The sequence below is a fragment of the Patiria miniata genome, unplaced genomic scaffold (genome assembly GCF_015706575.1).
Source record: "Patiria miniata isolate m_02_andy unplaced genomic scaffold, ASM1570657v1 HiC_scaffold_4, whole genome shotgun sequence".
Taxonomy (NCBI): Eukaryota; Metazoa; Echinodermata; class Asteroidea; order Valvatida; family Asterinidae; genus Patiria; species Patiria miniata.
In genome coordinates this window covers 11,958,456-12,030,544 of record NW_024037071.1, presented here as the reverse complement: position 1 = coordinate 12,030,544, position 72,089 = coordinate 11,958,456, and the positions used below count along the sequence as shown (strand labels likewise).

General features: G+C 42.2%; 1 protein-coding gene across 1 annotated transcript; it reads left to right on the top strand.

Moving 5' to 3' along the window:
- The first annotated feature begins 12,077 nt into the window (after positions 1-12,077).
- LOC119739781 lies at positions 12,078-47,755 on the top strand. The gene is made up of 3 exons (XM_038214851.1): positions 12,078-12,203; positions 27,448-27,856; positions 45,725-47,755. Exons 2-3 carry the CDS (start codon positions 27,619-27,621, stop codon positions 46,516-46,518), a joined length of 1,032 nt encoding a protein of 343 aa, XP_038070779.1. The 5' UTR covers positions 12,078-12,203; positions 27,448-27,618; the 3' UTR covers positions 46,519-47,755.
- The last annotated feature ends 24,334 nt before the right edge of the window (positions 47,756-72,089 follow it).

The following is a 72,089-nucleotide window of genomic DNA, read 5'->3' as shown; positions in this document are numbered from 1 at the left end:
CACCTTGTTAGAAAGCATACTCCCAAATGCAGTAACTGCCGTCCAATCAAAACACAAGCGGAACAGAAACTAGGGCTACGGTCTTTAGCCAATTAAAATAAGAATTTGTGAAAGGGCAGTGACTGATTGGCCATCCTTTTTCAGTTCTTACATTCACTTAATCATCAAAGAATCTCCAACGGATGTAATACAAGAAGTGAATGTAACAAGAGAAGCATGCTGCCAATTCTTTGTGAACGAAGAGATACATTGTTATCAGATAGCTGTCAATCATTATTGGGAAGTTTTTTTGTTGTTGTTGTTGTTGTTGAAAATAGACTCGGAATAAAATCGTCAGCCCCTGTTATTTTCTCAGAGAGAGATTATTTTCTCAGAGAGAGATTTACGTCTGGTCATTTTGAACATTCAGTTAATTGTTTTGTAGATTCCAGGGGAAAATTTAATACGAGGTAGGCTCGGGTTTTCGTATTTTTATGGGATTTGTTTTCTTTTCTTTTTCTTTGTTAAAGCAAAACAGTTTCAAAAACCCCAGCCCGTTAAATTGTGAACTCTAAGTTTTTCTTTTGTAAATTCCAGAAGAAATTTAATACGAATAATACTTTTAATTTTTTTTAAAATGAATATGATCAAGACTAACAATAGCCCTAAATTTAATACTGAACGTCAAAAGCAATGTGTACATGTTCCAAAATACATTCAAGAGTAGAATATTTAAACAGAATAATGTAGGCCATGCAGCTTTTTGTAATAAACGAAGAATAAAATCGTCACCCCTTTAATCGTCTCGGCCGCAGAGAGCTAGAGACAGACAACAAATAAATAGGAGTTATTTCAATGTGATATAATATGTCTCATTCTCTTTATATTGTTTTTTTTTAATTTTAAGTAAAACGATTTCAAACACCCTTGCCCATGCATTACTTTCTGAATTAAGTCTCAGTTAATTCTTCTGTAGATAAAGGGGGATCATATTATCATAATACAAATGATGCAATAGTTTTGGAAAATAATTTTGAAAGGAATAAGAATAAGATTAACAAAAACCCTTTCACCTAATACCTAATGTCAAAATATATTCCGAAATAATTATATTCTAGAGCAACATTTACACAAAATATTGCAGGCCAAACGTTTTTTTTAATGAGCAAAGAATGAAATCTACTACGACAAAAAAAACCCGCCAAACATAACGTGGAGCAACATTTAATAAATTATTTTGACTTGGAATATTAATCCCCCAAAATCTTCCCCGGTTTCTGAAAAAAGAATCTCAAATCAAAGCTCAGCTCCGAAATAGCCTTCCAGAAAATGATTGGTAGCGACATTATTCAATGAAATTGATACAATACATCTCTTGTTTGAATTCAGCTGTAAGAAACCCGAATTTGTGACGTGCCGCCAGTAAATGGAGGGTTCTTTGCTGGTGAACAGGGATGATAATATCTCAGCCAATTAAATGAGCCGGTTCCCGGCGAATAATTACGCCATTGGTTGCTTTCATAAATTGTTGACGTTCCTTACGCCGACGCCCAACTGGAGTGCCGCCAGTTAATGGAGGGTTCTTTGCTGGTGAACAGGGATGATAATATCTCAGCCAATTAAATGAGCCGGTTCCCGGCGAATAATTACGCCATTGGTTGCTTTCATAAATTGTTGACGTTCCTTACGCCGACGCCCAACTGGAGTGCCGCCAGTTAATGGAGGGTTCTTTGCTGGTGGGATGATAATATCTCAGCCAATTAAATGAGCCGGTTCCCGGCGAATAATTACGCCATTGGTTGCTTTCATAAATTGTTGACGTTCCTTACGCCGACGCCCAACTGGAGTGCCGCCAGTAAATGGAGGGTTCTTTGCTGGTGAACAGGGATGATAATATCTCAGCCAATTAAATGAGCCGGTTCCCGGCGAATAATTACGCCATTGGTTGCTTTCATAAATTGTTGACGTTCCTTACGCCGACGCTCAACTGGAGTGCCGCCAGTAAATGGAGGGCTCTTTGCTGGTGAACAGTGATGATAATATCAGCCAATTAAATGAGCCGGTTCCCGGCAAATAAATCCGCCATTGGTTGCTTTCATATAGGACGTTCCTTACACCGACGCTCAACCGGAGTGATTGCCAATCACGTTGTAATTCGAGCCACGGGAGCGTGACCATTGTCTCATTCCAACCCGGTTGCCTAGAAATACTGTTGCTAGGGAGGCTCCCTGCGATGTCCGGGACTGCCAGTTGCGTAGCCAGAAATCTTGTTTAAGAGACAGAGGATGTGACTATTATACTCGCAGCCTGCAGCTGCTCGAGAATGCTGCCGCTTTCCATTTCCGTTGTTCTATGAAAGGTGTGTTTTTTTAAAAGAAACTCGGAGCTAAACAAAAAAATGCAAATATCTTCCTCAGGCGTTGAGATTTATTTTAATTAAGTTACACCTGATTTGACAACACTTGCAGACGATTCAGTTTCTTCTTTATTTATTTAGATTACGGACTTACTTAAAAACAGCAGGGTGTCGAAGAAGAAAAAAAAGTAATCCTACTTTAAAGGTTTATTATGGCCAGACAATACGTTTACTAGCAAAAAGTTTAGTATCATGTTAAAGATGAAGCTTTGTACTTTTTAATGATACCTTGGCTTACATTCCAGGATCACGCATCACAGAGCACCATTGTCTTGAATTTGTGGTTCAAAAATGCAGTTGGTTTTACGTCAGACCATAAAGCGAAATTGACATCGTGTATGCGCTGCCAGGCCAGGCTGGTCATCAGTCTGCTCCCTTACATATTGTGATAATTCATTACTAATTTATTAAAAGCGTTTAGAGGTTCCAGATACAATGACCATCGCTCCCTCAGTCTGGCTTCCAGCTGACGCACAATTACAAAATTACAACACCGTCTGTAAATTGTGCCCGACTTAATTTAGTGGAAAATATATGAATGCCCAGAGAGGCAACATAACCCTATGTAAAAACACGTTAAAATTGTGCATGCAGAAGCAGGATTCCAGCAAACCAGTAGGTTTGGCGGTTATGAGACATCATCTTACATTGAAAAAAAAATCATTTTGCCGAAGAGCATTTGTTTTGCCTCATCTATACTTCGAGAGGTTTTGCCTTGCGGGGCCTAGTACTTCTCCTCTTAATCGTCAAAGACTTTCCTCATGGATGCAACAGGAGAAGCATGCTGCCGACTCTTTGTGAAAGAAGAGATACACTGTTATCATCTGGCTGTCAGCGATTACTCGAGAGGTTTTATTTTTTTCAGAACAGTAATATTTTGAAAGATATACTGGCCATTTTCTCACCGGCCAAGATTTCATTCCTCGTTTGAATAAAAAATCGTAACTTGTCATTAAAGCACAACGTGTTTCAATTGATGAGTTCGAATTTTCGGAAAAATGGAAGGAGATTACGCCCCGCCCCCCCCCCCCCCCAACCACCGACAGTTTCGCCAGTTAGTATATTTTGTCCCTATCTCTGCGGTGAATTTATCCCTAGAGCATTCTGTTCCCCTGCAGGAAGCGTGAAATTTCCAGTCTTGATTGCAGACTCTTTCTTTCGTCGCTATCCATGTAGATGCTTGCTTCCTTCAAAATAATTGGATATTTTTTTTCTGCGGATTATTTTATCTTTTGTCAGGTATTTTTCCTTCCTCGTGAAATAGCTTTTCATTGCTCATCTTTTTATCATAATTTGGACATTCGTAGGTCTTTATTCAGTCAGATATTTTACTTACGACTCTCGAGGACCTTACATATCCACTTTATTGTGTCTAGAAACTGAAAGGAAGGGTGAACAGCAAAGGGGGCTTTCTGAGGTTTATGCCCCATAGCCTACTACATGTACATTATATATGTACGTGTCATGTACAAAACTCCTTCTTTCATTACCACACGGAATTATAACACAGATGAAAGTCTGGATGGCCATTTACACATTGAAATCTACGCACTACGTTCTGTGTGACCTGCGCGCGCGCGGCACGCGCAAACATTCTTTTTTATCGATCGGTTTACATTTCTGTGCCGCACACATGGCCACACACATTGATATAATCTAATGGAGATCAACTAATACGCATACGATCAACGGCCACACAGTATGAACACGCAGAGCGCATACGTTTGGGTTTTGTACATGTTTAACGCATATAAGGTACACGTACGTTGTACTGAGAAACAACACTCAGACATTTTGTAATTTACGCTGCCCCATGTGTTTACTGGGAGGCCGTCAGGATAATGTCTTAGCCTATAGAGTTATGAAACTCCGATTTATAGCTTCATGGTCTTACTATGATTTTATTACGGAAACAAAGGATGGCGGGTGATTTTATTATTAATTGCATTGTTCTGTAGTAGTCCGTACATTTCAGTGTTTTAATTTGCTACTTGAATGACCCAATTTATGCTAAATTATTATTCGCGTGTTGTGTGTAGTAAGACCGCATTATTTACTTGGTTACTGCCAGGAGTAGGTGTTGAACTCCATGACTTTAACTGCCCTAGCAGGATCTCAATGTGCACAGTGAGAAATTAAAGCGGTGCCAGTGCAGCAGTCACAACCAAAAAATTCGATTGTGTTATCATTTTGGAACATGCTTTTTTGAATAAGAGACTGTCCACATCGCTGTCGGCCCCGCCAGAATCAAGCAATGATCTATTGTGTGCAGTTCACTTATTATTTTTAAAATACCGGAGATGAAATACTTAAAAATAATAAACCTAGAAACTCTGGATGTAATTCGTAAAATTGTTGAGTTCCTGGTTTTAATGGGCTCATGTCAATTAAAATATTTTCTCCTTCAAACACTAGCACTAGACATAAATTATGTTACATTAACCTCTCCAAAACCCCTCAGAAAATTAAGATTTAAAGTATACATTCCCCGTTTTCATTAAAAACAATTGTAGAACCAGGAATAAATTCCATTAAATTAACCTCTGGAATTTATTCCATGTCCGTGAACTACAGTTCAGGATTTTATACTACATGTTCCTCGATTTAGTCTTACCTATTTAATATTCTTACCTCGTAATGATCATTATGTGGGTATGATGCACTTTTCAGCTTCGGGCGGGAACAATCTGCTATAATATTGCCAAGAGTTGCAGTTGTGCATTATTATAAACTCTTTGTTAGATACAAGAACAACCAGACATGGATAGTATTAAATTTCCCCGTGGAATATGCTTGGAACGTGTTTATGAGTTCTGTAAAATTTAAAGTTTTTAAATTAAAGCGATGGAACATTAATGGTATAGGCATTAATTGTATCTCCATAATTTATCCGTTGTCTTGTTGAGGTCTTTAAACAAAAGGGCTGGTTAAACAATGTTTTTTTTTCTTAAAGTGTCTAGAAAGCCATATAATATGTGGTAAATAACCCCTAAAAATTATTTGGAATATTTTACTGCAGTGGATTATTTTTTTTTTTTCAAGACACAATTTCCTACGAGCTGAGAAAAAAAATGCGTTTTGTAAATTTTACTTATTTTGAAATGTAAGGCGGTCTTTGAGATTAAATACAGGTTGAAATATGGTTTGGGCCAAGAGAGCCCGAATAAGTCCATCTGGGGAATAAATGTACGAGTGTCTTTCAAATAAATTCTTTCTCGAAAACCTTCACCCATCACGACCAAATTAGACCGTAAGACGATCTCTGGAATTTTCGGTCAGAAGGAGTCCGCCCTTTACCTTTGTCCGCTACAGAATTCCAAGTCAGCTTGCGCAAACCGCCTACTGGTTAAATTGTTCCGCTTCAAGACAGACCATACGTCTGAGCGCGTCCCGCTGTTTGATATAAATCGCTATAAGTCTTTCCCGGCCCAGACACTCCACTAATCAGAATCCTTTGGAAGACAACCGTCGTTATCGAACAACCAATAAGAGCCTCGATGTGTAGTTCTCGAACAACAGGAATTAATCAAAGGAAACCGACCAAGGTTTGATAGGGGTGGTGTATAGCTTTGACTTTTTAAGAACTATTTTATAAAACCGTTTATATTTGTATTGAGCCTTAGAATATAATTCTTGTCAACTAAATGGTTGTGGGCAATATTCACATTTCATCACGAACAGGAAAAACAGAGAACTCCCTTTGAAATCCATTGGGAAAATATGTAGGAGATCAGAAAAGCAACATTGAAACTCCCCCTTGCCATTTTTTGTTTAAAAACAAGGGAATCAGAAAAAGGTCCATTAAATTAACCACTGGAATTTATTCTGTTCTGGGGTAAATTTATAAAAGGTTCAGGATTTATCTTTGTTTTTCATAGTACATTCATCATAGTACACAGTATCTTGATTTATTCTTACGTATTTATTCTCACCTCGTAATATGTGGGTAAAGTAAAGATTTTCTTTAAGGCCTGTAATTTAATTTCCATGGATATATAGATCACTTGTTTATATTTGATACATGAAAACCCAGACATAAATCGTATAAAATTTCCCCCTGGAATCTGTCGTGAATGAGTTTGGGAGTTCCGTAAATTTAATTGACTAAGTTTTTTTTTTAGATTGTCTAAATTGATAAACCGTAAACTACTCAATAAATTAATCACCAAAATCTATTCGTTGAGTTTTTGAGGTCTTTAAATGAATGGGCTGGTAAAATAATTTAACTTTTTCTCTATGTGAAAGCGAGAAAAAATGTGTTTGGAAATTATTAAGGTCATTTTCGAATTGATGGGGTAGTGGATTTTTTTAAATTAATTTTCAAATACAATTTCCTACAAGTGGACAAAGAACAAACGTATGAAGTTATTTTGAATATGTTAGGCCCTGTTTCTTGGGATTAACAGGTTGAATAAGGGTTTTGGGCCAAAAGGCGAATTCATCCGGGGAATAAAATTACGAGTATCTTTTAAATAAATTCCTTTGGGGCAAAGCTTGGGCTTCCAGTCAATGATTGACAGCCGACTTGCATTTGTAATACAGTGTATCTTTTTCGGAGATAAGAAGTAGGCCAGGGGAAATTCTTTTGAGGCGGCGCTAAAAGAGACCAAATGGCGCGCGAGAATTGATCTTTTAAACCCATTGGATGACGATCTTGTCACTGGGGCATTGGTTTTGCCGGGACTTGGGGTTTGCTGAAAACATGCGAAGCTGTGCTCGGTTGATTGTACTGGCGATCAAATGCTACTACACACGAAACCATCACCCTGCGGTTACCGTCTGAGGTGTGCCCTGTAACAAAACACTGACAACGAACAATAAAATCAGGAACCTATGAAAGTCAGAATTCTAAAATAAACAGCTTTTGTTTTTAATTTTAACGCTGTCTTTGTGACATGATTTTGGCAATAAGTATTACTATCATCCAAGACTCCCAAGTACTTAAAGACACTTTCTTTTTTCCCAAGGTAATATGATCAATGCCGACTTCAACATTCTCAGTGCGAGCAAGTTTACGAGCTGTTCCAAGTTAGGCCTATGTACATGTATTGCGCTTGGAGATACATGTATTCCGTTTGTTACACTTGAGCCACGAGTTAACTCGGCCACGTTCGGTGTTCAAAAGAAAAAGAAAACGTTTCCTGGTTTAGGCAAAAGTTTGTAAAAACTGTCACGGCGATGATGTGTCAGACGAAAAGAAAAATTATAGTCCTACAGTGTAACTAACTACATTGTATAAGATCATAAAAAATCATATTAAACACGTTGGCGAATTAAAGAAAAACAGCGAAAAAAAATTGGAGAAAACAAAAACAAATTTGAAACATCCAAATTAGAACACCAATCAACCCGGATAAAAATTCTAAGAGCAAAACAGTCTAAAGGCAATTAAAATCAAAACAATGGCATAAAATGGACAAGAAAAATACCACCACAGGAGAAAGAAAATTACATTTACTGGAACCTTCTTGTTTTCCTACAGGTGCTTTTCATATAACTTTCCACAGGAAAAACGTGTGAAACACTGTACTTGATAACTGGGTTTCTGAAATGAAGTGTACATGTAGTGCCCTACACACCCCATATTTAAAGAAATCATATTAACGCCACAACAGTTATATTCAAGAGTGAATTTTCCCCCAGAAATACCTACCCATTTATTGATCATGAATCCCGTTCTTCAGGTAATTACAGTGGCGAAAAGAAAATAGAACCGGGGTAAATTAAATAAATCAAAAGTAATAAATGTACATGTATCAGGTTATATAAATCAGGCATGCAACTGGGAAATCACAAAAGAAAGAGGAAATTCAAATTTTTCACAGACTTTGTACAGTGTTTTTCTGTGTTCAATGGCACACATGGGAAGTAAAAAAAAAAGGAGGAAATCAGCTGATCTGAGGAAAAGTTGCATGCCTGATAAATGGCGTATAGGTTTTTGCAGGCGAATCACAATAAACTGATTTAAGTAAGCTCTTCGCAATTTTTGTTACGCCAGCCACTGTTGCAAATTGTGCACAGAGTACTCAGAGCTGAGGGAACTGGCTTTTCGTCGATCCTGCAATGTGAGTTAAAGCTACGGAGTTTAACACCTCCGGTAAGTACTAGTATTGCAAGTGTTAAATTCGAATGCGATCTCCAACTCCGGACAGCACTGACGCCAATGTTTTAACGTAAATTGGGTCATTCATATGGCAAGGTAAAACACTTTGAAAATGTGCAGAACAATAAATTAACAAACAAATCACCCGCCGTCTTTTGGTTTCCAGACTAAAATCTGAGTAAGACATGCTGACGGCTTCCCCCAGTGAATTAAAACTAAAAACACATAGCGCAGTGTAATAAATTGTCCAAGCGCTGTCGTTACAGTTCACAGTACACAAATGTACATATAAGCCGGTACCACACACGCGCGCACCGTCCTAGTGCGTACTGATTTTGGCACAGTTTTTACCGCGTGGCCCAGAAATGTAATACATTTGAGAAACCATCAATACAACACACAAAATGTCTGCGTGGTTAGCGCGCGGATCACGCCGCACGTTGTGCATAGATTTCAATATGAACACGGCAGTACATGTTGAGTCACTGTGGTTCATTGCAAATATGCACAAAGAATTTTGAAAATGCATATTGTTGTGATGGTTATTCGACGGACATGACAGAAATGGCAAAATGAAGGAAAGAAGTATTATTCCGAAGAACGAAATGAGTCTTTGTTCGGGACTGGACATTTCAAGTTTCCTGCATGGGAATAGAATATTTGGGACATAAATTCTCTGAAGATATAGGGAACAGAATATTCTATACCGAGAAAAACTAGGCGGGAAAAATATTCTCGCAAACCAGGAAAACACTATTATAACATGAGGGGGAAAGATCTCTTCGGACCCATATACGAAAAAAATGATGCTGTGGTAAAGTTGCAAGTTTTCATTCATGTTTTTATTCAAAGAGGAATATGAACAGAGCCAGTTAAAAAAGGGCCAGTATCTTTCATAATAATCTGCTCCGGAGAATAAAAAAAACACTTCCCAAAGAATGATTGACAGCCAACTAATAGCGGTGTCGTCGGCAGCATGCCTCTGTTGTCCAATTGACTTCTCGAATTACATCCGTGTAGAGTTTCTTTGTTGACTAAGGGTCATGGTCTGCAGCCAATTAAAGTAGGAATTTGTGAGATGGCAAGATGTGATTGGTCGTCGTTTGTCGTTCTGACATTCAGCTTCGTTCCACTTGTGTTTGATTGGACGGCAGTACTGCCTTGGGAAGTATTCTTTCATAGAACTTGAGAAGGAGCCGACTTTTTTTTACTGGGCGGGAATTTTTAAGGTGTAAAAACTTGTGCCTCCTTGAGTTGACATCATTCAGCCGCCAACTTGCGGGAAATTAACGGCGCAAAGACGGCCGTCCCAGGCGCAAAGCCCAGCCGGTATTCCGGGGCGGTGTGCGGTCTGTCTTCCCCGGCCCCACGCGTGGGATAGTTTTCCCCGCGCGTGGAGCCGTGCGTGGAGCCACGCGTGGGACAAAGCGCCAAATCTGTTCCAGCATATTTTTCCCGCGCGTGATTATCGCGTGGAGCCGCTCTCCGTCTTTCTGTCAGTGCCCATGTGCAAAACACTGCGGCGTACACGCGATAACCACGCGTGATTAGCGCGATAAACACGCGGTAAACCTAGCTAGTGATAAAATGTAAATAGCGTGGTATGCGTGTTATCGCAGGAGTCTAGATTCTTTCGCTCCACACTGTAGGTGTTATTAAACACAAACAATTATATTTCCCATATTTTCATACGTTATTTTAACTTTACAATGAAAAATTATCCTGTCCGAACGTTATTAGTATTCACTTACCGTTTTTGACTGATGATGTCATCAAACCAGAAATAACTTTTTTGTGCACATAGAATGTTTTAACTGAAATTTATCACACCGTTAAAGATACCTTTTGGAAACATTGATTGTACTTGAAATGATTTCATTTCGTGATCCTTTTTCTACATAAACTTAACTGAGCAGTGTATAATGAAAAGGCTGTCCGCCCGACCACTCTGCGTTTGTAACTCAACAAACGCGAAACTCTAGTTATTATTTATTTGGCCAAATTACAAAATACAACAAGCAATCCACAATAATAAACAATACCTGAATACTAAACAAAAACAACCCAATCCAAGCTGGCAAGGATTGACAAAAGCATAATAAAACACTGTTACTCGAAAGCCTGTCAATCCTTACTTGAGTGGTAAAAAAATAGATTAAGGCCCAAAAAAAAAGTCTCTGGTTTCTGGTATGGAGCTTGCCCAAAAAGTGGTGCGGCGACACGGCTTTTTTTTTTTTTTACCTGATTTTTTGCTTCAAATGTCGGCTGATGACTGCAAATGGTGCCCGACTAAACTTAGTGCAAATATATGGGAGTCCAGAGAGGCCACATAAAGCTTATTCTCGACCATAACCCAATCTAAAAACACGTTAAAATTGTGCAGCAGCAGGATTCCAGTCAAACCAGTGAGTTTGGCGGTTTTGAGACATCATCTTTCATTGAAAAAAAAACGTTTTCATTTTGCCGACGCGCATGGCTACGGCGACGCGCGCGCATACCAGAAACCGGAGACTTTTTTTTTTGGCCTAAAACATAGATACAAAGTTGAATGAAAAATAAGACCGCATTAAAATAAAACTTTAAAAAGATAATTAGATTAAAAAGATAAACAGTTAAAAACATTGACAAAAATTACAAGTTTTCAAAGGCAAGAATAGCTGGCGTAAAAACATAACAACATGCAGATTATAACAAGACTGGGGAAATACAGAAAAACAAAACAAAACTAGAGATCTATGTCTGTTTGCAACAGATCATAGGGCTTTTCCGCATTATGATTGTTGTATGACTTTATGCTTTAAACTTGAGTTTATATAAATGTACATGTAAATTATGTAAATTATTTTTAAAATTAATATACTCAAAGCTCAAAGTGCATTTTATGTCAAAGTTTGCGAAACTTTGAATTGAGTATTCAAGTTTCAATATATCAATAAACCACATTGAATGCAATGCAAAATGTTTAGCCTTGAAATGAGACTAATGATCTGGGCACGTACTTATTTGAAAAATATGATTGTGTAAAGTTTCAATAACATTTACGGCTATTAGGACATTGAAAAATCCGTTTATGATTCCGATGTGCAGTCATGTAAATGATAATTGTTTTTTTCTTCAATGTTCATGAAAAGTAATGAGCTAGTAGCCAACAGATATAAAATAATAAAAATTAGTTAATGACGTCATGTTGATGTCACTTCGGATTTTGCATATTGATGTTATCTAGCTTCTTACCAATATCATGACGATACGACCTTCCCTTCAATGCTTTTAATGCATTTTTGATGAAGTAATCATGACGTCACACACTTTTAATATTTTGGTGCAATAATGTATGTAACCCGCATACAAACACAACTACATGTATTGCTTTCTTTAAATCCTCAAAAACTGGAATTAACCTTTTATATTTAGCAAACAAACTCTTAAATCCTGAAAACTTCAATAACAGTGAACAATGAGTAAGTGCTCCAAAACAAAAATACACATTTACCACGATCCTGGGTTAAGTTCCATACTTATAGCCAGAAATAAGAGTTCCTCAAAAGATAATCTGTTTTCTGGGTCACCAGTTCCATTTCAAGAGCTGTGATCCAAGTGAAAACTGGAGTTGGGATCCAGGCGATGAAGTAAGGGTCCATCCAAACAACACGCTGGGGTCCACAACTGGTCCAGGTGAAGAGCTTGAATCCAATCGACAGGCAGGTAACCAATCAATAGGCTGGGAATCCACTCAACAGCTAGCTGAGACCCAGTCCAAGGGCTTGGACCTAAAACCTGAGATATCGTATTAAAATTCATGGGTACGCAATATTGTGTAGTATATTTGCCTTCAAGAAGTATGCCAGTGCAGCCATATATCAAATGATTCAATTGTGCATGGCTAATAATTATTATGATTTCACAAGGCCTCAATTAAGAAGTACAGTTACATGTAACCTATGTTCACATTTCACTTAGGCTGGATAGCATTTCCTTACATTTTGACTAACAACTAAATTAAAAAAAAATTAAGACATTATAGTATCAAATTACTGGAAAACCCACATAACTTTTTTTCATGACATCGCACATCACAAAGTATTGCGCTAATAATACCAATATTTGGAGCAAGAAAAAATATCACGAAGTAAGTGCGAAGGAGGGGAAAAACAGTTTAAGGAGCTTTGGCATACGTGTAGCAAACGTCCGTCTTTTGGCTAAGAAATAAACATCAATAAAAATCAACATCAAAAATACCAACTCTCCTACAATCAAAACTGCTAAATTCTGGTGGTTTCAACAGGTTCAATATGAACAATTTACTGTGAAGTGAAGATTATAACGTAATCACAGTCTTTGGCATAGTGTCACTATTAAAGCACGATAAATATGTACATGAAACAATGTTTACATGTTAGTAAATTTTAGATAATCCTTGGTTGCTGTCTTTGGCATGGTGTACGTATGTCTGTGGCATGACTTTACATAACTATTTTTTTTAAACATAGCAACAACAAAATGGAGATGATTAAAACATACACGTTGTAAATGTTGTAAGCACTACACAATACATTTAAAGGCCGGTTCATACTCTGCGAATGCAAATGCAATTGTTGACGTCACAATACGTTTTTGTACTGTGATTTCGCAAAAGTTGGGCACATTCCAATTCCAGAGAATTTTGAAGCGAATGTTTCATGACGTCAGAATCGTTTTCCATTGGTTAGAAGTATGAACAAGCCTTTACACTGAACTACAAAAATCATAAAATTAGCACACAGGAAATTAATGCTGCATGAATCTGAGTCTCAAAAAATATTCTTGTTTTGGAGGCGATGAAATTGTCAACGGCATCTGAGAACCAAGGCACTGAACTGAACTTGACAGTTCCGGTGTTGGAGGCGATGAAGCTGTCAAGGACAACTGAGGACCGAGGTATTTAACTAGCTGGGATAGGTACGTTCGTATATTGATAGTGAAAGAAAATATGACAATTGTAAATTTATCAAAAGGATTGTCCTCACAAAATTTTCAAAAATTAAACCATCTTCACGAAAAGCAGACATTCACAGATAGCTCGTTAAAACTGGGATTTGGGAGTAAATAGCTAGGAAGCTGTACATGTCTACTAAGAAAATGAAAAATTGTCAATAAACACATTTCTATAATTGTGAACAAAATGAACATAAAAAAGAAATTTAAAATGCATGACATGAAAAAAATCAGCCACCCAAAAAGGTGCCCCAAAGCCCCCCAAATTACATGTGCTCGTGTGCATGATGATTTACTGTACACGCTCCGCGTACAAGCTGAAAGACATGGCAGACAAACAACTAATATGACGCTATAAGGCACACAACGCACGTACAATCAAACACAAGCTTATTGCTTCCTTTATCGATGTGTGGGCATAAGTTTTGTCATTATCTAGTCCAGTCATACGGGCGAGCTTGGCGAAGGAACTAAAAAAACTCGTCCTCCAAATCACATCCCTACTTCGAGGGAAAAACTTCTGCCAAAATATACTGAAACTCCTCATAATTTATATCATTCAGACAAAAGTGTTTGCTTTCGACTTACCACCTCGTCTTCAAGCCCGCTACTTTTTTGTAAATATGTAGTTCGTGAAAACAATGAGAGATGCCGAACTCCAATAACACGTGGCCAATTCCTGCCATAGCCCTGCAGATAAAGGTCCTGACCTCATCAAGTTTAACGCGCGCGTGCGCTGCGGGCTGATGACTGACATGCAATGTACATGTACATGTATATATCATGCTCTGCATGATAGCCGAGGCAGTATCAACCTGAAATTTAAAGTGTGCACAGGACATGTCCAAGTTCGCTTATTGCCACGAAACATCAAAATGTTTTAGACCTACCCTTGGAGCGACATACCGTATAAGCACAAATAATTAACATGGTTTTTTTATCAATAACACCTTCCAGACTATGCATGTACAACGTTTCAAAGTATACGGTGCAAGAATTTTTTAATTTAGCATGTAGCGTCTGTGAGATATATTATCGTCAAAAAAATTAATCCATATTAAATCAGAGGTATCGGACTACCTTCATACGCAATTTTGACACATTCGGACTCATACTTTTTTCAATATGAGACTTTACAAAAATTCACCTTTATGATGACGTCACATGCCTTACGATGACGTCATCTTGGTAACACTTGTCAATGCTTGTTTTTGCATTGTGGTCTTGGTTTGTACCAAGCTTGAAGTCAATCCAATGAAAGAAAGCGTTATATTTTGGAAGAGGAATTTTGTAAATACATGTATATAAAAAAAATCATAAAAAATCATGCGATGACGTCATGGTGTCGTCATTTCGGATTTTGCATACTAGTACCATTATCTAGCTATCCACCAAGATTCATGACAATCGGACTGTCCCATATGTGTTTTTAAAAATCACATTTTTGATGACGTCATGATGACGTCACACATTTTTTCAAAATTTTGTACATATACCTATTACCTAACAAACTTAATACAAAAAGAATTTTGAATTTTGCATGTTGCGTTCGTGAGATATGGCTTAAAGGTACAAAAGTTCATGCTGACTTTGAATGATGTACGACAAAGATTATTGCCAAAAGTGGCATTGAGAAAAGACGTGTACAAAGTCTATGGGATTTTCCAGGGAAAAAAAAAGAAGAAGAAGAAGAAGAAAGGAAAATCAGAACAAAAATAAAGGCTTTTCCGCTACTATGCGGAAAAGCCAACAAACAAACAAAAACAAACAAAACAAAACAATAAAAGACGAAATGAAATAAGACAAAACAAATCAAAACAAGTAAGATTTGAGGCTTTGCATGGTGGAGATACTAAATAATGAAAGGTTTGCGGAAACACCATGTGCGAATAATTTCTCAACTAAGAGAATGCTTCTGAAAAGAACCAGAGATAAACTCGACGTTCCGGTCAGTATGCTCTGACCGTCTTCAGGAGAACGCTAAACTCTAAGAAAGTGAATACTTCAGTAGCAAAAGGCGAAGTCAATGAAGTGTGAAGTTTAATTTTGTTCAGTTTCATGCATAAATATCTATGATTTAATGATCAGAAATACTCTTTCATTCACTTACCATTCTGTAGATATAGGACTTTGAAATATGAACTTTTAAGATGATGTCAGGTAACCCATGATGACGTGCAACAATACTTGGTAGGGCTCATTATTTTATTGTGGTTTTAGTCTGTACCAAGCTTGAAGCAAATCGGATGAATAAAAGTGTTAAATTTTGTAAGCAGAATTAAAATGTAAAATATTTAAACATTTGTAAAAGTTCTACCGATGATGTCATCATGACGTCATTTAAGATTTTGTGCACTAGTACTATTATCTTTCCACCCACATAGTTTCATGACGATCGGACATTCCCTTATATGTGCTTTACAAAATCGAATTTTTTTTTATGATGTCATCATGACTTCACACATTTTCCAGAATTTTTGGCATATACCTATTGCTTAACGAACCTAATACAAAAAGACTTTTGAATTTAGCATATTGCGTTTGTGAGATATGGCTTAAAGGTCTAAAACTTCAAAAATTGATATAAAATCACACGATAACGTCATGATGACGTCACCTCAATTTTTATCTATAGCACTTCCCGGTCTACCTATGTACAAAGTTTCATCCCCATCAGACTTACCGTTCTGTAGATATTGGGCTTTGAAATATGAAAATTTAAGATGACGTCACGTGACCAATGATGACTTCACAAGGGTCTTAGTCTGGACCAACTTTCATTAAGATTGAAGATTGTTTATTGTGAAAAGTGACACAAACAATGTAACATGCACAAAGTCCATGGGATTTTTGCCAACAAGAATAAGAAATAAACTAGAGTTTGTGGGAACAAACACACGGTGTTGGGCCGTCATATGTTCAGTTGTTGATGGCAAGAAATTAAAACAATGATTGTTGATGATTGTTGATGTTGATTTTGATTGTTGAAGTTGACTGTTGATGTTGATTGCTGATTGTTGATGTGCAATGTGCATGTTTTTAAAAAAAAAAACGCCCGATTTAAAAAAAACGCCCAATTGGGCACTTTTGCGAGCCCAACTTTTGAGTTTCATATGACGTCATCAAAAGTAACAAATGTGCTTGCGTTAAGAAGTTGTCATGTAGACGTGTACAAAACACTGGTAAACACTTTAGAGTCAATTCGTGTAAATACTTCATGTAAGTGTCCACGCTCAAAAAAATCAAACTTTTTTATACTTTGTGGGATGAAAGGACTTGGCAATTTTGAGGCTGCAAAAATTCATTTTTTGCATTATTTTCAAAGGGCATCAAGCCAAACTGCTAAGCATTATCACAAAAGTAACTATATTACGACAAAGTATCATTCTTACCCAAACAAGAAAAAAATAGAAACACTTCTGAAAAATCCCCTTTATATTATTTTTAGGCCCTATAATACAGCATGTTTTTACAACTAGCAAAATTGCATTTTTTACCCAATTTTTAACCCTCAAATATAGCACTTGCCAGGGCACTCAGAATAATTTCCTTTTGGCTATGGTTAGTTCAGACATTGGTCTTTTCATATCTGGTAAGAAAATCTTGGGTTATTGTATATCCTTTGTGCAGTAGCGTTAAAAAAAATGGTATTTTTCACAAAACCTTAAAAAGTGTATTTTAGTTTTGAGTAATAACGTGTATAATTGGTATTTTTCATGAATCTAGCACATTTTCACAAACAGAATCAGACTGTGTATTTTTTTTTAGACCAGTGGATGAATGGTAGGTCGTGTAGTCCCCCCACTTGGCTACGCCCCGCCCACTCCCCCTTTGCCACTGAATTTAGATATTGTATGTTGCATAACGAAACAAATGTAAATAATTTGCAAGTAAACACTTTAGAAATAAGAAAGCCTTCCTTTTCACAGCCTCCCCTTCCCCCACTCCCGGGGGCATTGCTTGGGTTTGAGGGTGGGGTGTGGCCACCCACCAATAACTTGGCTTTGTCGGTAAAATCTTTGTCACATGGGCAAAAATCATGTGTTTGCAAGCCGCAATGAATAATAATGGCCATATCCATCGTCCTGTGATTGAAGTGCATCATTATTCAAATGATGTCCAGTCCTCCTCTCCCAGCTAGGCCCCGCCCCTTCCCTTGCCACCAAATTCAGATTATGATTTCTACAAGTATTTGCCTAAATTAAATTGTAAATACTAGATATCGATTTGCAAGTGAACCTTTTACAATCTACACCAACAGCTGTCTCACAGCCAGCCCCTTCCCCTGCCACCCCCACTCACAATGCTCATTAGAGAACCCCGCCCTCTCACCCAACAAGCAGGCGCGGTTCTAGAACCAATATTTGGGGGGGGGGCTGGCACGGTGGATCCAGAATTTTTTCAGGGAGGCGTGCTGAAATGTTGACCGGTTATTTTTTCCAGACACTTAGGCCTCCGAAAATCAATAGGGGGGGGGGGGGGGGGGGGCTCATGCCATATTTTCAATGGGGAGCGCCAATAAAATCCTAAAATCATTCACACTATATTAACTAATGCACCCTTGTCACGGCTATTTCTTCTTTAGGGGGAGACCGTTCGCATGTACATCACAATCCTTCTTTTTGCTAATGCAATTTTTTTTTTTACGGAATTTATTTTGGGGGGGCTAGACAAAATTTTGGGGGGCTACAGCCCAGCCCAGCCCCCCCCCCCCCCCCCCCCCCCCCCCCCCCCCCGTAGAACCGCGCCGGCCAACAAGTCAACAAGCACAATTTTGTTCAGATTACATACATGCATGGCCTTGGAGAAAGTCTGAATTATGTAAGGTGGCTTTTTTTTTTTACAACACGGGGCAGCTTGGAATATCTGAAAAGCGAGGAGGAGAAGGGGTGTGTATGTCGCGGGGGTGGTTGGGGGTGGGGGGAGGTCAGTGGGAAGGGTGATCTGGACACACGCATGTACACTGTACATATTTTTTTTATATTGCAAGTTACTTTTGGAAATATAGTAAAGGTGTGGTCAACAAAATGACGTTTATTTTATTATTTTCAAAACGGAAAAGATCTGGCGATTTAGACAGCAACTATTAACTCTTATTTGTTTTTATTGAAATACATGTACTTCAAAACAAGGATCACTCCAGTGAAAACCCGGAGAGAAAACAGCATCAATTTGATTGAATGTATTTCAATCTGACTTGACTTGGCTATATACATGTACACGTAGTTAGGGTCTGAAGTATTTTTTAAGTGGAAGTGTCTTCCAAATTTGTATTTGCCCGATCAACATGAAATTTTGTGACTTTTCCAAACTTTTAACAGTGGTCACCATGGCACCAAACACGCTTCTGTAGTATGACAACCGATGTAAAGACATCGTTGCTCATAAACTAAAGACAAAAATACTTCTATTTTCAAAACCTATCACAAAAGTATTCTCTTTAGACTGAAATTCATGGCTATATAATTAACAACAATACATGCTCAGTATGTAACGTGGCCGCCATTGGTGCGAGAAGCTCATGTAATTTTCACCTTTCAATCTGTACCATTTTCTTTGTTTTGATGTCCTTTTCTGATAGTTATTACATGAATCAATTGCAGAGCATTAAATAACATCACCATAATTATGTATATTTACTTCAGTTTTGCCAATTCAGGTTGAAAACCCACCAATTTTTGGAATACAATCAGTATATAGTCTATAGTATATAGTCCCTATGGCAGTGACAATGGATGCATACAATGACCTGAATGGGATGAATGTGTAGATCAATAATGTTTGTTCTTAATATAGAACCAGAAAATACAGAAATTATGCCCAAAATTTTATCTAGACAAGAGTTTGGAAAAATATAAAGAAAAAAACACCTTTATTGGAAGCAGCAATAGAACCAAGAATGTCATATTATAGAGTAGTGGTCAACCAATATTTTCCTGCCAAATCAGTTGTAGGAAAATCGTTTAAAGCATATATGTAAATTAACATGGGATCACAATGTGCTGTACCCCTCCCTTTCAGAAAAAAACCCAAATACCCGCCAGAAAGGGTTAAAATCTGTAAGCACTTGGTTAGGTGGGGAAGTTGATATTTGTTTAATTAACACATTAACAAAACATTCCCTGTTTGTATACCAAAAACAAACCAAAAACCCTGTAATTTATAAGCACTAATACATTTAAAATTGCTTGCCATGCAACAATGAATGGACCACAGAAGTGTGGCCATGTTGACTACTGATAACAGTTTGGAAAAGACTCTGGATGTCATGCTGATTACGAAATTACGAATTTGGAGGGCATAGCAGCACCAACATTAATGGTACTATATTCGACTTTATATGTAGGGCCAAGACAATTCAATCAATCAAAATAGAATTCGTTTTGAGTTTTCACTAGAGTGGTAGTTGTTTTAAAGTACATGTATTTTAATATAAAAATATGAGTTCTATAAATCGCCATATCACTTCTCTGTATTGAAAATATTAAAATAAATGCATTTTGTAAAAAACAATTACAGCATTATGTACGATGTACAGGTATCCATATTACCACCCCCCCCCCCCCCCCCCCCCCCCCGCGCTTTCCAGATATTCCAAACCACTCCCACATTGACAAACAAAATAGCCACACCTTCAGGGTGCATATAAATATGTGGACTTTCCGCAAGGCAATATGTAACCTTATCAATAATTACATGTTGAATTCTTTGGGAGGGGGAGGGGTCATTGCTCATAATGAGCACTGGAAGAGGGGTGTCAGGGGCGTGGGCTGTGAGACGGGTACGGCTGTTGGTGTAAATTATGAAAAGTTCACTTGCAAAATGATATCTATTTACAATTTTAATGAAGGCAAATACAAGTAGCAATCCAAATCTGAATTTGGTGGCAAGGAGAGGGGTGGGGCCTAACTGGGAGGGGAGGACTAGACATCATTATTTTAACTAATGGATGCACTTCAATCAGAGGACAATGGATATGGCCATTATTATTCATTGCAGCTTGCAAACACATGATTTTTGCCCATGTGACAATCATTTTACCAACGAAGCCAAGTTATTGGTGGGTGGTAACACCCCACCCTCAACCCCAAGCAATGCCCGCTGGGCGGGGGAAGGGGAGGTTGTGAAAAGGAAGTCTACATAATTTCTAAAGTGTTCACTTGCATATCATTTACATTTGTTCTGGTATGCAACATACAAGTTCAAATTCGGTGACACAGGGGGAGTGGGCGGGGCCAAGCCAGGTGTGGGGGGGGGAGTACACGACCTACTATTCATCCACTGGTCTAAAAATGATACACATTCTGATTCTGTTTTTGAAAATGTGGTAGTATTCATGAACAATACCAATTATACAAGTTATTACTCAAAACAAAGGAAAAAACTGAAAATACAATTTTAAGGTTTTTGTGAAAAGTACAATTCTTGGAGCGCTACTGCACAAAGGATATATATAATAACCCAAGATTTTCTCACCAGATATGAAAAGACCGATGTCTGAACTAACCATAGCCGAAGGGAAATTATTCTGAGTGCCCTGGCAAGTGCCATTTTGGAGGGTTAAAAATGGGGACCAATGCAATTTTGCTAGTTGTAAAAACATGCTGTATTGTAGGGCATTAAAATAATATAAAGGTGATTTTTCAGAAGTGTTTGTATTTTTTTCTTGTAAGGGTAAGGATGATACTTTGTCGTGATATAGTTACTTTTGTGACACTACTTCGCCGTTTGGCTTGATGACCTTTGAAAAAAATGAATTTTTGCAGCCTCAACATGGCCTCAAAATGGCCAACACACATAATGGCCCGTAACCATGGCAACGGGCAAAATAAAAGTTTAAAAAGTCTATTTTGGCTATTTACTTCCTCCCCAAGTCCTTTCATCCACAAAGTATAAAAACATTCGATTTTTTGAGCGTGGACACTTGCATTAAGTATTAACACGAAATGACTCTTAAGAGTCATTTCGTGTAAATACTTCACAATTTTGAGGCTGCAAAAATTCATTTTTTGCATTATTTTCAAAGGGCATCAAGCCAAACTGCTAAGTATTGTCACAAAAGTAACTATATCATGACAAAGTATCATTCTTACCCTAACAAGAAAAAAATAGAAACACTTCTAAAAAATCCCATTTATATTATTTTTAGGCCCTATATAATACAGCATGTTTTTACAACTAGCAAAATTGGCTTTGTTGGTAAAATCATTTTCACATGGGCAAAACTCATGTGTTTGCAAGCTGCAATTAATAATAATGGCCATATCCATTTTCCTCTAATTGAAGTGCATTCATTAGTTAACTCTTTCAGTGCCCGCGAAATTTGAAAAGTTTAACCCTAAAGCGCCCAACTTCGAGCGTTTTTGTTTATTGTTCAAAATTCTGTAAAAAAAAAGTAAATAAGTTTTACTCACTAAATTTGTTGTTGTTACTCTCTGGTATATCCTTGATATATTGGAAAGTCAAAAGTAGTCACAAACATAGTGATACACCCTGAAACACTGGCCTGAACACAGAGAGATTCCGCACTTTTTGCAGAAAATACGAGATTTAGTGCTGCGCCCTCTCGCAAGAACTCGAATGAAAAAATAAATACAGGTCGTACATGCATGAAAATGGTACCATTAGAAAGAGCAAGAGCGCCCCCTTTTGATAACATATTTACTCTACCTCGTACATGTACGAGGTTTGGCAATTTTAAGTACGAACATTTACGAACATTACCTCGTACATGTACGAGGTTGGCGCTATTGGACTAACAAATATACCTCGTACATGTACGAGTTTGGCACTGAAAGAGTTAAAATAATGATTTCTAGTTCTCCCCTCCCAGCTAGGCCCCGCCCCTTCCCTTGCCACCAAATTCAGATTTTGATTTCTGGATGTATTTGCCTAAATAAAATTGTAAATACTAGATATCAATTTGCATTGCAAGTGAACCTTTTACAATCTACACCAACAGCGGTCTCACAGCTAGCCCCTTCCCCTGTCAACAGGCAATTCTGTGCAAAAAAGCACATCTTCAGTGGGTTGTGCATTCATGTATTGACAATTGAAGTTCATAGGCCTATATGCTTTCATTTTGACAAACAGTTCTGGAGAAGAAGTTGTCTTGGAGAATAATAATAAGAAGAAGAAGAAGAAGAATAGTAAATTCATAGAATAACAATAGGTGTTGGGCTCATGGCCCAACACCTAAAAAAAAAATCAGAAAAAAAAAGCTTTTTCTGCACATTGCAGAAAAGCCAATAAATAAGCGAATGTAAACCTGGTAGAGAAAAGAAAAAATGACATACTTATGGCAGTTTACCTGCGAGAAAAACTCCATTAAAAAATCCATCCAATAACAAGAAATGCAACAACAGGAGCAAAAACAAAATAAATGAATACATGTAAAAAATAAATGATAAACAACCGGAAAGTAGAACAGTTAAACAAGTTAATTTCAAACATAAATAAATAAACATAACCGCGAAAGAGAAAATAAAAATAAAATAAAAGAATGATTGCAGTTTACAGTTGAAAAAAATGTAAACATGTAATTACTATAAAAGGATTAAAAGAGATAAAAAAATAAATAAAAACATTGAAGGGAGGGTATATTTCCAGCTCAAGGTTTTAACACTCATACTAATGAGCAGATTATCCGGTGTTAAACTGTGTAAATGAATCAATTAATAGAGAGTCCCTTATATACGATGGCAAACTACATGTACTCCAGATCCGGGGGAAGACATGACTAGGTGTGTTTTTCAGGGTTTGAGTTCTAGCACAGTGGTGATTAAATGTGAGACAATCCTAGTGACCATTTTTTATCTACTACAATACAATACAATACAATACAACAAAGTCATTTATATAGCGCTCTTACTCAAAGAAGTTTCACATAACTAGCGCTGAACAATAAATAAATCACACACACACAAAATATGCTGAACATTAACAAGAAAATTATGAAAACATGAATCTCAATCAAATAAATATGTCTTAAGGGTCTTTTGAAAGACATCCAAGGAAGGACACAGTCGGATGTGCTGCGGGAGATCATTCCAGAGCCGAGGTGCATGTGCCTGGAATGCATTGTCACCAGCTACGGTAGATGTTCTGGGCACATGGAGCAGGGTCATGTCCTGACTGGAGCGGAGGCCAGGTCTTGCAGAGTGATGCGGCATGATGAGAGAGTCGAGATGGGTCGGAGCTTTGTTGTGAAGACACTTGTAAACATGAGTCAGGATTTTAAATACAATACGTTGCTTGATGGGTAGCCAGTGTAGGTGTTTCAACAAGGGAGTGACGTGATCGCGTTTTTTGGCCTTGAAGATTAGTTTTGCTGCACGATTTTGTACGCGCTGGAGTCGTTGAATTTGGGTTGGCCTTCACTGATTGGCATTCAACTAAGTTAAAAAGGACCTTGACTGTACAGGAAACTATGTGGTTTTGTCTACAAGCATCTAAAGTCATCCAATTCAAAGCATGTAATCTGTCTTCATATGACATTGCATCTTTGGGCTATTTGATACACATCCTACCTGCTCTTCTCTGCACTCTCTCAAATTATTATACTCAAATCAAGCAAAACTAACAAAGAAACCTGTTGTCTATCCATAGCCATTAATAAATCATTTCTTATCTTAATTAATATTTTTACTGTACAGCGTATTTGAACAAAATCATATTGGAATTTGCGCTTTATAAATGAATAAATTATTATTATATTATTATAATTAAGTTTGGTTGCATTGGATGCTGTGTATGGGAACCAAGCTGGCAACCCATATTCTACCAGTAGTATGGGCAAGACAAGTGAACGATAGAGGGATGTCAAGGCCTTGGTCAAAGTACCACCCGCAATTGAAGACAGTGGCATCAACGTGATCATTCCAGTTAATTGAGTCGTTGATGATAACCCCAAGATACCGGTATTTGAATGTAGGTGTAACACTGAGCGATTGACCATGAAGAATGTAACTTGGAAGAACTGCTGGTTTCCGGGATCTGGATATGTGCATGACCTTGGTTTTCTTGATATTCAGCTGCATACCATTGAGATTGCTCCATTGTTCAAGTGCAGTCAGGTCCGACTGGAGGGCGAGTTCATCTTGGGGTGAGTGGATTGGCTGATAGAGGAGTGCATCATCTGCAAAGGGTGCGCAATTTGTGGAAAAGTCATGATTTATATCATGAATAAATAGATTAAACAGGAGGTGGCCAAGGACACTGTCCTGTGGGACACCTTAAATAACTGGTGCCCACTCAGAGAAGCATCCCTGTTACGGGACTCGTTGTTGACGACCTATTAGAAAGGGCTTTATCCAGGTCCATGTCGATCCCTGAACATGAGCGTCACCAGAATTTTTTTCTAGAGGGGGGTAAAGCACATTTTCCTCAAAAAATCCCTATATTTTCCAACATTTTCCCGATTGATTATTTTTTTGAGGTTGGGCAGGGACATTGCCCCCCCCCCCCCCCTCCCTTAACCCATTAAATAAACAACAATATCACTCCGCCCCTCTTTTTCTTCTTTTCTTTTGTTCTTTTTTTTTTTTTTTTTTGGTTGCTTTTCCAGGAGGGGGATCTGATTGGAGGTTGTCACAGACATCTTGTAGTTTATCAAAAAATGTTATATCTGAGTTTGGGGGACGGTACACAATTCCAACAAGCCATTTTGAGTGTTTTAGGGTCAGTGATAAGATAGTTACCTCGATGTCAGTGGGGCTAAGGTGGTCGAGATGAGCCGGAAGCAACGAATCCTTCACTATTGCCATGATGCCACCACCTCGGTTATTCCTGTCATGTCAGATAGTGGAATATCCAGGTATGCTTAGGACATTATTTGCCGACTGCCATGTCTCTGTGTTGCAGACAATGTCCACAGGATGAAGCTCGAAAATGACTGCATGTCCTGTTGCTTACTACAGATACTTCGAGCGTTGAGTAGTAGACCGGAGATGGAATTCCTGTAAGTCTTTGAAGCTGCAGGGAAGTCCAAACGATAAGCCTTCAGATTATTATCAGGTTCCACTGTAGAATTGAGCTCTTGATCACTGCCAAACTCCTCATGGAATGAATTGTCAGAGCATGATGAAAATGGCAGCTTGTACACACAGTATGGGCATTGATTTCCACATATATTGGCCCTGAAGCAACATTAACTTGTCCCATTTATAATGGAGGCTGACTCTACTGGGATCATTTCCTAAGCATCGTATGTATTTCTGAGACTAATAGTCTAGATGGGTCCATCACTGGCACTGAAGCTGGGTCTGCAGCAGGCACTGGGGTTATTGACAGAAAGTTAAGTGCCCACAAACTGGCTGAAAAACAGTAGGAGAACATGCAGTTGATGACATTGGCCATGTCTTTAGCTAGGATTAGGGTTGGCGATTTTTTTTTCATTTAGAAAAAAAAACACTCAAATTTTGAAATTGAAATCGGATTTTTTTTCATTTATAAAAATTTTTTTTGAAGTTTTAGAGTATTGATTTGTCTCAAAATTTTCTAAATCTTTGCACCCTCTCTTACACCCATCAACAAGGAGTTGTCAGGTTCGTATATCATCCACAAAACTCAATTGAGTATTGGTAAATTTCAAGATGAATTTTCCCAATTAACATTGATTAGGCCTAATACATTTTGAAAATTACCATCCACATATTGATATCCCCCAAAGAAATCCCCACTCAACAATGGACATTCCCCATAGGAAATTCCCAGTCAGTATTGCATATTACAGGGAATCCCAAGTCAGCACTGAAAATTTCCCGAGGTAAATTCCCAGTCAATATTGCAAACCTCTCATGGGGAATTAAAAGTCAGCACTGAATCTACATTTGGACTTGGGAATTGGAGAAATCAAAGGTTATAATTCCACAAATCCAGAAACTGAACCACTAAAAACACTCCTGCTGTTTCAGACAAATTGATCCAGCTTGCTCAAAATGCTGTGACAGAATGACCCACACAGTACATGTGCATGCAATGTTCCACTGCATATCGTTAGTGCTTCAATCTTTCGTCTGATTGGTCAAAACTCTTGGCTGTGATTGGTCAAAACTTTTGGCTGTGGTTGGTCGAAACTCTTGGCTGTGATTGGTCCAATCTATGAATACTTAGTGCTAGGATCCTGCTCAGGATCCCACCTTTTGCAATACTCCAAGTTTTTAAGTATTTTTAATTGCCACAGAGGGGAGCAGATTGAGTTTAAAAAGATAGCAAATATACCAACAATTATGAAAGCTGTCGGAGACAGCATTATTAACTACACAGGATAGAGTAACTTGTAAAATAAAGTAATGTAAGGGTACAGTCATTCATTTGTAATTGGGGAATTTTGTTCGTTTGAAGCAACAAACGTGCTCAAAATCTAAAGAAGGGTGCTGAACAACTAACCTGATGAAGTTGCAGCTCAGCTTAAGATGTATATTTCGAAAAAAACAGCATTCTAGGATCTCGATTTCAAATCAAAAGTTGCTGAATCATGTTTTGAATAGGGCCTGAATTCAGCTTCTGAGACACATTCTCACCGAGGCAATTGCAGCTACGCGATGTTGCGCACCGATCCGACGAATTATAACAACTGTGTGTGCGTCGTGCCAATGCTTGTGCGCGCTTTGGCGAATAAAAAAAACGAACTATTAACAGAAATTTCCGTCGTTAGACCCTGGAAAGGCCTTCTTTCGTTGATTTCTTCAAAATGACAGCTTGCCAGAAAGAATAATTTCACAGGGAGTTTAGTCCCCTTACTATCTTTCAACCAGGTATGTCTTTCAACAGTAATTAAGTCAGTTACTTTTTGGATAGCTGCAAATGATGGACTGTAGCTTTAAACCAAGAGAGAAGCAGCAGACCTGTGTTTGCCAAGTATAAAGGATTTTATCAAAATACATGCTTTGTGACAAAATCTCTTTTCCAAATACTGTAATCCATAATTGGTAATGGTGTTTTTCCGTTGTCTTTTTTATTTGTGTTTCGACAGGTGGAACAAAACGTAAGTAATTTGGAGGGTTTGACCCAGTGGTGGAGTGATCAGGAACCTGGCCCAAATTTGAAGGACGATAATTGTACCCCAAATGAGGCTAGTCTGTCAGTGAACACTTTTTCGCCAAGTAGTGCTACATTACAAAAGCTAGTCTCATACTACCAGCTGATGAATTTAATCAAGTGTCACAGGAGTGAATCAGGAGTGAATCGGAAAGACAAATTGGAAAGAGAAAAATCTCAAGATGAGGACATGTATGGACCAGAAGGAACTCTTGGAGAAGAAGAGTTTTCACCATATAACTTGAAAAGATTATGCATGAAGTTGATGAAATTGCAAGAGTTTCCTGCAAAGTATCAGAGTATGATGGAACACATAAGCACCAGCTTAGGAAGTTCATCAGTTGGTAAGTTCTCATATCAGTGTTTGATGGATAGCAATACCATGGACAATGGGCCTTATTCACGAGTTGGCCATATTTATGTTCCCTGAATGTATTTCATTAATTGTTAACTGTTGAATGGGATGGAACCCAGACTATTTATGCAGAGCAGCCTTATTGTACTGCCTTTTTTTTTAAATCTGGCTTTAAACATTAGGAACGTTTAATTACAAATTTGAAATTATTCATTGAAGCAGACTGGAATTAATTAGCAATTAACTTGCCTTCATTTCTCTACACAAGTTCCAGAAATCAAGATTTCACCTCACTCTCAATCCAATATGGCCGATTTGAGAATAAGGCCCATAGAGTTGTAGAACAGTAATAAACTGCCATAGACCCCAATGAATAATTCCCCCACTTCAGAAATTCAGGAAAAATACTCACAACTCTCTCAGGTGTTTGAGCAGTGGCGTAGCCAGGAATTTTTCAGTGAGGGGGGGGGGGGCGCTGGGGGGGCTGGAACATTTCATGTGGGGGCGTCATGTAGATCAATGATAATTTTTTTAGAAACTCAAAATCTCAGTGGGGGGCGACTGGGGGCGACAAGGTTTCATGGGGGGCTGTCGTCCCCCACGCCCCTCCCCCCCCCCCCCCCATGGCTACGCCACTGTGTTTGAGGCACACATCAAATTAAAGCTTATTTTGTCATCTTTGATTTTCTTTTTAATTTTCGGGGGGTAATTCAATGACTTTTGGGAGAAATTTCCATCTGAAGATGATCATCCCTTAGAGTAGTCCTGAATCCCATCGCCATTTTGAAAAACGATGCCTACACTCCATTGCAAAATGGAGCGCTTTCAGGGCCGAATTTCATCCAAATTTCACAGAAATACAAGCAGTGAGGGGGGGGGGCGCTGGGGGGGCTGGAACATTTCATGTGGGGGCGTCATGTAGATCAATGATAATTTTTTTAGAAACTCAAAATCTCAGTGGGGGGCGACTGGGGGCGACAAGGTTTCATGGGGGGCTGTCGTCCCCCACGCCCCTCCTCCCCCCCCCCCCCCATGGCTACGCCACTGTGTTTGAGGCACACATCAAATTAAAGCTTATTTTGTCATCTTTGATTTTCTTTTTAATTTTCGGGGGGTAATTCAATGACTTTTGGGAGAAATTTCCATCTGAAGATGATCATCCCTTAGAGTAGTCCTGAATCCCATCGCCATTTTGAAAAACGATGCCTACACTCCATTGCAAAATGGAGCGCTTTCAGGGCCGAATTTCATCCAAGTCTACATCACTCTACTTACCTGTAGAGCGAATACTACATATGCATTGTTCCCTATGCCGGCAGGCAATTTGCTAAGAGTTTTACATACAATAGCGCCCTCACGTGTCCTACCCACGACGCCCTGTGACATGCGCACCACGTTAGCGTCCTCTTTTTCTCTTAGCCGCAGGACGAGGTACACGTGAAATTTCAACGACCTGATTTTCGCTATTTTATTGGTACCTCTTTTGCTTAGAGAAAGCTATTTCGAAAAGAAAGTATTGTAGAGTTGTTCTAGTGAAGTATTGTAGAGTTGTTCTAGTGAAGGATTTGAGTGAAAGTGAAAGAAATGAGTAATAGGAAGTTGGGGAGGACCGGGTGTGTCGATAATGGAGGGACGTACATCCCACCAGACAAGCCCGAGTTCTCGGGGGACTGCACCGGTGATGGTACGTCACCGCGGCAGCAGTCCCCTAGTCGGCCCCTTCAGCCACTGCCGGCTGTCGGAGCTGACGGACCCGTTGACCAAGCGGGGGGCCGTACAACCCCACCGTCTTCGGTCAATGTTCGCGGGTCCGCCCAACTGAAGGGGAAACGCACCGGCAAGACAAAGAAATTGTCTAACGCCGGGGCAATACCCAAAAAGGGACGTACGGCAAAAGGTGGCCCCGCTACGGGGCGCACCGTGCCTGTCCCTGGCCCGTCTACGGGGCACACGCAGCCGGAGGAAGTACTCCTCCATGGCTCAGTGCACCCAGGCCCACCCAGCCCCGTGATTACCACGATGCCTGGGGATGGGCTGTTATATGGCCGGTTGATTGACCGTACAGCACCCGCCTATGTTACCGGCGTGGGGGCGCTGTCGGCCGCCCGGGCTATTGATAGCGTAGAACCGAATCCCTGGGATTCCCCCAGAGATTTAACGCTACGCTCGGAGGGCCCTGCCTCCACATCGGATTTCATTCGTTGTTCGGGCATCCCCGTGTCCCCGCAATCCTCGGCAACTACTCGGAGTCGCTCCTCAAAGAAGAAAAAATCAAAAAAGAGCCGCCGTTCCCGCCGTTCTTCGACGAGTTCCAGCGAGTCATCCGGCCGATCGCACCGTGGGAAACGCCACAAGGGTGGCGACCCGATCTCACGCGATGATTTTTTGGAGGCCTTTCACTCCCTCGCGGCCTCATTGTCGGGCCGACAGGGAGATTACGGTCACAGTTGGCTGACTCCGGGCCAAAGGGACATACCGCACACGGTTAGCCGTGCGCCGGAGTCCCCTCCAGAATTACAGCCCCCACACGCCGGTCATCACGGCCGTGGTGGGGTGACTACAGACCAGCGGACAATGCCGTGCACGGAGGGCCGTGCACCGGCGTCCCCGCCCGGTATTAGTTTACACCCATCGGCGTCACTGGACTCTGAGCGGGGCTCGATACCGGGACGCCGTGACGGCGCTGCTTCGCCCCCGGGGCCTGGTTCCCATTCCCCGGTGGCAACTCGCCCCCCGGACTCTGACAATTCGGCGGACGAGAGCGAACTGACCCGCACCATGCAACGCCTATCGGTGGCTGAGACCGAACTCCGCTTGGTCCAACGGGATATGATCAGAGTTCTAAATCTTCCTGCTGGTACCGAACCTCCTCCTCCTCCTGAGCGTCAGTCGTTCAAGAAGCGATCGGGACCGACGGCAGAACCGGTCCGGGCTTTTCCCACAATGCCCTTGGACCGCGTGTGCGTTGACCACATCGACGGTATAATGCACGCAAAGACTTGGAGTGCCTACGCTAAACGCGTAGACTCATATTATCATTTCCCCCCAGGAGATTTTGAGAAATATTTCTCAACTCCGGTCCTGCCGGACTCGGCCATTGACAAGCTCGCCGCTGACCGAGGGACAGCTTCATCCAAGGTTCCTTTTACAGACAAGACCCGTGGAAAGCTGGAAGATGTCACCCGCAGAATGGACTCGGCGGCACGCATGGGTATGCGTGCGACGTCCTTTCTTCTTCTCCTGTCAGAGTACCTGGCACTGGGATATGAAGAAGATTCGGTGATACCAGCCGACATGATGGTGGCTGCTCTCCATTGCCTCGATCGCGGCCTGTGCTCCACTCTCGACCAGTTTGCTAGAGTGTCGACCTTAGCAACATCGTCACGCCGCGCCAATGTGCTAGATGCACTTTTCCTCCCTTCACCGGGAGCACGAAAGCGTCTCGACGATCTCCCGCTCTCAGGCCCGGACTTATTTTCTGGTAAGTTCCAGGAGGCCATGGAGGCCGAAGCAAAGCGCCTCAAGGCCACGGAGAAAATAAATCTCAAGAAACCGGTCGAGCCGAAAACCGCGGACAAGAAGAAACAGCCATCTTTTGTCATTCCCCGGCGCCGCCCCCCGGTCAGAGCGGCCCGTGGTGGATTTCGTGGGCGCGCCGATAAGGCGGTCGGCCCGCGCTATTCACAACCACATATCGGACAACAGCGTCCCCAGTCGGGACGCGGTTTCCGTGCGCCCACTCCCCGGTACACCGGGGCGTGGCGCAAGTGACTTATGCGTCTCCAGGCGGCCTCCCACCGCTGGACCCGTGGGAGGCCGCCTTCAGGAGTTCGTGGGGTCCTGGGTGCAGGTGACTTCCGACCAGTGGGTCCTCGAAACAATCAGCAGCGGTTACGCGCTCGAGTTTACGAGGACCCCCCCGTCGGACATGCTAATTCGGACAACGCCCGTACCGCCCGACACAGCAAAACGCCGCTCCCTCGAGGAGGAGATCGACGCCCTCCTTCTGAAGAGAGCGGTTCGTGTTGTCCCCCAAGGGGGGACCCGGGCAGGTTTCATGTCAACCTTCTTCTTGGCCCCCAAGAAGGAAACCGGCGTGTGGCGTCCAATACTGAACTTAAAACCCCTCAACAAGTTCATACGTCCGAAACGTTTCCGCATGGAAACGTTACGGACCATTCTTGCATCGATCATGACACCAGCGTGGGCGGCCAGTATAGACTTGAAAGACGCGTACTTTCACGTACCGATCAGGCCGGAACATCGCAAATTCCTACGTTTCCAATACAAAAATACACTGTACGAATTTGTGGTGCTCCCGTTCGGGCTATCCACTTCTCCGCGGGTGTTCACCCGGATCGTGAAGACGATCGGGGCGGCACTGCGGCGTCGAGGGGTCATGATATTCATGTACCTCGACGATTGGCTAGTAGTGGGCCGTTCTCGAGGGGAGACGGAAGCGGCGCTCCAACTAACGTGGCAACTTGCTTCCGACCTGGGATTTCTCATCAACACCAAGAAATCCCATCCAGTCCCCTCTCAGGTTCCCACCTTTCTGGGTGCATCCCTCGATCTTCGCAGGGGACTGGCCCGGCCATCGGAGGACCGCCTGCTGAACCTTCGGCAGTGCGTGTCCCTCTTCCTCCCGACGGTAGTGGCTCCGGCCCGAGCCTGGCTCAGGCTGTTGGGCCTTATGGCCAGTCTGGTGGACTTGGTGGATTTTTGCAGGCTGAGGATGAGGCCAATTCAACTTCACCTGCTGTCTTTCTACAGACCCCGCTGGCACCCGATCGACCATCCGGTGCCCACTACGTCTTGGCTAGTCCCCCACCTTCGTTGGTGGCTAGTCGAGGCCAATATAACGCAGGGCCGTGTTTTCCGCCCGCCCCGCCCGTCGGTACTTATCACAACCGACGCCTCAGGGTACGGCTGGGGGGCTACCCTCCACCCGCGACAGGTCGCGGGCGTATGGGGCCCCGCACATCAGTCATCTCACATCAACGTCCTGGAAATGCTGGCAGTCACCAACGCACTAAAACATTTCCAGTCGGACGTCAGAGGGCAAGCAGTCCTGGTCCGATGCGACAACGCCACAGTGGTGGCATACATCAATCACCAGGGTGGCACTCGGTCAGGCCATCTGTGTGCACTAACGTGGGATCTCACCCTCTGGTGCATACATCACGGGATAGCCCTGTCGGCAGTCCACATCCCGGGGGAAGAGAACGTCACGGCCGACGCTCTCTCCAGAGGCTGGATCGCCCCGACAGAGTGGTCACTGCTCCCACAGGTGGCTCAGTCGATCTTCAGACTAATCGACCGGCCGCATGTGGACCTATTCGCGTCGCGAATGAACAATCAACTACCGATCTACTGCGCGAGGGGCCCAGATCCCAACGCGTGGCAGACCGATGCACTGTCGGTGCGGTGGGACGGCCTACTGGCCTATGCCTTCCCACCCATCTCCCTCGTTTCTCGAGTGCTGACCAAGATCGAGCAGGAGGATTGCCGAATTCTCCTCATAGCCCCGTTCTGGCCCCGCCAGCCGTGGTTTCCCCGGCTCGTCCGACTCTTGGTTCACCGCCCGGTAATTCTACCGAAGAGGGCCGATCTTCTTTATCAGCCCAGCTCGGGAATCAATCACCGGGCTCCGGGGGATCTTCACCTGACGTGCTGGGTATTGTCACGCGATCCCTCTGCTCAGCAGGCCTTTCGCGACGAGCTGCAACAATTGCAGCCCAGTCCCGTAGAGCCTCAACCAGAAAGGTGTACGATAGCCGACTACGCCATTTCTTTAAATGGTGTAGACGACAATCCATTCATCCCCCCAATACTTCTGTAGGGGAAGTGGGGGATTTCCTCCTATACCTTTTTGACAGTGGGCTCACGACGGCCACAGTTAAAAATTATCGATCGGCCGTTGCCGCGATCCATCAGGGATTTTCGGACGGTTCCTCCGTTTCCGACAACCCTGCAATTAGCCAACTGATCAAGGGGATGTTTAATACTCGTCCCCCAGTACGCACATTAATCCCATCTTGGGACCTCTTCGGTGTATTATCTACACTGGCGAAGGCTCCCTTTGAACCAATGAATTGCTCAACTTTGTTACAGCTCTCCATCAAAGTAGCTTTTCTATTGGCTGTTGCTACGTCCCGACGACGTAGCGAACTACACTCGTTATCGATACAGACAGGACACATCCGGTGGGAACCGGGGGGTGTCCGCCTGATCCCTACGGCCGGTTTTCTCGCAAAGAACCAGTCGGAGACCTTTATGCCCCCGGACATCTTTGTCCCGGACATCAAGTCTTTTTCGAACGAGGCAAACGACAAACTTTGGTGCCCAGTTCGAGCACTTAAGTGGTATGTCAACCGTACGAAGTCACTTCGTACGGGACACGAAAAATTGTTCATCACGACGACCCCGCCCCATGGGCCGGCGTCCCGCGATACAATCACTCGCTGGATCGTGACGGCTATCCGGTCCGTACCGGGCGGCTGGCCAGCGACCCAGGGACCCATTCGAGCGCATGAGGTCAGGGGAGTGTCCACCTCGTGGGCCTTTTTTAAGGGTGTCCCCCTAGGTGACATCGTCAAGGCAGCCTGCTGGAAGAACCCTAACACGTTCTCCGAATGCTACCTGAAGGATGTCCTCCAGGCAGATGGCAAGGCTGGAAGAGAAGTGCTGCTAGCGGCCAGTCGAGCCTCACAGAAGCACTAACGGGTGAGCATATAAATATACATATATATATTGGTATGGGCATTAAGTTTACTTAGGTGTATCTATCATGTGTTCATTCCCATAATGGTTACACCCCCCTGACTTTTTGCGCACGAGCTCTTTGGGTTCCCCTGACGAGGTGAAACCTAGAGCGTCTGGGATGTAGGTTTTTGGTTTGGCGTTGTTTGCCTTTGGACACGCCTCATGTCCTACACCCCTGTAGACATACGGTAATTTGCGTATACCCACCGCCTTACTCGGTGCGAGTCTATGCATATGTAGTATTCGCTCTACAGGTAAGTAGAGTGATGTAGACTCCCCCCCACAGAAGTGTGGTTGGGGTCTACGAGCGAATACTTACCTGTAGAGCACCCCTCCCTCCTTCCCCACTATACTTGATTCCTTGAGTGCTTACGCAAGTAACACTTGAGAAAAAGAGGACGCTAACGTGGTGCGCATGTCACAGGGCGTCGTGGGTAGGACACGTGAGGGCGCTATTGTATGTAAAACTCTTAGCAAATTGCCTGCCGGCATAGGGAACAATGCATATGTAGTATTCGCTCTACAGGTAAGTATTCGCTCGTAGACCCCAACCACACTTCTGTGGGGGGGAATTTCACAGAAATACAAGCTCACAGCCCTGTGCACAGCTTCCACCCTTCTTTTTTACAAACCCTCAAGTTCATGGCCCACAAAATGTTCTTATGGAAGAATTTGAGGGCATGCAAATCGTGATTTGGCCGGCGTAGGCAATTTCGGGCCTATTTACTGGTCTGCACCCTTTAAAGTAGCAACATTTTACAATGTTTCCCCAGACTACAGTTAAGGCAAGAAGAAGTATCCATAAATCATATTTCATCTAAAAATTTTATGAAAAATACCCTCGGGCCAACTACAGGCCTTATCATGAAGACTGTTTTTAACACTTTATGCCTTGTAGTGCGGCAAATAACTGTAACCATCTTTCAAATGTGGATACAAGCACCAAAATCAGCACAAATACTCCTTAGGGACTACTCTTGTGAAAAATTCGATTAGCCACTTGAATTTTCAAAATGGCTGCCATTTTTCCAAGATGACCGCCATTTCCTGCATAAACGCCTATTTTACCACACAACATTTAACCCACTTGACCGATTTTGATAATTTTGCCACTGAATCCTATGTTTTTGAATATGGGGAAGTCAAATTTACAACTGTGCAACTTGTTCAGAGCTTCTTCGCGCCATTTCTAACAAAGAATGTGATAATTGCAGCAGAGGAGACGGGAAGAGATGCACCCGGTGCTGCAACCCACAGGGGCATTGTGGATCATGACAGGGAGATGGCAGTGCGAGCCCAAGCCGTTTCAGGCTCACAGGAAGATTAGCAGGCTCCCTGTGTTACAACTGATAATGTAGTAACCAACGGATAACGTATCACCAACCGATAATGTATCACAAATTGACCGATATTGTATCACTAACCGATAATGTAGCAAAAATTGACTGATAGTGTAGTAAAATTTGTATCCGATAATGTATCACGTGTCGACGGATAATGTAACTACAAAATAACTGTATCCGATAATGTATCACCACGGAACGGATACTGTATCAACCGATAATGTATCAAAAATCAACCGATAATGTATCAGTATATTTGGAAAAGGTGGAAATATTGCAAATTAATTAAAGTCTAATAAGTATGATAAGTCCCCACTCGGGAAAGTTTATCATTAAGAATATTCTTTTGTGTGAATTTGGGAGGGAGTTGCTCTGGTTTGGAGACGCTCTACTTCCAAGTGGGCCTAGGCTAGTGGCGTATCCAGCTTTTGATGTCGGGGGGGGGGGGGTGTTAACTGCATTCGCACATCCGCGCCGGAATGTGGACAAGTTCTTTTCTCCGGACACTTGGCCTCTGTATGGGCTCCGTGCTCCAACCCAAGAGGGCGCGTTTTACCACGTTTGAGAGCACCATGCATGGACGCACGGAACCATTGATCTTCGTATGGAGATCAATGGACAGGACACAGCATGTGCGAACTGTACTGTACTGGTTCGCGCGCAAAGTTCAACGCCACTTCCAGAATGTGCCTAGCCTTGGTCAATGCTTTCGTCGTTATTCGTCCCGTACGCGGTCAATCGTCGGCATATATCCTCACGCGCTATGCACATGCATGTAAAAATACAGCGCGAACAGCGACCTCATGCGGCCACTATTTTTTTATGCAAATCAGTTGGGGACGATCGAGAGCCTTGGTTCAATCATCGGCAAAAGCTTATGTTTTTGTTTATTTTGCGCTGGATTTCTAGCGCACAACCTCGTATGTGAATACAGATAAGTGTAGGCGGGGCTAATATGTGGAGTGTCCAATCACACCTTGGTAAATCCGGACGTCATCAAATTATTTGCAGCTATTCACCTTTTGCGGACGTGACAGGAACCACAGTTTTTGTGCATTGGTGCCGTGTGCAGAGACACACAACGTGTACGTGTATGGATTATGTACGGTGCCACGTTTCACTATGCAAGTTTCCACGCAACGATCGACCAATAAGAAAACGACATTTAAGGTCAGCTAAGGCTATTAACATAATGAGCACCACCCCCAAAACCTCACATGGACGATTGAACCAAGGCTCTCGATTGTCCCCAACTGATTTGCATATAAAAATAATGGCCGCATTAGGTCGCTTTTCGCGCTGTATTTTTACAAGCATGTGCATAGCGCGCGAGGATATATGCCGACGATTGACCGCGTACGGGACGAATAATGACGAAAGCATTGACCAAGGCTAGAATGTGCCAAGGCAATTAGCCGCAGCGTCTTCGCATGATTGTCAGGCAACGTCGGCGTGCGCATACGTTCAATTAAGCTTGCGATGGTCTCCCAGATTATTCCCTCCCCCAATAACTTTGCATCATTCAAAATATGCAGTGGATGCATGGACCGGGACCAGATTAGGTCCTCCCGCAACTCTCCGCTTCTGTCCGTTGAAAGGGCACTTGTGCACTGCATGGAGCCCATAGCTCCATGGTAAAATCAAAAAATGAGGGGGGGGGGGGCTGGAGACCTCATGACACTGGGGGCGCTCTTCATGATACAGATGTACTGTGCGCTCTTCATGATACAGATGTACTGTATCAGCGCATTTCAAGCTTTTTGTCATTTTCTCCCTTTCTCAGTACTATTTAATACATTTCGGCGGTTGGAAAGTTTGAAAAACACCTCAAAATCTGCCCTTTTTCTCTAAATACAAAATAATGGGGGTGGGGTGATCCAATAGCCCAGGCCCCCGTCCCCGGTCAAAAAGTGGGGCGGGATATATAGGACATAAAACAAACATTTGTGTACACCTTTTCCCCGTACTGATACATTATCGGTTGATTTTTGATACATTATCGGTTGATTTTTGGTACTTTATCGATTGATACAGTATCCGTTCCATGGTGATACATTATCGGATACAGTTATTTTGTAGTTACATTATCTGTCGACACGTGATACATTACCGGATACAAATTCTACTACACTATCAGTCAATTTTTGCTACATTATCGGTTAGTGATACAGTGTCAGTCAATTTGTGATACATTATCGGTTGGTGATACATTATCCGTTGGTTACTACATTATCAGTTGTAACATCCCTGACTGCCTCCTCATTCAGCTCAAGAGATTCGGGCTAAGGCCTTCAGGCCAGTTTCAGAAGCTCCAGACCATCGTGACGACTTCTGACGTGTTCTCACCCCAAGGAGCACAGTTTGAGCTGACAGCCATCACTAACCACAATTGGACTTTGGAAAACGGCGCTCACTATTACGCCCTACTCAAAAAAGTGGCAACTGGTTCCGCTGCGATGACGACTCCCTGCCCAAAGTGGAGCGGGTATGCAGCCCAGACAACTATCTCTTTGTCTTCAACAGACAAAGAACTGTTTCTGTCTCTCTACTCCCTGCTCCCTGCTCCCACCAGCCCTGAATTCACTCCCCCTCAGTGGAAGAAAGCTCTGACCACTGACAAGAGGAGCCGGTTGTCAGTCCCCCTCCTACCCTTCAGTCACCAAACAACTTCCCAACCTCGACAGCTCTACACCAGCTCCACCCTCAGGAAGCAGCTGCAGAAAGGAAGAGATAACGAAGGGCAAGGCTCAAAAGTGGAAAGACACCAGGAATGACTTCAGAACCAGCAGTGAATGGCTGCCAGAAGGAAAGATTCTGAGGTTAGGGAGGAGGAGAGGGTGGAGGACCGCAAAAGGACAGCTGCCACGAGGGAACATTCTGTGGTTAGGGAAGTGCAGAATATGAACAAAAGACACAGAAGAGCTGCTCAACACACCCATGTCACTTTGCATCGTGCGTGTCAAAATCAGGCAATTCTAGCTGGCACCTGTCAGATACCCGAGCTCAAGGACATGCCGGACACCATCGAAGCCAATGGACAAGGTATGTCATCACAACAATATGCCTTGCTGTTAAAAAAATGAGTCCCCCAGCATCTGCTGTGGAGACGGCAAGGTCAACCTCAAGACCTTCCTCACCCAGCCACCAGAGATAAACAATCTCTGCTTCAGTAACAGCCCAGAGGTTATATTGTTCAGCAATCACATTCGGCCTGTCAACAATGCGGTCTGCCTTTTCAGCATCACCGACAAGGGAGGTCAGAGACACCACCTCCCTGGATCCTGGGAGAACGTACAGGTACACCTCGCTGTACCCAGCTGTATGTGTTGGAGTCGGAGCGGACCATCCGCTTTGCCAACATGCTGCTTCCCACGACCATGAGCAATGACAATAAGCAGACGATGGGTAAGCTACTCTGCAGGGTAAACTCTTTCATCAAGGTCTTCAAGCAGATCCTGGAGATACAAGAAGAGGAGCTGGCATGTGGCACCATCATCATCAATGTCAAGGCCCGGCCTGTCGGCTGGAATGGTTTGGCACCCCTGAAATAGGTATTCGGACAATAGGAGCAAAAATGTTGTGAGGCTTATACCCAAACAAGCGACGCTGTCAAAGTGTTGAAGTATCGTTCGTTGAAGTTACGGTTAGTGTCCGGAAACAGGGATGTAGTCAAGGTCCAATGACCAGAGTCGGCGACATTGTTATCATGCACGTCCGTCTCATCTGCTGGGAATGAGTACAAACTCGATTGCAAGGAGGGCGATGCAGTTTGGGTTGGTCGAACAGTGACTGGACATGCTTAGAACAAACCCGATCGAGGGGAACCACTGGGGAGGGATGGGGGTGACTAGTGAGTCAAAGAGGTCTCATCTCCACACCACACCATGTTCCTTCAGTTTTCCTACGAAGGCACCACATATGGGAACCGACGCCCTGTCATTTGCGTGGACTGATCTGTTTGCCTACGCTTTTCCCCCAATCTCCCTACTACCCAAAGTAATCAGGAAGATCGAGCGTGACCCATGCAGGGTCCTTCTGATTGCCCCATTTCGGCCACGACAACCTTGGTTTCCACGGCTTGTCCGCCTTCTCCATCATGCCCTGCTTCTCCTCCAGTGGCCAGATATTCTTTGTCAACCTCAGTCAGGTCTGCTTCACCCCGATCTGGACTTTCTCAAGAGCCTGCCGCCATCGCAGTCTGTAGTCAGCGTTTACGATAGCCGATTACTGCGTTTCTATAAATAGTGCAGGCGGTATGAAGTAAATCCCTTCGCTACAACTCTAACTGAAGATGGTGATTTTCTTATCCACCTCTTCCAGCCGAGTCTAAACAGGTTTGCACTGTCGAGAACTATCGCTCCAAAATTGCGGCCGTTCATTATAAAGAAAGGTTTGCGGACACACCATGTACGGATAATTTCTTAACTAAGAGAATGGTTCTGAAAAGAATTAGAGGTCTAAACTCGACGTTCCGGTCAGTATGCTCTGACCATCTTCAGGAGAGTGCCTAAACTCTAAGAAAGTGAAAACTTAAGTAGCAAAAGGCAAAATCTGGTTCATACCGCCCACTCCCCAAGAACCCCATCCCTGCCATCGCGAAGCGAGTCGCCAGCCAACTTCTCCTCTTGCATCGAGCAGATGCATTATCCACCCCCCTCTACAGATGACTCAGACCCTCCAGTTCGATCTGTCCCAGGTTCTTTGGTCAACCGAAGATTCACAACCTGAGATCCCCCTGCGCCCCATAGTTGCCTCTCGAGGTTCCCCCACCTACAACACAGCCCAACACTTAGCCAAAATCCTCAGACCCTTGGTGGGTCACACACCACACCATGTGTCCAACTCTTCCCAGTTTGTCAGCGTCACCAGAAACCTCACTGTCCAACCCACTGACTTGCTTGTCAGTTTTGACGTCGTCTCACTCTTCACCAATGTTCCCACAGGCGAGGCCTGCAAACTAGCTAAGGAAAGACTTGAACATGATACCACTTTTGCTGAATGCACATACCTGTCCCCAGACCAAATTCATGATCTGTTACTAACATGTATTTCTTCCAGTTGTTTTCAGTGGCAAGGCAAGTTCTACGAGCGAACGGCTGGGACCTCCATGGGATCTCCTTTATCCCCGGTCCTAGCCGACATCTTCATGGAGGAGTTTGAGTCTTCCTCCCTCCTCACAGCGGATCTCCGGCCGAGCCTGTGGCTACACTACGTTGATGACACCTTCGTAGTGTGGCCCCATGGCCCGGACACACTCCAAGACTTCCTCCAGTACCTCAACAAGCAACACACCAGCATCAGCTTCACCATGGAACAAGAACAGCACGGCACCATTCCTTTCCTGGACATCAAGATCTCCAGGAATCCAGATGGCACCCTGGGACATAGCGTCTACAGGAAACCAACCCACACCGACCGCTATCTCCACCAGCGGTCGTTTCATCACCCCAGCATCAAGTCATCGGTCAACCGCACCCTAGTACAGAGAGCTTTTGAGGTCTGCAACCAAGACAACCTCAAGCGAGAACTCAAGCACATCCAGGCGTCACTACAACGGAACGGCTACACACCCAACCGCATCAAGATCAGCAAACCTGACCAACGGGTCTCCTATACCCAAGGTCCTTCCACTGTATCTCCTCAGTCACTCTTCCTTACATAGGTCCAGCTTCTCATCATCTGCAACGCATCCTCCGACAAGCCGGCGTCAAGGTGTACCACTCATCTGGCAACAAGCTCCAAGGCAGCCTCCATACTCACAAGGACAAGCAGGACTCCTCTTCCAAGCCGGGAGTCTACTGCATTCCATGTGAATGCGGCAAAGTCTACATCGGCGAAACCGGTCGGAACCTTCCCACTAGGCTCAAGGAACACAGAGCACGGCGAGGGGACTTTGACAAATTGGCCATTGTCAAACATTCCCACATCAACGACCATAAATTTGATTGGGATGCGGCCGAACTCATCGCACCGATCCAGTTCTGGCATCCAAGACGCATATGGGAAGCCATCGAGATCCGCAAGCACAACACAGTTCCGCAAGACATCGGGTTTCACCTCAACGACATCTGGCTCCCACTTCTCCAGACTGATGGGTCTCCTATACCCTAGGTCCTCAGCTACCACCTTAGACTGATGGGTCTCCTATACCCTAGGTCCTCAGCTACCACCTTAGACTGATGGGTCTCCTATACCCTAGGTCCTCAGCTACCACCTTAGACTGATGGGTCTCCTATACCCTAGGTCCTCAGCTACCACCTTAGACTGATGGGTCTCCTATACCCTAGGTCCTCCCTCTACTGACACGGCAACCCTACTGTTCCACTTCAGTGGGCACCAAGCTTGCTCTAGGATCCCGTCCACTTGGCATCCTCACAGGATGTAACTCCACACTTCATTGATTTCGCCTTTTGCTACTTAAGTATTTACTTTCTTAGAGTTTAGGCACTCTCCTGAAGACGGTCAGAGCATACTGACCAGAATGTCGAGTTTAGACCTCTGGTTCTTTTCAGAACCATTCTCTGAGTTGAGAAATTATTCGTACATGGTGTGTCCGCAAACCTTTCTTTATTTGGTATCTCCACCATGCAAAGCCTCAAATCTTACTTACATGTACATGCACTTCTAAATTTTTTCCATCCAAGTGGAGTGGGAAAAATTTATTTGAGCCCATCTAATAACATGGGGTGATCTGGGCATGGTGTGTTGAAGAAGACTTGGTTTCAGAGAGCACACACTTGGTCACAGGTTCACCTCCAGTCTACAAAAGGCCAACGCATGAGCAACTACAACAGGTGGTCACCAAAGATGCGCAGGGATTTCACTGTCAAACTCCCATGGATGAGCCAACCAGAGCAGCATGACGGACCTGGTTGGCTCATCCAGTCTTTAACTTTTCGAACGAGTACATATTATAATTTTTCAAAAACACCAAAAAGGGCAGGGCCCTAATGGGAGGGCATGCGATCCCTTTCGTGTCCTGATGACTACATAGAATCCCCCTCAAACTTCAACTTTACAAGTCTCGTTTAATTGGGAGATTCTATTACCTCATCAGTCACACTTCAGTGACCACATGAGATTTTAAAGCCAAAACTATACGAGAGAGACAGAAAATAATTGTCAACCGCAACAGCATGGTTTATTAATCTGACATCAGTGCTTTCATGCGGCCTGCATAAGCATATATGAACATACATGTTACATCTCTCTCTTGTACCGAATGTTTACAAATGACCTTCGCTTAATACACTGTCAGCAAATTGACCATCGTTACATATAGGTTTGTCATAAAACCTTGCAAATGTACACTCTGAAGACCAGCCAGCTGTTCTTAAGATCTGCTCAATAGGAACAAATCGGTCTTTAGCCTTAGAGGTAGCTGCTGCCCTCACACTGGCCTGCAAAGTGGGAATGTTGTCTTTATAAATGTACTATTAACATCAATAACTCTTCATAAAATCACCTGTGAACTCTTCGCAGCTAGAGGGAGGTATTTAAATATCCATCGGTTTTATTCTCTATTGCCCTACTACAGAACCTGGGCAAAGTGGACATTTCGTTCAATTTTGATGTTATTTGCTATACATAAGGGCTGTTCAAAGTACCCATTGGTAACTTTCCCACATTGCCCAACTACAGAACCTGGGAAAAGTGGGAATTTGTTTTATTTTGATGTAAATTGCTATAGCTAAGGGGTGGTGAAATTACTATTCCTACATTGCGCTTCTACTGAATATGGGCAAGTGGGAATTGTACTCATAGCTACTTAACCCCATTTCTAAATGGCGAAAAGAAGAGCAAAATAAGAATCATCAGTCTGTGACTGACAATATTTGCAAGGCTACAAACATTTTAACGGACGAAAAGAGTAAGCAAAATAATATACATTTAGGCAAATGGCAATGCAAGGTTGTAGCTTTACAACAGAGGAAATCAAGGTACCATCATTTATCATTGGCAATATTTGCGCACTCATTGAACCTGATAAAAAATGGCCTTTTTGCATGAATTACAGTGATGATAAGGGCTCCCATTGGTGATATTCCTACTTTACGCTGCCACTGAACCTGGGCAAAGTTGAAATTTCCGTAAATGTTGATGTAATTGCTATAGCTGAGGGGAGTTGAAATTACTATTCCTACATTGTGCAATTACTGAACCTGGGCAAAATGGGAATTTTGCTACTTTGATGTACTTTTTATGGGTAAAGGGTGTGGAATTTACCCCTGGATAATATTCCCACATTGTGCCACTACCTTACCCGGGCAAAGTGGGAATTTTGGTCAATTTTGATTTAATTTGCTATTGAAAAGGGGTGCTAAAATTACCCATTAGTGATATTCCTACAATGTGATGTTACTAAACCTGAGCAAAGTGGGAATTTTTGTCAATTTATATGTGATTGCTATAGTATTGTAGCGGTACGCCATTAAGGAAGTCCGCTCAAATGATTAGATTTAAGGACGCCAAGGACAATCAAGACAAACAGACAAAATCAAATTATGCTTGATCTCATGAACTTGTTACAGATTACTTGTTTACAAAATCAATTACAATAGTTCTGGATCTGAATCTCAATCTAAACTCACAAAACAAGTGTTACAAAAAGCACATAAGATTCAACTTCCAGCTCTGTAAATTGTAACAAAGTGCCAATGATAAATTACAACCACAAAGTTTGTATTTCTCAAGTTGCCCTGGTTCCAAGTGAGGTTTGTAATATTCCAGGTCCTAATATTTTAATCAGGTTCCTAAGATTCCCCGGTTCTAATATTTTAATCAGGTTCCCCGAACGCCTGGCCAGTGTACGGCTGTTGTGAACTAGGCCTCCAAATTGCACCTGACATGAAACAGTCGTATTGTAATAAATCAACATGTGACACACGGTGATTAAAACTTTGAGATTGAGAAGACTAATTCACCCAAAATCACTCCTAGCTAGCCCAGCGGTAGCAGAGAACTTGCATTATGACATTAGAATGTGAAGATAATACAAATTTCGCTCATTTGAAACTGAAATGTTGGCTTTTAAGCATAAAATCTATGCACACGATGCTCACACTTCGGTGTGCAGGCAGAAAAGGGCTGATATTCGCGTGTTCACACACTGAGTGCAGACGTATATATGCATTTTTCTGGGCTGTGTGCCAATTGTACGGTGCCTTGTAAAAGACGTCTCTTTACAGTATCATCAAAAAGTACATCCGAATTGACCAAAATTCCCACTTTGCTCAGGTTCAATAGTAGCGCGATATGTAGGAATATTACCAGTGGGTATAATTTCAACACCCCTTATCTATAGCAATTACATCTAATTTGACACAAATTCAAACTTTGACTAGGGTCTGTAGCAGTGCAATGAAGGAATATTAACAATTTGGCTGTCTGGCACATTGTGCTTTTGTGTTAATGTTCACTGGCCAATCATTAAAGTACGTTGAAAACTTCGTACAGTTGTCAATATGTACATGTTTTTGATTTATTCCTACTTTGCCAGGCAGTATTGGAATTCCCACATTGCCCAGCCGGACAAAGTGGAATTCCAACTTTGCGCGGATTCCCACTTTGCCTGTGACACATATATTATGAACTCCCTTCCCTTACACACACGTGGAACGAGTAGCTACTGGGTATATACACAATGAATGCAGCTGATTTGTAATTGAACCGCATGCACTCCCTGATTCAATTTAATGTTGAGGTTTCAGGACTGTAAGGGTTGATATTCTTATTTTTTTTATCACCAGATGATACTGTATCAACATCAACTTGTATCTCGGCTCAATCTGGATTGACAACTGGGGGAAGGTCAAGCTGCTTTGTTGGCATCCACAATATCAAGTTGCCTCCGACAAACCTGTCAAAACAAGCACTTCAAGGAAGAGATGATTCCATAAATCAACCAGTGATGTACTATGAAGAGTCTCCTGTGACAAGAAATGACATTGAAGTGAGCCATAGGCAGGATGGAAATAACACTTACCCATTACTAACTGAAGGTAGTTTGTCCTTTGAGCAAGCTTGTGGCCCTCCAACTCACGTTGATGTCATTAAAATTAACAAAGAAAGCAGTGTCCCTGATTTATATTGTGGTAAATCATGTAGTTCAGTTCCATCTGTGAATTCAACACCTGATGAAGTAAAATGCATTGATGAAAAAGAGAATGAATGTGAAGAGGACATTATTGGAGAACATGAGTGTGTAGCTGTGCCTCAGGTACTCATATCCAAACAGTTGCATCCTGCAACTCATGAAAATACCGAGATAAAAAACAGTCAAGGTAGTGAGTGCACCTTACTACATAAAAAAAGCCCATATATGCCAGGCTCTGACAGTGTACATGACCAGCTGGTGACTGCACATAGCAGTCTACATTTTGGGGCTGAAGGTGTTCCAAAGGTCGAATGCCCTGTTTGTTTGCAGAATTTCCCCACAGACACTTCGGAAGAAACAGTAACAACTCATGTCAATTTGCATTTTGATGAACAATTAAAAAACAGTCATAGCTTTGAGATTTTAAATAACCAATCTCTCCATTGACTTATTTTTAAAAAGAGCACTGCAACCAAAGACTAATGTAGAACTTTGAAAATCTATTTAGAATCTACGTAAAATGGTGCACTGAATTCAGTTATGTGAATTTGCTTTTAAGATAATAAGAATATGTATCCAGCATTTTTAAAGTGACTATAATAATACACTGTCATTTTCTTCTCTGGGTCAATAGTTTATATTTAATATAAAGCTATTTGCCTCAATTCCTTGCCCACTTTGCAGGGATCTGTTCTGATTGATGATCAACACATGAATGCATCCAAAGAGATCGATCGGTGTAACTTGTATTTAACTTGTAACTTGTACTTGGAACTTGTGTTCCTTTTACAGTGTGGGACAATATATCCAATGACATGTGATCAATGACCCACCAATAAGATGAAGGGGATTATTCAGGGATTGAATAAATTGCTTTTATAATGCCTAACCCACAGATTCTGTCTAAGCAGATCACATTGTATTGGCTTTTGGCTGTGTCGGCAACTTGCCGAAACAGCCATTGTTTTTCTGAAGATTATTATTGGCTTTTCCGCAAAATTGCAAAATAGCCTCTTTTTTTGTTCTGATTTGAGGCTTTTCCGCAAAGTTGCTTAAAAGCCTTTGTTTTTGTTCTGATTTTTTTCTTTTCTTTTTCTTTTCTTTTTATTCCAACTCAAATCCCATAGACTTTGGATACGTTTTTCAACAATGGCATTGTGGACCTCAAACTTGTATTCCAATGAAACCTAACCGATGTAAAGACCCCATAGCAGTGTTGTAGTGGAGTACTTTTTGCCGAGTACTGCCGAGTACCTAGGTTGCGAGTACTTGTGCTTCCGAGTACAAGAACAGGTCTCCGAGTACAAGTACTTGTTTTCCGAGTACGAGTACTTGTATTTCCGAATATGGCACCAGGTACATTGTGCTTGAAGCCTAAAATTGTGTGTTCTGTTAATCACTTGTGATGCAACTTAGGGTTCGTCTTTGTAAGCTTTTTCAATTATTTGAAATTGAGTTGGTTTTTTTTTAATCGGCAACATCATTCTCAAATCAATGTAAAAATGTATTTTCCAAGGAAATCTACACAGCTGAGATACAGACGTGAAAGTTTAGGTCAACTGTTATTTAATAAAATTTTCTAGCCTACAGTGTTGTGCATTTAATTTTTATTATTATTATTATTCATGTATTTTCGGGTCCTTGGATTCCTCAGATTAAAAAAAAATACCAACAAGCATTCAAATGGCTGCGAAAAAGATTTCTTCACAGGGTGTTTCTTCCGCATATGCGTGATGAAGTTCAGAGTTGTCCCATATGTTTCTGGTATGCGAACAGCACAAAACATGCACGCTCCATTGTGGCCTTTCACGCCGTTTTGGACAAATTCCCTCTGATCCTTGAACCCAAACTTCACGGTGGACATAGACGACATGATACATGTATTTTGGGGTTCTTTGAACGAACAACATATACAATTTGGGTAAAAAAAGTGAAAAGTGCCACACAGGACCAGGCAAGGTAACTGAACGTAGATGGTACAGGTACACGTACAAAGTACATATGCAACGTGCATGCAAAAAAAAAAAACAGATTCGCGTTTTCTTGGTGTCTACGCATTTAGTCTGTTTCCCATTTCTAGGCCTCTGTTTAAGGCTAAGCCGCTGTGGACCTGCTGCCGTAACCAGACTAACAGCCATTTTTCAAACCTTGGCTTCAGTGTGTCTCTTTCTCCATTCTTCAGATTGGCACTGGGGCTGGACCCGTATTATAGGACCAAAACCAGGGTTCAGCAAACGGCTTTGCCCCAATCACCCAATTAATCGTACGACCATTTGAGGAACACCCCGCGGCGCACAGTGTGTACAATGATTGGCCACTGTACCCACATACATGTACAGCAAATGGGTCATTGTGCGTAATTTGCCCAGACCCAAAAAAGACCTTCGTACAGACCCGGTCACGGCTACCTGTTAATTGTGTTTGTCCAGACGTGCGTAGAGTAGAGAAAATTTCAATTTCTCTGCAATCGACCATTTAAACCATTGAAAGTATCAATAAAATAAGGTCGTGGTGACATAAGTGATATACCATTTTTTTTATCGAGTACCGCTATTAAAGTACGAGTAATTTGTGTTATCGAGTACTGTTATTCGAGTACGAGTACTTTGATGATCGAGTACAATTTGTACTTTGCTGCTCAAGTACGAGTACCATCGTATCGAGTACGAGTACTTTGACATTCAAGTAAGAGTACGAGCACAAGTACTCTAAAAAAAGTACTCGAGTAGTACTCGAGTACGAGTACCGAGTACGAGTACAACAACACTGCCCCATAGTGATTTTGTGTCCTGAAAATTGACATCATGATTACGTCATATGGGTCACGTGACGTCATCTTAAATGTGCAAACTTTAAGACCCTGTATCTAAGGAACTGTCCGTCTGATTGGGTTAAAACTTAATATGTAGGTAGACTGGGATGTGTTATAGGTAAAAATTGAGGTGATGTCATTATGATGTCATCATGAATCAAATTACAAGCAGTTAATAATCAACAGATTTAATATTTGAAAGACAATATAAAATCAGTCATGACAGACCTGAACTTGAATTTTTCGGAAATTGAAAGAATAATCCATGGTCTTTATTTTATTTTGTGCGTGCCAAATCACGTGACCCTTGCTTTCAGTCCAAACCGGAAGTGCCTTATAATTTGAAAGTGGAATAAAGATGTGAACTTTCTTTCAATGATGTTAGTCTCGTTTCGGTTGAACTCAGTTGAAGTTTACAAAAAAATAATACCAGTGACGTCATAAAACGTTACAGTGCCCTCTGGCAGCGGGTTCAAAACTGTCAAAAATGAATTTTCAGTTGATTATTGTGGCAAAGTTTGCGGTGATTGCTTTAAATGAATACATATGATGACCCTTGTGCAGACAACACATACCTGTGCGTGAACTCTGCTCGCTGTAACCATTTTTGCCTTTTTGGACAAATTTGTTCATATTTTTAACTTTACTCATTAAAAACAAGATTTCTTTTCACAGCAGTAATGCTGAGATTGTGCTCTTTTGAAATCTGTAATCAAATTTGTTTTGACCAGGGTCGACAAACGACTCATGTAGCTTGATCGCATCACATATAAAGCCAGGGTAATAATAGAGCACCAGGATTGTCACTTTGTGACGGACATGAGCGCTATACAGGGAGCCATTTTTGAGTGGTCAGGCACAACCCAACCACTGTCTAGAATTGTTCTCATAAATCTTCTTTGTTTGGTTCTTACTTTTTTCCGGACAATACTTCTCCGCGGGTTTTTCTCCTAAACAACTAATCTCCTAATCAACTAATCAACTAATCAACAATCAAAATCAACATCAAAAATAAAAACTAACAGTAAAAATCAACACCCAACACCAACAATCAACATCAATAATCATTAATCAACATCAGCAATAATCCGGGATGTGTTATAGATGGAAATTTAAGTGATGTCACGATGACTTCATCATGTGACATGTGACGTCATGTTAAATGTGCATATTTTGAAGGCCAATATCTACAGAACTACAGGTCAGATTGGGTTGGAGCTTGGTATGTACCTAAACTGGGATGTGTTACGCCAACAAAAAAAATAGTCGGTCTCTGGTCAGACCGAATTTCCGGAATTAATGCTTCGACGCTTTTTTTTGGGGGGGGGGTGGCTTTTTTTTCCAAGCTTTTATTGTACATACAAGGTGGGTACTGTTTTGCTTTTTTGTGTCCTCATTATACATTGGTGTCCTCCATAATTTGCCTTGGTGCCCTTTATCATTTGCATTGGTGCAATTTCCCCATTCCTTAGTGCTCCTTGGTACAAAAATTTGAGGAGGCGCAGCAATAGAGGGCGCTGTTGTAGCTTCCGTGTTAATTTGAAGAAAGAAAAAAAGGTTGACGCGCATGATTAAAATCGACGCGCGCGCTGACCAGAGACCGAGTATTTTTTTTTTTTTGCCTTATAGATGAAAATTAAAGTGACGTCAGTGATGTTATCTCTTAAAATGTGATGTTAATTAAAAGTGCATATTTTGAAGGCCAATATCTACAGAACAACATGTCTGATTGGGTTGAAAGTTGGTATGCGCCTAGACTGGGATGTGTTAATTATAAAAATTAAAGTGATGTCATGATGACATCATCACGTATCGTGTGACAGCATATTTAAAGTGCTATTTTGAAGGCCAATATCTACCGCACATGTTGTCCTATCAGTCTAACATGGCATAAACATACAAAAACAAATTACCGAAACAGCCGTATGTTTGTACACAAACATAAGTAAATCTAGTTTCTTTCTTCTTCTTGTTCCACACCCAAAACCCATAGTCTCTGTGCACGACTTTAGTGTGTGGCACTTTTGGCATTTACCTTTGTCATACATTGTTCCAAGTCAGCATAGGCATAGTCCCTATAGCATACTTATGTCCCGAAGAGTGACGTCACGATTACGTCATCATGGGTCACGTGTCATTAAAGTGCATATTTTAAAGTCCTATATCTAGAGAACTGTAAGTCCGCTTGGGTTGAAACTTGGTATGTAGGTAGACCAGGATGTGTTTTAGGTGAAAATTGAGGTGACGTCATTATGACGACTTAGTGTGATTTTATATATATTTTTGATATTTTGAGGCTTAGCACCATATCTCATGAACGCAACATGCCAAATTCAACATTCTTTTTGTATTAGGTTGATTATGTAATAGATATATGCACAGAATTTTTTTAAAATGTGTGACTCCTGATGACGTCATCAAAAATGTGATTTTTCAAAACACATTTAAGGCCCCCCCAAAAAAGTCTCCGGTTTCTGGTATGCGCGCGCGTCGCCGTAGCCATGCGCGTCAGCAAAATGAAAAAAAAAAATTTTTAATGAAAGATGATGTCCCAAAACCGCCAAACTCACTGGTTTGACTGGAATACTGCTGCTGCACAATTTTAACGTGTTTTTAGACTGGGTTATGGTCGAGAATAAGCTTTATGTGGCCTCTCTGGACTCCCATATATTTGCACTAAGTTTAGTCGGGCACCATTTGCAGTCATCAGCACACATTTGAAGCAAAAAAATCAGGTAAAAAAAAAAAAAAAGCCGCGTCGCCGCATCACTATTTGGGCAAGCTTCATACCAGAAACTGGAGACTTTTTTTTTGGCCTAAAGGGAGGTCCGATCGTCATGAAACTTGGTGGATAGGTAGATAATGATACTAGTATGCAAAATCTGAAATGACGTCATAATGAAATAATCGGCTGATTTTTTTATGAATTTTGGATTTTTAAAGATTTTTTTCTTATTACAAAATTTGACACTGGTTATGATCTGATCGACTCCAAACTTGTACAGACAACATTAACATATAAAAAAAAACGAAGTTGCATTCATGTGACATTATAATCAGATTTTTATTTCAGTTTGTATAGTTTCCAAGCCATATAGACTATGCAGCAGTGTTTCTCCGCGTTTCCCTGTGCCCCGTATATATTCGGCCTTACATGTAAGTTTCAAATGGTTGTGTGTACAATTGCGCGGGTCATTTCTGAAAGTGATGCAGTGTTTCTCCCTGGATTTTCTAAGCCCCGTAGACAGGCCATATGTAAGTTTCGAACATATACCGTACTAGCATGTTGTGTGGGTAAAAGTGATGTGACTGCTAGTGTTTTTACAAGGCTAATGAAGTTCAATTATAATTTTGCAGTTTAAAATTCACGCGAAGTGCCAAGTTTGCCGGTATGTCAAATACATACATGATCTGCCTGCGTTATTACATACATGTCGCACACAATTGGGTCGGGCCTCGGGTATGGTGGCTAAAGTTTGTGTTCAAGGCTGATGAAGTTGAATTCTAACTGCAGTTATCAATGCAGGGGAATTGGCCCAGTCAGCCGCTCAGTTGAGAGCATACAGCCAATTCCCATGCGTACAATTGGGTTGGGTCATATTTGAATTTAGGCTTATATAAAGTTCTACGAAAATTTGTCTAGCTGTTGCACAAAGTGTTTTTCTTTCAAAAATAATAACTGCAAATGTTTTTGAACTTCACACAATCATATTTACTCAGATAAGTAAGTGCTCAGATGATTAGACTCATTTCAAGGCTAAACATTTTGCATTGCATTCATTTCAGTTGATTGACGAAGCGAATTCGTTGAGGTAACAGGGAACGTCACATATTGAAACTTCAATACTAATTTAGCAAAATTTAGCAAACTTTGACATAAAATGCACCTTGGACTTACATTAAATTGTTCATTTTTAAAAAAGGTTCACGTAATTTACATGTACATTTATATAAACTCAAAAGCATCAAGTCATACAAAAATCATAATGCGGAAAAGCCTTATGTTGTGTTTCAAACGGACATAGACCTCTATTTTAGTTGTGTTTCCTTACTTTTTTGTTTGTTTTTTAGACTTTTGTCCATAGCATTTGCACACTTCACTTTTTTTGTTCCTGGCACTTTGGGTTTTTACATCAATTCGATTGTGTTTATACTTGGCACACGCATGGACCAGCGCCTGCAGATGTGTGCCGAAGATTAACGTCATCGTGGTCATGTGACATCACATTTAATGGTGATTTTTCTGAAGCCTATATCTTTATGTCTAATGTGGTTGTAACTTGGCATGTACCTAGATTGGGATGTGTTTTATATGAACATTTATGACATCATGACGTCATGTGACGTCACATTAAATGTATATATTTCTGAAGCCTATATCGACAGAACTATTGGTCAGGTTTGCTTGTTACTTACTTGGTATGTAGTACACTGTGATGTTTTTAGATAAAAATTGTAAAATGATGACGTCACTTGACACATGATGACGTCATCATGTGTCAAGTGACGTCACATTAAAGGTGCTTGTTCAAATGTCTATCGACAGAACTTAATATCCACATTGGTTGCAACGTAGTATGTACCTGGACGTCATGATGACGCGTCACATTGCGATGTCACATCGTATTAAAGGTCGCTTTCAAAAGCCTATATCTTCATACCTGTATGTGTGCAATTTGTTGCTATATGTAAGGATGTGCAGGTACCGAAATTCGCATGTTCCCAAATAATTCACCAAGCGCGGTAAGTGACAGCGCCACCAAGCGGTGACACGCCATTCCCCATCGTGCTGTCTCCCTTGCCGCTGGCCTGCGCACCGCTTGCTTTTAATAGGTAAATATTCTCCTTTTTTATCGAATCATCATTCATGAAACAGTAGTATTTTAATGTATTAGGGACTCTGGCACAATATAATGAGGTATAGGGGTAGAGTATTTTAATGAAACTTAGTGTAAATTAGGATTTTCGCCCCGTTTTCCGTTGCTAACGAAATTTGATGGAGGCCCTCTTGCGTTCATATTTAGAAAGTGTACATGACATGTCGCCCTGAATCGCTGTGTTTTCATCATAATTTCTGGTCAAAGCTTGTCAACTTGTTGTTCAATTGATTATTTTGAGTGTGTTAACTTAAATTACATGTGTGTAAGTGCCTTCACTGATTTATAGACATAACATTTCTAGGTCAGGTCATTGTATTAAGTTGATAAATTCACAGATTTTGAGTGACACAAATCCCAGAATTTTGATGAATTGGATTTAATCTCTGAAATAATTATTGTCTTTAGAGAGAAATCCCTTGCTACAGTAGGTAATTGATCCACAGTCCTTACTTTTACTGTATAGCATAATTTATGACTGTTTAATGGCAGCCTGAATTAATTCCCTGTCATCACTGTAAATTTAGAAATTCTGGTTTTTACAATGAAATTTATGTGTTTCTTGGAGAGATTTACAGTTAAGTTGGGTATTGTGCTCTCACACCTCGACAACTCTTTCTCATAAATTAAATGCTGTCTTAGATATTTATAATTTATGTACAATAGGGTCTCCCTCAGGATTGATGTTACATTTTACTTATTGGTTTTCTTTTATTTTTCTCCCTTTTCTGTCATTGTTTGTAATTGTTTAATTGATTCCCCATCGTGCTGTCTCCCTTGCCGCTGGCCTGCGCACCGCTTGCTTTTAATAGAAATAAATCCATGGAGTGACTCGAACCCACGTGTTGGTGTGTCTATTAATTTATTCGCACCCATCACTCCCCCGAGCTGGCCTCCACAAGTGTCAGAAGTGGGATTTTTTTTAATAAGCGAGCGGTGCATTAGCGGCTGGGGATTGAAGGGGACCAATTATTGTTGAGTGTACTGCAGGTTGCAGACTTAACGCCAAGATGGCTGCAAGCATCAGAATCCGATTACCATCTGAGGAGAAAGCACGAAAACTGGCCCTGGTGAAGGGAAAGCTCACCCTGCAAACCTTGAGGGGATGCTTTGAGAACGCTACTGGGCTACTGCACCGAGATGAGGAGGGAGATGAGGTGGTACTACCCATAATCGACGATGCAGTGCTTCCACCCGAGGGAGGGTGGGAACCAGACCAGAACTTTGTAGTAATGGTTCGGGAACCGACAAAGGATCTACCTGAGAACAAACCGGTGCCAGATGACATCATGCGAGCATTGGCTGCAAAACCACCCCAGGTTGTGATGGCCCCCGAGCGAAAGATACCCATCTTCGAAGGAAAAGAAGATAGCAGCGGGAAATCCATTCAGGTCGATGAATTCGTAACAGCCATCAATCACGCCTTCGACAGATACCATATTCCCAAAGACCAGAAAGGCCAGTTCCTTTTAGACTCGCTGCGAGGCAACCCAAAGATGGAAGTTAGGTCACTACTGGCAGCCGGCAAGGAGGCAGGGGAGGCTCTAACGTACCTTCTCTCATCGTACGGAGAGGTTTTGACGAGCAGTGAGCTCCAGCGCCAATTCTTGGAAAAGCGCCAGCACCCGAGTGAACCCATAAGACAGTATGGGGTAGATCTCCAACGGCTATTCCATCGGCTACAGAAGAAAGACCCGGGCCTTTACAAGCAACCCGATGTCATCCTCAGAGAGCAGTTCGTCGACGGGATAGAGTACGAGGGCCTCCGACATTCATGTCGTGATTTGGTAGACAGAAATCCATCGATCTCCTACAACGAAGTAAAGGACTGGGCTATAAAGAGGGAGGAGAGGGAGCGAGCTCGCCCCAACAACACCACAAGAGGTTTCTCTGCGGCGATTGAAGCTGAGGGTAATACCTGCCCCACTAGTATGCAGTCTAAGCTTGAGAAGCAAATGGAGCAGGTGATTGAGTCTGTAAAGGCCCTCACAAGTCTTGTGACCCCACAGCCAGTGGTCACTTCTCCGCGTCCCCCAATTCAACCATCTCACCCCGAGTATGTTCGCCGATGGGGACCGCCAGTGCATACACCTGCCCGTCCGGAGCCCTACTGGCAAAATGGCGTACCAGCATCAGCCCCCAGATGCTATAACTGTGATCAACCTGGGCACTTTGCCCGTAACTGCCCTGCCCCTCGTCATCAGTACCGACCATCGAGCGACCAGACTGGAAGTGCACCCAAGAAGGGAAACTAACTCCCTCTGTTGTTAGGAGCCAAACGGCAAGGGGGGAGAAAGATGGCTCAACTGATTGTGACATTAATGACTTTGTGACACGAGCAGCATCAGATTGTTTTGCTGTTGATGTGACCTTTGGAGGACGAACAATTCCGTGTTTGTTAGACACGGGGTCCATGGTGACAACAATTACCGAGAGCTACTTTGACAAATTTCTTGCGAGAGATGGGGTGCAACTTTCCAGCATACCTGAACAGTTCAAGTTACTTTCAGCAAATGGGGCCTGCATCCCTTACGTTGGCTGCTTTGAGGCGAGCGTAACTGTTTTGGGCATCACCATACCCTCCCGGCTTGTATTGGTCATCAGACAGGCAAGCAAAGATCAACTGTCAGGTGCCATTCCAGGGATAGTTGGTATGAACATCCTGTCTGAATGCTGGACTAAACTTGTGGCTCATCACGGACAGGGATATCTTCGGAAACTGCATATAAAGGAGAATAGACCAGTGTGGGAGAAAACGCTTCAAGCAGTCGAGAAACGGCAACAATTCCAAGCGATAGAGGGCGCCATAGGCCGTGCATATCTCGAGCGGGGACCCCCCATATCCATTCCTGCCCAACAAGCTGTCGTCACACATGCCACTGCTCGGCGAGCACCTGGTGATGCAGACTACTGTGCCATTTTAGACTCCCATGAATGCTCCAACCTTCCCAGCTGTGTGAAAAGTGTGAGAAGTCTAGTCAGGGTGTCATCTGGTAAGCTAACTGTGGTGCTTATGAATGAAGGGAACCAAGATGTGCTCCTTCCAAGTCGTAGCTGTATTGGTACCTTGTTTCATGGTGAATTGGTGACTGAGGAAGATGACGTTACTGTCGAGAGAGATCTTCCACATTCAGCTGATGTTGGAACTGGTTGTGGTGTCAAGTCTGTTCCTGCTACTGAACAGAAACCTAGTCTGTCCAAGTTAGTTGATATCCGGGCACCTCTGACAGTGGAAGAACAAGCACAGTTTGATGCACTACTCGACCGATATGATGGCATATTTTCAAGGGGAGATAGGGACTTGGGCTATACTGATGCAGTAAAACACCAAATCAACACAGGAGACGCACCGCCAATCAAACAGAGATATCGCTCACTACCACCCTCTCAGTACCGTGAAGTCAGGGCCCACATCCAGCAACTACAGGAGGCAGGCATCATACGAGAAAGTTCCAGTCCCTGGGCCTCACCGATCGTGGTAGTCCGCAAGAAAGACAATTCCATCCGTCTATGCGTTGACTACAGGCGACTTAACACAGTAACTGCGAAGAACTCATTCCCCCTTCCCCGTATAGACGAATCACTGCAGACGTTAGGAGGGGCCAAGTACCTCAGCGTGTTGGACTTAGCATCAGGCTATCACCAAGTGGCGATGGAGGAAAGGGACATCAGTAAGACAGCCTTCGTGACTCCCTTCGGGCTCTTTGAGTACACAAGGATGCCTTTTGGCCTCTGTAATAGCCCCGCAACGTTTCAGAGGCTCATGCAGCGTTGCCTGGGTGACCAAGCGCTAGAAAGTGTACTTGTATATCTCGATGATATCATCGTGTTCGCCCCCACATTTGAACAACACCTGCAGCGCCTCGAGATTGTGTTCTCACGTCTACAGCAGTATGGTCTCAAGATTAAGCCACAGAAATGCAGCTTCTTCAAGAAACAAGTAAAGTATCTGGGACACTTAGTGGTGGCAGGCGAAGGGGTCAAGCCCGACCCAGAGAAGGTCTCCTCTGTCAAAGACTGGCCAGAACCAACCACAGTAACTGAGCTGCGGGCATTCCTGGGTTTTACCGGTTACTTCCGGAAATTCATCAGAAATTACTCGAGCATTGCCGGGCCTCTCCTGGTATACCTCAGGGGAGTGAACAGCAAGGACAAGGGCAGGAGTGGCACCAAAAAGGTTGATTTTGATGAAGCAGCCCGGAAGGCATTCCAAGCCCTCAAGACATCACTACTTCGAGCACCAGTTCTAGGATTTGCAGATTTCGATCACCCATTTATCGTGGAGACAGATGCGAGTTCACTTGGACTGGGTGCCATCCTGTGCCAGCAGCAAGAAGATGGTTCCCGTCGAGTTATCGCTTATGCATCAAGGTCTCTCCGGCCTGCCGAGAGAAACGACAAGAACTATTCATCATTCAAGCTGGAGTTGTTGGCGGTACGGTGGGCGGTGTGTCAAGTATTCAAGGATTATCTGATGGGCAACAAGTGTGTGGTGTACACTGATCACAACCCCCTCAAGTTCCTCGACTCGGCTAACCTTAGCTGCACAGAATTGCGTTGGGTACAACAACTCGCTTCCTTCAACTTTCATTTAGAATACCGGCCAGGCAAAACTAATCAAGCCCCTGATGCACTCTCGAGGTTGAAGCCCAGACTTGAGAGTAAGAAGGAGGAGGAGCCAGAGTGTCAGATCAGTGAGGTGTCTTCCTGTGCCTTGCGAACCAGTTTTGCAAATCCTACCGATGCAGGGACTGACATGCCACCCACTTTGGCCCACCAGATTCGAGTTGTTCATCGTGAGGGTAGCCAATGTCTTCCTGGGTACACTCCTCAGGAACTAAGGAGACTACAAGATGAGGATGTCATTCTGCATCGAGTGATCACCTATGTAGAGAGGAGCACCAAACCTTCCAAGCAGGAGAGGGATGGAGACGTTCGGGACGTGGCCTTGATCCTTAAGCACTGGGGCCAACTTTACTTGAAGAATGGGGTCCTGTTTCGTCGAATAATGCTGCCAGGGGATGGACAGGGTGAGCGATTGGTTACTCCTTCATGCTTGATTGACACAGTCCTCAAGTCCTTCCACGATGATATGGGACACTTCGGGGCTAAGAGGACGCTTCGATTGGTTCAACCCCTGTTCTTTTGGCTGAGGATGGAGAAAGTTGTTCATACTTGGTGCAAACAGTGTGAGAGGTGTGCAGTGGCAAAACCACCTACCAGAAAGACCCGTCCACCCCTAGGGACCTTGAGGGCGACAGCTCCTCTGGAGGTGGTTGCGATGGATTTCACCCTCCTTGAGTCTTCGTCAGATGGGTACGAAAATGTCCTGATATTCACCGATGTTTTCACAAAGTTCACATGGGCTGTACCTACCAGAAACCAGAAGGCGTCAACGGTTGCTAAGGCGTTAGTAAAACACCTGATCACCCCCTTTGGAGCTCCGCTTCGATTGCATTCGGACAATGGACGATGCTTTGAGGCCCAAGTGATTGCTGAGCTGTGCAAGATCTATGGAATTGGACATTCACACACCACCCCCTACCATCCCCAGGGGAATGGTTTGTGTGAAAGATTCAACAGAACCCTTCATAACCTACTCATGACGCTACCCTCGCACAAGAAGTCTAGATGGACTGAACACCTACCATTCCTAGTGATGGCATACAACAACACCAAGCATGCTACCACTGGATACGAGCCCTTCTACCTGCTGTTCGGCAGAACCGCCCGACTGCCACAGCATCTTCTTCTAAATGTTGACCACCCTCAGACCGGTGGGACGACCGCAGACTGCTATGTCAAGAAACACCAGGAACGACTGGAGGCAGCCCGAAAGCTTGCAGTCACCAATATCGACAAGGGAGCTGACGCGAGGAAAGCCTTGCACGACCGGCATGTGTTCGAACTGCCATTGAACACGGGCGAGTATGTTCTAGTGAGGGACCGCTCTCACCGGGGGCGAGCAAAGATCAAAGACTTTTGGGAGCCTGAGCCTTATATGGTGGTAGATCGTCCATACCAGGGCCAACCAGTGTACATTGTTCAAAACTCGATGGGTCACCGCAAGGTACTCCACCGGTGCGAACTCAGGCACTGCCCCTGGGATGTTCCCACACCGGTGGTGGACGGCACGACTGGTGAGACCAGCCGCGCTAGCGAGACCACGCCGGGAAGTGCTTCTGCTTCGGAGAGTGCTGATGGCAACTGGGGTGGGCTGCTGGCCCTTGCACCGAACGCTGACCGAGACATCCCGAGCCAAACGGTAGACCCCAACCCCCAGCAGGTGACCAACCGTGTGGCCCGTGCAGACCCAAGTGACACCACTCTATCTTCAGAACCTGAGCACAACCCCCAGCAGGTGACCAACCGTGTGGCCCGTGCAGACCCAAGTGACACCACTCTATCTTCAGAACCTGAGCACAACCCCCAGCAGGTGACCAACCGTGTGGCCCGTGCAGACCCAAGTGACACCACTCTATCTTCAGAACCTGAGCACAACCCCCAGCAGGTGACCAACCTTGTGGCCCGTGCAGACCCCAGTGACAGCACTTTATCGTCAGAACCTGAACACCACCCCCAGAAGATGACCGACCCTGTGGCCCGTGGAGACGCCAGTGACACCACTCTATCGTCAGAACCTGAGCACAACCCCCAGCAGATGACCGACCCTGTGGCCCGTGCAGACCCCAGTGACACCATTCTATCTTCAGAACCTGAATTGCGAGAGCCAGGCAGTAGTGCGACCGCGTCACCCACCGAGTCAGCTGACCTGGGCCCTACTGTTGGACCTGATCATCCCATGAAGGTTGCCACTCCTCAGACCCTCGTCAGACGATCCAAGCGCACTACCAAGGGGAAGCCGCCAGACAGGTACAAATTCTCCAGTGTTGTTAGATTGTTGAACCGTGTCAAAAAATTAGTTGCTCCAGAAACTGAACATGAGAGCACAGATGACTCTGATCACTAAACTTTGTACGAGGAAAGACACCTCAAGAACTGTAAATTTTTGAATTAGTAAAATTTATTCAAATTGACCCAATCTGTTGAAACTGGCACATAGCAGTTGAATGTAATTCATTGATCATTCTGTGTAACTTAGAGGCTTCTTAATATGAAGGGCGAAGTCTTTTCCAAGAACCCTCAAATCCCAGTAGAGAAAATGGGTATACATGTAGTTCTTACTGAGAAATTGTATTAATTCAGATTACCGCCAAGTTGTGCATGTGACCTGTTCAAAGAGCAAGTTTGACTTCTTTATACTGTTGGTGTTGCTGTCTACACTGTTTTATTGTAACGTTTAATTCAAGTATTTTGTATTCAAGTGTTAACATGTTTTACGAGTCTTTACTCCACCCTAGATTTCCACTTGTCGTCGGGGGCGACGACTCAGTTGTTTAGGAAGATTGTAAGGATGTGCAGGTACCGAAATTCGCATGTTCCCAAATAATTCACCAAGCGCGGTAAGTGACAGCGCCACCAAGCGGTGACACGCCATTCCCCATCGTGCTGTCTCCCTTGCCGCTGGCCTGCGCACCGCTTGCTTTTAATAGGTAAATATTCTCCTTTTTTATCGAATCATCATTCATGAAACAGTAGTATTTTAATGTATTAGGGACTCTGGCACAATATAATGAGGTATAGGGGTAGAGTATTTTAATGAAACTTAGTGTAAATTAGGATTTTCGCCCCGTTTTCCGTTGCTAACGAAATTTGATGGAGGCCCTCTTGCGTTCATATTTAGAAAGTGTACATGACATGTCGCCCTGAATCGCTGTGTTTTCATCATAATTTCTGGTCAAAGCTTGTCAACTTGTTGTTCAATTGATTATTTTGAGTGTGTTAACTTAAATTACATGTGTGTAAGTGCCTTCACTGATTTATAGACATAACATTTCTAGGTCAGGTCATTGTATTAAGTTGATAAATTCACAGATTTTGAGTGACACAAATCCCAGAATTTTGATGAATTGGATTTAATCTCTGAAATAATTATTGTCTTTAGAGAGAAATCCCTTGCTACAGTAGGTAATTGATCCACAGTCCTTACTTTTACTGTATAGCATAATTTATGACTGTTTAATGGCAGCCTGAATTAATTCCCTGTCATCACTGTAAATTTAGAAATTCTGGTTTTTACAATGAAATTTATGTGTTTCTTGGAGAGATTTACAGTTAAGTTGGGTATTGTGCTCTCACACCTCGACAACTCTTTCTCATAAATTAAATGCTGTCTTAGATATTTATAATTTATGTACAATAGGGTCTCCCTCAGGATTGATGTTACATTTTACTTATTGGTTTTCTTTTATTTTTCTCCCTTTTCTGTCATTGTTTGTAATTGTTTAATTGATTCCCCATCGTGCTGTCTCCCTTGCCGCTGGCCTGCGCACCGCTTGCTTTTAATAGAAATAAATCCATGGAGTGACTCGAACCCACGTGTTGGTGTGTCTATTAATTTATTCGCACCCATCACTCCCCCGAGCTGGCCTCCACATATAGCTCAAATTTTCTTTTTCTAAGACCTGATTATTTTTATACCCTGCTTTACTGACGCAATATTAAGGGAATAACAGCGTGACGATCCAGCCTTCACTGCGTGATAATGACCGGGTTTGGGGGTAACCGCTGTTAATGGACCGAGACGAACCATTAATAAATATCTTTTTAACGAAATAAACAGTAAAAATGCTCCAATTTTGTGACTTTTCTTTGGGCGATATTTCCCAGACTATTTTGTGTTCATGTTCATGGGCCATATTTAAGCTGATGCGTGGTACCCTGTCTCTTCAATATGGGTTGTTTATATACCCCCATAGCCGGGCCCAGGCTGCGTTGGACGACGTCTTCATCGTTGCATCTAAAACGACGTCCAGGCTATGAACTTCTGCTGCCGTAGTACAACACATTTATTTCATATTTTTACCTGATGGAGGAAGCTGAAATTTCGTTTACATATTCCCTGTGTCCAGAATTACAAAGATGCTTGGTTATAAAGGAAAGGTAAATATGTCAGTGGGCGAAGTGTTTAAAGAAAATACAAGTACATGTATTTTGAAACTACATTTTCAAACTACATTTTTAAACTCAATTTTTTTTAGAACACGAGAACAAAGAAATGACTCCACAAGGATACAAATTCCAGTATGCGAGAGTTGGAAACGTTTAAGTGAGTGTTCAAGCAATCTCACATGGAAATTGGAATTATATTTGTAGTTGATTTTTAATTAGAAAATTGACCTGGAGCGGACTCGGAACCCCGGTTTAGGTTCAAACCATTGGTAAAGTTGTTATATCCCAGGATGTATGGCATATACATGTATGACCCGTGAACAACAGCACTGATAAAATGGGAAACTGCCAACAAGTGCTGGATAATTCTGTTTGTAGAGCATACCTGTAGTTGAGTATGTATGGGGGACCCCCCGTGCACCCCCCCCCCCCCCCCCCCCCCCCGAACTAACTATCACTAATGTTTTGGGGGTGCCTTTTAGGGCCCTAAAACACATTTTGGATGTTAATAGGGGAGAAAAAAATCCGATGTGAAGGAGGTTTAAAGATGGCGGCCAATATGGCCACCAAAAATGGTAAAAACTGGAAAAAAAAGCATAAATCTGCCTAATTATGTCATAAACGCATAAATAAAATGGTTAGTTATATGTTTTAGACCGTCAAAAACTCAATTTTGGCATCTTTTTTGCCATTATGGTTCCAATTCAAGATGGCGGCCTATTTGGTGGCCAATATGGCCGCCATATTGGTAACAAAATGGAAAAAGTCACATATCAGCCTATTAGTTTGATAAAATCATAAAATATGATTTTGACCCTCTCAAATTTATTTCAGGTATCTCTTTGTTGCTATCATGCTTCAAATTCATGATGATGGCCAGGATGGTGGCCAATATGGCGGCCAAAATGGTAAACAAAATCGTCATATGTGACCTGTTCTGTCAAAAGCAGACGCTTCTGGGCACAGGTTGAAATTGAGATAGGGCCAAAAAACGCTGTGGGGGCGATTTTTTTTCCATTTTCTAATTTTTGCATATTTGTAATCCTGAGCATGTCTAAAATAAACTATAAAAGTTTGAAACCCTAATTTGATCTCTAATTATAGTATTTTTGATGATTTGTTAAGGTATAGCAGTTAAAGAAATGTCTGTTTTGTGACGTTCGTGTCCATTTTCTCTGTTTTCTACTTTTCGACCCAATGAACTTATAAATAGCATAACTTTGCGCAGGAATGACCGGTTTCAAAAATTAAACCACCTATTAAAAGGAAACAGAACATATTTTAACAATATGCAAAAATCTCATTTTTGACGTTATGCCAAGAAAAGTCTGATTTTGACAAAACAGGTCACATATATCAGCCATAAAATGTGATAAAAACATCAATAAAGTGTAAGTTATATTTTTTTATCTTTGCAAATTCATTTCTGGAATCTATTTCGTGCTATCATACTTCAAATTCAAAATGGTGGCCAAAATAGCGGCCAATATGGCCGCCTTTATTGGTAATTTTTTTTTTAAAGTAATCTATCAGCCGAATAATGTGATACAAGCATCAATACAATTGTTAGTGATATGGGTTTTTACCCTCGCAAATTCATTTTTGGTATCTCCTTTTTGCTATCATGCTTCATATTAAAAATGGCGGCCAATATGGCGGCCCATATGGCCGCCTTATTGGTAACAAAAATAGAAAAACGTCATATATCACATTATCAGCCAAATAATGTAGCCATGGCTCTAGGAGGTAGAATTTCCTGGATGGGTACATCTAAAAAGTCCAGTGCGGACAGGGCTTTAATGATCTGACCTCTTCCACTGCGCTGCCCTGTACCGGCTCTTTGAGGTCGGTATGATCCTTAGCCAGTATTTGTGCCCCCCCAGTCACTCAACGAACAACCTACTGGTACTGGTATGCAGTCTTTCTGCCTCCAAAGTTAAGCAAAGAGTTCTAAGCGGATTAGTGTCTATTGTGTAAGCACAATAGACACTAATCCGTTTTGAGACTCTATCTTTCCATAGATGGATGGCTGGCATTTATTTATTCATTACCTTTCGTTTTAGCGCATTACCAAACAGTTTGGTTTCTATGAAAGTAAAATTTTCCAACAGAAGAAGCAGAAAGTTCTCTCTCCGAGGAAAGTGGCCAGTTAATTTCTATAGCAGTCACCTGCTTAAGGCCTTTTGTAGACCAGGGAGGATTAAGCAGATTAAATACCCCTCATTGTTGGGTCCCAGATGCTGGACCTGCATTTATCAGGCATGAACACAATAGATCACCCACAGTGAGTGGGTGCCTCAACCAGAGTCTGACCGGTTGCTCGGCCCGGGTTGAAGAGGATTAAACTAGACGAGCTAATGGCTGGCCTGTGCTTAAACCGGCCAGTGAGTGAAACCCAGCCTTACTACGGTCACTTAGCCCACCATCTTGAATTTGGAATGTGTTTGCCAGTAAGACAATCCAGATATGCAGTGAAGTCTCAAGTACCGGAACATAATCTCAACTTTCACTCAAACATATCATTTACATCTATGGCCAATATGGCTTAAATTTTACCATTTTTGGCAGCCATATTGGCAGCCATCTTGAATTTGGTTCATGGTAGCAAAATGAAAGAATGCTTGAAATGAATAAGGGTTAATGGCATGTATGTAATATTTAAATGTATGCATTTATCATATAATTTGGCTAATATATATCACTTTTCTCACATTTCACCGATTTTGGAGGACTTTTTTGTTTTATCCTGGCCACCATCTTGAATTTGAAGCTTGATAGCAAATAATGCGATACCAGAAATGAAATTTGTGAGGGTCAGAAACAGAACTAACAGTTTGATTGATGCTTTTATCACATATTTTGCTAAAATATTATTTTTCCCCCAATTTTTTCTCCATTTTGAAAGCCATGTTGGCCGCCATCTTAGCCGCCATTATAGCCGCTATCATGCATTTGAAGCAGGATAGAAAAAAAGCGATACAAGAAATGAATTTGTGAGGGTAAAAACATATTACTTACAATTTCACTTGTGATTTTATCATAATATTAGGCTGATGTATGACTTTTTCCATTTTTTTTACCAATATCGCCATATTAGCCACCAAATTGGCCGCCATCTTGAATTTGAAGCATGATAGCAAAACAAAAAGGATCACAGAAATGAGTTTTTGAGGGTCTAAAACATATAACTAACCATTTTATTTTTAGGTGCATGTATGATGTCTTGCAAATGTTGGAAATGTGTGTATCCAAATTCATATGCTGGTCGAACAAAACACCCAGGTTGCGTGCGTACTGGGTGCAATAAGAGTATCCCCAACCTGTACGTTATGGATTTCAATTTTATGCCTGAGGTGTGGAGAAGAGACAACGAGAAATTTGGTTTTGTTGGGGTTGAATTTAGAAAATTTGCAGCCATCCAGTTCTGATCATCATGTAGGCAAGAAGATAATGAATGAAGTGCATGTTGGCAGTCAGTGTTGGTTTTTGGACAGAATTTGGAATGTCAGCATAAAAGTGTGATTGAATGTCATGTTGTCCTTAAGGGTGCTTGATGGTCAATCAGATCACCAAGGTCAGGGTTATCAAGGTCAGGGTTATCAAGGAAGAGCTGGCGAGGTCATCCTGAAATTTGCCGAGATCGATGGACTTGATTTTCCGATATTTGGCTAGCCTTTTAATGTATTTGGGTTTCTGCAGGCTCAGTGAACACGGTGATCAGATTTGAACTCAGAAGGGGATTACTGAGCGCAGCAAATGTCCTGGTTGATGATCAGATCAATCGTGTGGCCAGATTTGTGTGTCTCGAAATCAACCACCTGCTGCATGTCAAATAATTGTTTAAAAGTTGAATAACTGTTGTAAGGAGTTTTGTTTCAGCTGTGTTTGTCATTCAAGTGGACATTGAAGTCACCCCGAGGATAATGAGGGTACAAGTAAAGAGCGCCTGCTGATCATGCAGCTGGTTGAATTCTTCGACGAAAGAACTAAACGGTTCTCGTTGTTTTTGTGAGGGTGGAGGGCGATATAGCACAACAAGACGTAGGTGCCGATTGTCATGCATGATATCCACCTGGGTGTATTCAAAAGATGTCAATCAATCAATGTTGTGATGGAGAATGTGGTCCTTCAATAATTCGCCCTTATTACATGCTGACTGACAGTTAATTAAACCAAGAGTCATCATCCGGTTGTGGGGAGTAATTGTTAAAATTATTAACAATTTCGGGAGTTTTAGACCTTTTCCATTGTCCACCCCTGCAACCCCCTGTAGACGTGACGCCATACCAAAGGATTTCATGTGATAGTCTCAAGTGGCGGGGTGACATGTCAGCTCGTATATCTCTGAGATCATCGCTGCTGTATTGCAGAGTTGGGGTGCGTGAGGTATACATTGTTGGGCACAGCATGTGAAGACATGCAGTGCAGGTCCACGTTTCATTGTAGTAGTGTCATCGTGATATTATGATCAAGATTGAAAAACAGTACGTTACATCACCTCGTTTGAGGGAGACTTCCTCTCGCGAAATCGAGAGGCATTTTTTTCTGGCCAACTTGCCCCCACGGACTCCACGTGTACTCGCCCCCATTGGACAGCTACTACACGCGTATTAGCTCGCTCGCTTGGACTATAGGGTGAGTTGTGTTTATATTTATGTAGCAACCACTACAACCTCATTTAACTTAAGTAATTGACTAAGTTAATAGTTTCCGTTTCACATTGCAATTCGTGCACAGTATTTTATAAGCACTTTATAGACACGTCTCTTCTGCAATTCACTCGGCTGAATACTCGCAGGAAAAAGTTTACCTTGAAAGGGCCCTTCCATAATGCTTGCAACTTAGGGCTGTGACCACGCTTCTTTTGATAAGTGAACATCCACACTTGGTCTCCTTTACCGAATGGCTTTCCTACTTTCTTGGTGTCATAGAGGCGCTTTTGGCGTTCTTGGGCTAACTTGTGTGACGTACATTCTCATATGCGTCTATGAGGTTGTGGTGCATCAGATGGGCGTAGTCTTCTGTACTGATGTATTGTTTCCCTGGGACTTGACTGGCAAGAAGATCGAGGGGGATGTAAGCTTCTTTTCCAAGCATCAGGAAGTTGAGTGTTGCCTTAGTTGATGCCTGCTCACTGGCACGGTATGCCATCATTACATAGGGCAGATGCTTATCCCAGCCAGTCTGGTCCACCTTCACAGTCTGGTCCTCCTTCACATAGTGATCATGGTTTGCAGCGTCCTGTTGAAACGTTCAACAAGACCATCCGACTGTGATAAAGGTACACCATACCTGCACAAAAACTCTTCTACCAACACACGTGCCACTGTTACTGCTTCCAGGTTAGGTAAAAAATCTGCTAAAACCATGATATAGCTGTTTCCCTCTGGAAGAAACAGGTAAAGGACCCATGATGTCGACAGCAATTTTTTCCATAAGAGCACCTACAGGAGCCAGTGTAAGGGCACCCTGACGCTTGGGATTTGGTGACTTCTTTGTAGGGCACTTTGGACACTGACGGACCCATATACCTTGACATCACAAGCGCATCCTATCCAGAAATACTTGCTCCTGACCTTCTGAACTGTTTTATTGATGTCCAAATGACCACCATCAAGTCCATCATGAGCTAGTTCCATCACCTCATCTTGCAGTGCCGTAGGAACCAACAGCAGTCTTTCCATCGTCTGTAGAAAACACCATTGTGCAGCTCCAACTGATCCCACTGGAACCAGTACCCTTTTGTCACAACATCCACAGCACTCACTGTTGACAACTCTCTTTTTTTGACCGGTTTCCTTCCACATCATGACAGAAGCCAGCAATGGATCTGTATGTTGAGCCTTCCTCAACTCGTCTGTATTCCAGCTAGGTATATGGACAGTATTACTTGGTTGGATGAAGGGGGGGGGGAAGTAGTTTTTCCCATAAAGGTAGTGTTTGAATTGACGCAGGTAAGTGACAAAAGCAAGAAGTTCATTCCGAGTGACACCGTATCGTCTTTCCACCTTGCTGAGAGTTCAGCAGGCATAACAGACTACTCTTTCTTGCCATTATAAGCCTGCAAAAGAACGGCTCCGTTTCCCCTCGTCACAGGCATCAGTGTCCAATTCTTGACGTGTAAGACATCGGGACACGTATGTTTGGCAATGGTTGTACCGTCGGGAACACTTCTCTTGCGTTATTTCTTATATGTTTTCTTGCGTATGTCTGACCGAACACTTACCGTATTCACAGGGCCCATGCAGAGTTTACAATGCAAACCTTGGAAATACATCTTTGTGTCACATTTAACCTTATTTGCAAGTTTTATTTTCCATTTTGAGGGGCGTTTTTAGTGCCTTTTCCGTTTTTATGCTAATGCAAAGTTTCATATTCATTAGAAAACCTGTGATGGTATTCCGAGCATGATTAATGTTACACGGCTATTTCAGCAAAAAAAAAGTTGCTAGAATTTTGGATATTTTGCTGTCATAATTTTTTTTTTATTTGGTGATTATATGATGTGTTAGTACATGGCAGTGTACTAACAGCCAATGACCAACCCTTTCCCACAAATGTTTTCAATTAGCAAATTTTGTATGAATAAGTTGAAAGAAAAAAACCTAAACTGAACAGTGTCTTCCTGAAATGCCATCACAGTAACAGCGTTAGTCCGGAAAAGCATGGAAACTTTTAAATTTTTAAAGAAGTGCACATTTGCAATAAGATAAACCCAAAAAGTGTTGTCAAATGTGTAGTTTTCTTACATTTCACAGAGTTGCGCAAAAAGAATTCCTGAGAAAAATTCATTGCACATACCCTTTAATTAAGAAAGAAAGTCAATCATTCTACGGTTTGAAGTCATCAAATATGATTTACGCTAAGGAATACGAACACGTATGAAGTCTTAAAAGATGTTTGACAAAATGTGAAATATGTTTGCCCATTAATGAAAACGAATGCCCGATCAACCCCTTACTAATGGTTTAGACGAAATTGGATGAACAACGCGATACTTTTAATATGAATGCATCTTTAATAGGGACGAGTGAAGCTAAAAGGCGATAGAATGCTCGAATAGTGAAATAGAATGATTCTTTGTGATTGTCGAATGCCGATCTGCGTGATCTTTCAATTTCAATCTAAATCGAATGAGCCAGGCGTTAAATTGAATAAAAACTTGGTGAAATTGGCCGGGAACACCTATAGTAATAAATCAATATAAACAATGTCTATTCAAGATAATGCCCTCAATTGGATCTTTTGGAACTGACGGTACTGGTCAATGTTATCATTGTAATTTAGTTGTCGTCAAGGTTATTGAACGACATAAATAAATCTCATTTCCACAACATGATTAACACAAAAGAATCTCTCCCAAACTGAATACTATATAATCAGTGTCTTTGTAGCCTGACAATGGCTTGCGAGTGCAATCATTTGGAGCGCGCGGAAGGGTATAGTTGTCACAATAAACACGGATGGTGAGCAATTCCATGCTTAAATCAATACGGATCTTTAAATGAATCCAGAAAGAAGTGAGGAGATTTAATAATAGCGTCAGCTCGTTTGTACAACTGAGAATAAAAATCGCCCTTTTGAAAACATAGCAAGGTAAGCGTAGTAAAGCTGGTCCCATGAATGCACAAAGTGTCATTCAATGACCGTCCTGCTATTACAAAACACTTGACGGTAAACATTGATGATAATAATAATAATTTAATAATAATTTATTCATTTATAAAGCGCAAATTCCAATATGATTTTGTTCAAATGCGCTGTACAGTAAAATATTAATTAAAATACAAGAAAATACACTCTAAAAATGTACCATGACGCGCTATTACACACATTAAAAATAAAAAAGTAACAGCAAAAAATTACTCGCAAGGAGCTTAAAACGACCCACCATTTCACATGTTAAAATACAAAGAAGTTACAGTAAAATCAGTAAAAGGCCAACTTAAAAAGATGAGTTTTTAACAGAGACTTGAAGTTATCAACACTGTTAGCTCTCCTAATGTGAATCGGGAGGGCATTCCAGAGTGTAGGGGCAGCATTAACAAAAGCACGATCCCCAAGGGTAACTTTGGTACGGCGAAAAGGGTAGCCCAGGAGAGTGGCATCGTGAGAACTACGAAGATTGTAACGGGATGAGGGATTCTTAATGATAAGTTGGCTAAGGTAAACCGGAGCTAGACCATAAAAACATTTATAAGTCAACAACAGAATTTTAAAATTAATCCTAAACCTCACTGGAAGCCAATGAAGATCAACCATTAATGGAGTAACATGACAATACTTATAAAATGATAAAAGTAAAACTGGTGCAAACTGCTTACTGACTGGATGGACCTGAAATATATAAATCTTAAAATTAATGTGGCCTGACGTTGCGAACTTAGCAAGTTCTTCTTCAGAGGCTAAAACAGAAATGACAGAGGTACATACATTAACATAGGGGTGCACACAAACATGCAGGGCTGAAAGAAGAAACACAAAAGGAGGATTAGGTGTGAAAGGTGTGGAAAGATGCAGGGGAGGGTGGATGAGAGAACAAAGAAACAAAGGGAGATGGCAAACCACAAGGGGTCTTGTGTGAACAGGGGAGGGACCAGAAAGGGGAAGGATCAAAGGTCACAGGGAGTGGGAACGGACAAAAGAGTGTGAGAGTGAAGGGATGTGGGGGGGGGGGCAGTATTGAGGTGGAAAGGGATGAAAGATCGGGGAAGATGGGTAAACACAAACAAGGAAGACCAGATGGATTATCTGTAACAGAAGACAATGGAGGAAGAAAAGGATTAATCATTTCCAAGTTGGATGTTGAGACCATGTGGTTGAATAGTTCGAAGACGATTCATCCACACTTTCTCTCTGCTGAGGCGAACTGAGTCCTTGCGATGGCCAAGAGATTCAATTCCCTGCAAAATCATATCAGAAATGGAGTGGTTAGGCAGGTTGAAGTGATGACCAACAGGGGTGTCTAGTTTCTTGGTGTTGACCGTTGACCGGTGGGCATAGAAACGCTTCTTGAGCGTATTCTTAGTCTCACCTACATACTGCACTCCACAGACCCTGCAAGAAATGAGATATATGACATTAGAGGTGTTACAAGTGACTCAGTTCGCCTCAGCAGAGAGAAAGTGTGGATGAATCGTCTTCGAACTATTCAACCACATGGTCTCAACATCCAACTTGGAAATGATTAATCCTTTTCTTCCTCCATTGTCTTCTGTTACAGATAATCCATCTGGTCTTCCTTGTTTGTGTTTACCCATCTTCCCCGATCTTTCATCCCTTTCCACCTCAATACTGTCCCCCCCCCCCCCACATCC

Coding starts and splice junctions, on each gene's coding strand:
- LOC119739781 (XM_038214851.1), top strand. CDS start 27,619: ATGAATTTAATCAAGTGTCACAGGAGTGAATCAGGAGTGAATCGGAAA. Junction 27,857..45,724: donor CTTAGGAAGTTCATCAGTTG/GTAAGTTCTCAT, acceptor TTTTATCACCAG/ATGATACTGTATCAACATCA.